This window comes from Schistocerca nitens, chromosome 5, assembly GCF_023898315.1.
Source record: "Schistocerca nitens isolate TAMUIC-IGC-003100 chromosome 5, iqSchNite1.1, whole genome shotgun sequence".
In the NCBI taxonomy this organism is placed as follows: Eukaryota; Metazoa; Arthropoda; class Insecta; order Orthoptera; family Acrididae; genus Schistocerca; species Schistocerca nitens.
The window spans coordinates 139,088,040-139,160,128 of NC_064618.1; the positions used below are offsets into that span (position 1 = coordinate 139,088,040).

At 42.5% G+C, this 72,089-nt stretch overlaps 1 non-coding gene across 1 annotated transcript; it reads right to left on the minus strand.

The window, feature by feature from the left end:
- Positions 1-36,138: 36,138 nt before the first annotated feature.
- On the minus strand, positions 36,139-36,212 carry Trnar-gcg (transfer RNA arginine (anticodon GCG)). Its single transcript has one exon. It is a non-coding gene; the product is annotated as a tRNA-Arg (tRNA).
- Positions 36,213-72,089: the final 35,877 nt, after the last annotated feature.

Sequence of the window (72,089 nt, forward strand, 5' to 3'; positions counted from 1 at the left end):
TGTTATTACATACCGTTGATGATAACCACTCATGTGCATGTAACAAGAACCTGAAAGTTTATAGACACATCAGGAATCGAAGAGGATTAAAATTTTTAAACTACATTGTGAGAAATTGTGTGAACTGCACCTGGCTCTACTATGTATACTCTCGTCATGAGATTCGACGAACTAAATCGAAATATTCTCCGCTATGTAACAGCACTGCTTCAAATTCTAAATGTTAAATATATTAATCAACTGAAACGCTAATTGTTGTTGAGCAACGACGGCAGGGTTGTCAGATGTACGATGATGATACCAACTGCATTGTAATCTTATCGTTGATGTGATGCGCGAAAGCTGAAATCACATGCATGAAAAAGTAAAGGATTTGTTTATACTCCATGAATTGTAATTAGGTCACACCGTAAGGCTTTCACCAGTGACGCTATCATCATGGCTTGTGCGACGTTGGGGTTTCCGGCATGGGTAGAAAATTAAACGTTATTTACCTAGTATGTACTCATTGAAAGTTGTTGGTTTCTGACAACACACCAAAATTCCCGAATAAAATAACAGTAAAAAGCTGAAACAATTTTTTAGTAGCGTGTATCGTATTTATTCATCTACAACCAAGTATTTTAGACCACTGCAAAGCTTAGTTTTGCGAGAAGTTCTGTTATTGTGTTACGCTGTCTGCTCAAAACTTGAACCAGTTTGTTTCTACAATTCGCAGGAACCAAGGTTACCAAAAAATTATCGTATATTTGTTAAATTAAAAAAGAAACATGTGGTAGTATGTGCTGGTTATATACTATTTTTCAGTCGTTTGTAACGTAAATTATGTGTATACGATGTAATGTGCGATACTCGCGATGGTAATGGCTGCTCCGATGTCCGCGCGTATTTTGAATGTAATTTCTGTGTAGCACTATTGATTGCTATATTTGGTTGCAGAGGAGAAAAGTTATTTTTTTAATCCGTGCTGTGCATGAGAAAGAAAATACTTTCTCGCTCGTTTTTGTGGGAATTGTACATCGTTCATTTACAGGCCTTTTTTCTTCATGGTACGTCTTTTTTTTTTTTTTTTTTAATTCATACAGTCTATCGTAACGACATACAACATTTTTACGATATTCAATTCGTATTCTTTCCGATAAATAGTAAAGGTTCTTCTTGTGATAACTGTTTCGATTTTTACTCTGCCGGCCGCGGTGGTCTAGCGGTTCTGGCGCTGCAGTCCGGAACCGCGGGACCGCTACGGTCGCAGGTTCGAATCCTGCCTCGGGCATGGGTGTGTGTGATGTCCTTAGGTTAGTTAGGTTTAACTAGTTCTAAGTTCTAGGGGACTAATGACCTCAGCAGTTGAGTCCCATAGTGCTCAGAGCCATTTGAGCCATTTGATTTTTACTCTGATATACGGGTATATTCCTAACTGCGTATCTCTACTTAAGCTACGTAGTTCCACTGCATTTTGTTATACTTCCTTTGATTTCACTGCGATAAACGTCTTATTTTTATTTATTTATTTGAAAAAGATCATGCTTTGTGTGAGGTATCCATTACAGATGTAGACTTTCTTTTGCATTTCTGTATGTGTTTTCTTCCCGATAAATATTTCTCTTATTTATCTGTGGTCGTACTTGTAACCCCGAAATATTTAATTTCCCGCTACAGTGATCTCATGCAGCCAAACCTGTTCTGTTTGATTTACGCTTCTAGTGTAGCCAAGAACACAACGTAATAGACGTCAAGTTGTTTACATCCCCTGACACTGCTCACTACATCACTAATCAAAGCCGACGGTTAGTATCAAAATTTCCACTTTATCTGTCTGAATCAACTGGAGCGTTTGATTTATGTCAGATGTTTCGTTTATTTACTACTAGACATTTGTTCCGATGTTCTCGCCAAGGTCGTATACGATCAATACATCTGTTTCCAGAATGAGATTTTCACTCTGCAGCGGAGTGTGCGCTGATATGAAACTTCCTGGCAGATTAAAACTGTGTGCCCGACCGAGACTCGAACTCGGGACCTTTGCCTTTCGCGGGCAAGTGCTCTACCAACTGAGCTACCGAAGCACGACTCACGCCCGGTACTCACAGCCTTACTTCTGCCAGTACCTCGTCTCCTACCTTCCAAACTTTACAGAAGCTCTCCTGCGAACCTTGCAGAACTAGCACTCCTGAAAGAAAGGATATTGCGGAGACATGGCTTAGCCACAGCCTGGGGGATGTTTCCAGAATGAGATTTTCACTCTGCAGCGGAGTGTGCGCTGATATGAAACTTCCTGGCAGATTAAAACTGTGTGCCCGACCGAGACTCGAACTCGGGACCTTTGCCTTTCGCGGGCAAGTGCTCTACCAACTGAGCTACCGAAGCACGACTCACGCCCGGTACTCACAGCCTTACTTCTGCCAGTACCTCGTCTCCTACCTTCCAAACTTTACAGAAGCTCTCCTGCGAACCTTGCAATACATCTGTTGTTTTTCTTTGTCCAGTGGAGGTTTGCAGATGGCATAATTAATATTTGTACCTGAAATTTTCAATTTTTGACACGCTGCTGTCTTTACTAAGTTTCTTTTTTAGATTTCGGTGGGGTAGTCTAGTGTCTACAAATATTCGTTACTTTGAGCTGTCTTTTACAGTGTACTGTAGTATGAGCCACAACATTCTCTCGCAGAATTTAACTACGTTATTGGTAGCATAATTAATATAAACTCTTACATTTTTTTCTGTGTATACTGTACTCCGCACTCCTTTTATGATAATTATTTTTGTGTCGCAATTTTGATCCTGAGCTATGTCAGCAGGACATTACTTAGAATAAAGTGTCACATGTTACACCTTTTTTCATGTTTCCACTTTACCCTACCATACACCGCAAATATATATATCACAGTTGAAGTGAGACAAGGCGTTATGGATTTTTATAATACATGTTTTTACTCCTAACTTTAGGACTCAAGCACAGTATGTACAACACGCCAGACTTTTCCTTTTCCAGTTTACTAAGGAGAGTGTCTCCGACCAAAACTCCACTCTAGCGTGGAGATCCTGACCGAATCAGAAAATTCATCCCTGCAATTTATTTTTACCACTGAGAAGTGTTTCCACTCGCAACCTGAACATACTGCGAGAGATGTTACTGTTGTTTAGGCAAATGTTATGTGTGCCTCTCCGGTTACTTTTATATAATAAGTGTGCAGATTCTCTTCCTCGTGTATTTCTGTATAGATTCCAAGTTGTTAGCGGTACGATTTTATAAACCAAGCCCAAATAAAAGTAAAGGGTGTAGTAAACTCACAGATTTCCCCGTGTATTTCTTATTAGCAAGTCCGAGTTCTTAATTGCCTCTTCTTCAGTGTCAAAATAGTCCGTTGATTATCGTAGCGTGCGATGTATTTCGCACTTCTAAGTTCATCTTCTAATTTCGGTTATTATTTTTGGCTTTAGGAACTGTAAAATAGAGCAAATTACAAGTCTGTCTCACAAGCGGACCCATTGTTCAACAGTTCAGAGATTACCATTACTGTATAGTATTACTCGAAAACAGACTGGTAATGCTCGTTTCACAATGCTTCTCGCAAACGTGACGTCATTTTGACGCAATTACGACAACCGCACGACCGTCAATCTACCTTATGGCAAGGAAGAATATGAATATTATCGCTCCTCGATTCACTCGCAGCAGGTTAAACTGTCCTCTTGCGTTCCAGCCTAACAACACACTCGGAAATCTCCACATATTCGGAAATAAAGAGACAAATATTAGTGAAAATATGAATTTTATTGCTGCTCGTTTCAGTCGCAGCAATTAAAGCTGTACTCTTAGATTCTTGCCAAATCAAACCGTCGGAAAACGCCGCAAGTTCATAAACTGATACATATTCGTGAGAAGGAAGAATATGAATGTTAGTGCTCCTCGCTTCACTTGCAGCAATTTAAGCCGTCCTCTTAGGTTCTTGCCTAGGCAAATACTCGGAAATCGCTAAATATTTATTTCATACTTTGTTGTCAGATCAGACTGAATGTAAATAACATCCAGTATCGCAGAAAATACTTGTATTACATTCATAAGAAAGTAACAGAACGTGTTGAAGCTGACATGAAAAATGTTGCATGTAACGGGATGCGAACCAACAACTTCCGACCGCAGAAACCATGACGTTATTCATTACTTCACAATGTAATGTTTATCTCCTACCTTGAAGGGTTATATCGTTGATGCGTTATTGATATTTAATGGTAATTGTGATGTGTATGTAGTAAATTTTCAATGTTACGTTACATTGAAACGGCGTACTGCAAACTATAAAAAAGTGCGTTTCTTTTTAATTTGTAAATTATTGACGATAATAACTCATTCCTAGTTAGAGCACTCATATACGAAGGCATTAACCGTCGATAAATCACTAGGTGACATTATATTTAGCAATAATTGTAATAAATCATCCCAAGAATAACGCGTTTTTGTAAATCTCCAGCATGACATCTTGTGAGAGGCCTGTATGCTAACGAAAGTCGATAGCCGATCATAGACCATAGATAACATAGACTGCACATGACGTCGTTTTACTGAAACCAACATCGAAGTCACGTGACTCGGGGCACAAAGCCGAGCCTGTCATTGCGCATTTATATTGCACAATTTGACATTTTTTTAACAGATCAAATTTTGCACTTTTTATTAGATGCAGAAGCAATAACCTTCACATATACTCAGATTAATCTTGTTCTGTATCCTACAGGTAAGGTAAAGTGGCGAAAATCTCAGTTGTGCCAGTGAATAACTTTAAAATACTTGCAGAGGTATTTCCATAAGTTGAAAGTAAGGATGGATGTTGGTCCTTAGCTGTAAAACTTGGTGAGTGACTAAGACTTTGGGACGACATATCGGTAATATCTAGCTCACTACACCAGTATAATAAACGTTTTGTAATATACACTCCTGGAAATTGAAATAAGAACACCGTGAATTCATTGTCCCAGGAAGGGGAAACTTTATTGACACATTCCTGGGGTCAGATACATCACATGATCACACTGACAGAACCACAGGCACATAGACACAGGCAACAGAGCATGCACAATGTCGGCACTAGTACAGTGTATATCCACCTTTCGCAGCAATGCAGGCTGCTGTTCTCCCATGGAGACGATCGTAGAGATGCTGGATGTAGTCCTGTGGAACGGCTTGCCATGCAATTTCCACCTGGCGCCTCAGTTGGACCAGCGTTCGTGCTGGACGTGCAGACCGCGTGAGACGACGCTTCATCCAGTCCCAAACATGCTCAATGGGGGACAGATCCGGAGATCTTGCTGGCCAAGGTAGTTGACTTACACCTTCTAGAGCACTTTGGGTGGCACGGGATACATGCGGACGTGCATTGTCCTGTTGGAACAGCAAGTTCCCTTGCCGGTCTAGGAATGGTAGAACGATGGGTTCGATGACGGTTTGGATGTACCGTGTACTATTCAGTGTCCCCTCGACGATCACCAGTGGTGTACGGCCAGTGTAGGAGATCGCTCCCCACACCATGATGCCGGGTGTTGGCCCTGTGTGCCTCGGTCGTATGCAGTCCTGATTGTGGCGCTCACCTGCACGGCGCCAAACACGCATACGACCATCATTGGCACCAAGGCAGAAGCGACTCTCATCGCTGAAGACGACACGTCTCCATTCGTCCCTCCATTCACGCCTGTCGCGACACCACTGGAGGCGGGCTGCACGATGTTGGGGCGTGAGCGGAAGACGGCCTAACGGTGTGCGGGACCGTAGCCCAGCTTCATGGAGACGGTTGCGAATGGTCCTCGCCGATACCCCAGGAGCAACAGTGTCCCTAATTTGCTGGGAAGTGGCGGTGCGGTCCCCTACGGCACTGCGTAGGATCCTACGGTCTTGGCGTGCATCCGTGCGTCGCTGCGGTCCGGTCCCAGGTCGACGGGCACGTGCACCTTCCGCCGACCACTGGCGACAACATCGATGTACTGTGGAGACCTCACGCCCCACGTGTTGAGCAATTCGGCGGTACGTCCACCCGGCCTCCCGCATGCCCACTATACGCCCTCGCTCAAAGTCCGTCAACTGCACATACGGTTCACGTCCACGCTGTCGCGGCATGCTACCAGTGTTAAAGACTGCGATGGAGCTCCGTATGCCACGGCAAACTGGCTGACACTGACGGCGGCGGTGCACAAATGCTGCGCAGCTAGCGCGATTCGACGGCCAACACAGCGGTTCCTGGTGTGTCCGCTGTGCCGTGCGTGTGATCATTGCTTGTACAGCCCTCTCGCAGTGTACGGAGCAAGTATGGTGGGTCTGACACACCGGTGTCAATGTGTTCTTTTTTCCATTTCCAGGAGTGTATTACGCTTCGTATCTTTATATCCGTTCGGAATCTGTACTGGATTAAGCAAAAGTGTAAAAGATTTTGTGTGAATACCTGACATTATGCACATAACGAATTTTCTTTCTTACTAAAGCTTACTGAAGCATTTCACACATAATCTTGTGGAATCGTTAGAAAACTAATGCTGCGTTCGAAATTGGTGTTTTGTCTTCCAATTCAGTGGAAGAGGCGAACTTCAAGAATTCACAGTGCAAAAACAAAAGTAAGTAGTCACTAAAGAACAGTCATTCTGTTGCTTTTTAAAAGATCTGTCAACATTGTTCAACTTGACCATATGTAAAAACGATAACCACTGCTTTATTATCAGGAATTTCAGAGAAACTAGGTTAACTGCACTACTACATGTGTAGGAATAGTTCGTTGCATTGTCAAAATCAATGGTTGATTTCAGCTATAAATGAGAGAAACTGTAACTGTCAGCTCCACTTCACACAACGGATAATGACAGGGAACCCCGCTTTCTGCCCCGGTTCACTTGGCTTAGATGTTGGTTTCAAGCGGTAATACGGCAGAGATAGGGACATGAGAGGTCTATGTTGTATATGGTCTATGTAGCCGATCATGTGGTCGTCGATATTGTGTGTGTCGTCAAAACGACTTCACGTTTGCGGGAATTGTGAAGCGAGCGTTACCCAAACCACAGAGGTTTGACGTCAAAGAGTATTTTGCATTCAATAAATAAGACAGAAAACTATTGGACGTAGTCGGCAATGGCAAAAGCACCTCTGTGATTTTCTTCATAATAAGAACATTTGCTGACACGATAAAATACGTGCTTTTCGCAACATTAGCGTTATTGTTTTAATCTTTGAAATCATTCTTTCATTTTTATTTCGAGCGCCATTCGCTACGTAAAAACATGCTAAAACGACACATTTTTGATAGATCTGTAATTCAGTACTTCCTTATAAAGAATACGATCATTTTTTCGAGAGGGCGTGGGTATCATTGCTTAGATTACAGTGAAAAGTTTTATGTTTGTAACTCGCGTGGCTATGATACTGAAGAATTAGAATCTCTTCTATATCTACATATTTGTTCTGCGAATTAACGAAAATTATGTGTTAGAGAGGCACATTCGATACCAAGTGGTTCCCACATGACCATTACGAATTTTGATGAAATGTTATATAAACATTCACACATGTTCCCAGCAATCATTGGTAAAGTTTCACGGTCACTAATCCAGTACTTCCGGAGGTATCTCCGCAAGTATTGAATTGGCGAAAGTTAAACTTTACCGATGTTCATTGAGAATTTGGAAATTTGTGGTAAGTCCTATGGGATAAAGTGATGAGTCATCGGTCCCTAAGCTTACACACAACTTAATCTAACATAAACTAACTTACGCTAAAGACAACACACACACCCATGCCCGAGGGAGGAGTCGAAACTCCTACGGGAGCAGCCGCTCAAACCATGACGAGGCGCCCCAGACCGCAGGGCTATCCCGCATGGCCATTGAGAGTATGTGGGGATGTTCACGTAAAATTTCAGGAAAATCCTTGATGGTCATGCGGATACTTTTCCGAAATTAGACCTCTTCACACGGAATTCTGTACTACATGTACGGTCCTTCCCGTTTCTTTCACGAATAACGATGGCGAAAATGAGTGCTCCTTCCTGAGCGTGTCGCCATTAGTGTAGTTTTACCTACAGGGTTTCAGTATTGTTGATGCATTTGGGAATCAAGAAAATTTCCTGTTCCCTCTCTGTAAATGCATTATTGAAATGATGGTAACAAGTTTTCGCAATGTGAACGACGTCTTTCTTGAAATATCTGCTAGTTAATATTTTCCATTTCTATTTCAGTAGATGAACAATCAAACATGGCGGTGAAAATTCGCTCTACTGTTCTTTGTATATGCGCAGTGCCCTTTGCAGAGCATACAAGTTTCATCAGCAATCTTTTTCGTAAAGAAGCAACAGTTTCGAACATCAGACCTGTAAACCGAAGCACGATATATGCTTTACCCACATGGCACTTAATACTTGTGACTTTATTCGCGTATCCGAAGGTCACCACATTTTTTATCTTTCGTGAGGTGAACTACGATGCATTACTTCATTAATGTAGAATTATATTACAGTTATTTTTCTTATGGCACTAGCGACCCGCTCGTGCTTCGCACCTGTAGCACTACACAGCCGTACGACGTGCTACGTTAAAAGGCAGACTGAAAAACCCTGGTCCAGCTGCGATTCAGTCACATGACCTTTCGGTCTGCATACACGCACTTGGCCGCTAGACCACAAGGTTCGCTTTTGTTTGGAGTTGCGGCTGTTGTTTACTTAAGTGCTTTCCCGCCAGATACCGCCTCCTCTGTAGCTGACCAGCTCGTAGTTTCCAGCATTGCCATGAGATGTCACTCCAAGAAGCAATTAAATATGGTACAGATAACAACCGTCTTCAGTCCATTAGTGATAGCCTTATGAAAATCCCTACTGTAGTTTCAGAGATTAGCCTGACAATATAGGTAGAAACTACAGTGGGAGACTTTAAATTATAATTTATATAGAAGATACAAACTAGAAGAAGTAGGAGCGCACTACAGTTACATTTCATGTTTTTTCTCTGAGAATCGTTTCGTAATTACATTGTTAATGTGAAGATGCTTTTTCTAGCATGTAGATTCTCTAGTTAAATTCCTAACTACTAGGGCTGCAGCTTCGAAACCTGCCTCGGGCATGGATGTGTGTGATGTCCTTAGATTAGTTAGGTTTAAGTAGTTCTAAGTCTAGGGGACTGATGACCTCGAATCTCGAATGTTAAGTTCCATAGTGCTTAGAGCCATTTGAACCATTTTTGAACTAGGGTTGCATGAATTTGATACATCATTCATTCTTTGTTATTTATTTTATTTTCGGAGTAAGGACGTGAGCGACAGAAGCGACCGACTGCGAACGACTTCTGGATACGCGACACTCCAGCGACAAGCAGCAGCGTCGGGCGAAAAATTCGGGGTGTCCTGCATGCAAGAGACAAGTCGCGCTACATGATGGCTGCTTAGAGCCAACCAGCTGTTTCTATAAAACAGCGCCCCTAAACTGTAGAATACTAAAGCTAGAGAATAAGCCTACAAAATTAGGTTTACTTCAGAAAATAATGCGAAAAGGTATTCTGTGCATGAAATTTAAAAAGGAAGGAATCTCCTTGGAGAATTTCATAAATACTACCAACTACGAAGATCACCAGACAAATTCTTCGAATACACGTGAAGGAGCAGAGGAGCAGTCGACTATCTCATCAATAAAGTAAATGCGAATGCTATTTACATGATCCAGAACTTTTTATGCCAATAAAAGCGGAAAAACGACCGACTACATGACTAACTAGTCTAAATACACAGATAGGTCAACAACAACAAGTTGATTTCTTTTATCTTGGCGGCTCGCGCATGTCCGCCCAGACGCGGGAGATTGCTGCGTTGCCAGTTCCAAACGACGCACGCGCCAAGAGAAGCAGCGCCGTAGTATAGTATAGTTCGCAAACTTACGTTTAGGAGGGAGCGCGCAGTTTATGAAGTAAAGCCTCCACGGCCGCATTAACCCTTTCGCTACTACAGAGCAGTGCTCCCCGCATTCCGCGCTGTGCGCGATTTTGTCATCACTGCACTGCTCGCCTGTGCTGACACATGGTGTTCCGACTGCTTTGACACACTTATCATTCGATTTCACAAAAACTATTTGGCCCAAAAATTTGATTAATTTTACACATCTTCTTGACTGATACCCTCCCCCCAGAAATGACTTAATTTTGTTTCGATGTTCAACGCAGTTATTGTGCAGCATTAAATGTAGTAAACCATTGCACGAAATTTTGAAGAGTTTGCAGAGGTAAAAGTCCATAGCGTATACTTTCCTTATGGTCGATTTTCGTTGCCACAATGTTGAGAATGAAATGTGGACAATATACCTAAATTTCATATAAAATTTACTGTACAACATTATCTCATTTAGTTATCAGATAGGTGTCGTATGTAATATTGAAAAATATTCCGTCTCTCGCGACTGTAATAAAAGTTTTATTTGTACCATAGTCATTTCGCTTTTTTCTAAAAAGTTCTGATTAAAATTGGCGAAGTACACAAAACTGAATTGTGGGTGTAGTAAAACATAGAAACTAAAATATATTGTCAGTGAGGTGCAATGCACAAAAAATTTGTGTTTGTCACAACGGACAGCAAATACTTGCCAAAACATAGATCAGTTGACGAAAACATCGAATATGATGATGTTGCCAAAGCAGCGAAGTAAAGAATTGCGTCAATCAAGTAGCTCGGCTACATACTAGCCGAAATTCTGCTCTAAATAATACTTTTAATACTGTCGCAAAGGATATATTTCAATATGTATAGTAAAACAGCGACTGCGGAAGAGAAGATACAAATAAAACAGATAACATGAATATTGTATGTGTGCCTTTTCATTGTTTTTAATTGCTGTGAAAAGAAATAATGGAGGACAAAATTAGAAAAACCGAAAACTTATTATGATTATATTGAAGAGACAAAGAACTAGAAATTTCAAAAAATTACATTCAAACGAATAAAATTCATTAAGTAAGACGCTTCGATATTGATAAACAAAATATTAATCACAGAACAAAGTGTGAACTCAGAATCTTTCACTCAGCAGTCAAACACCTTAACCATTACACTTCCGCAGCTCGTCATGCAATCAGATTCCTGGAGGACTCTAAACATCACGCAAAATACCGACACTGTTGGTTTGACTATGAATTATTCACGTTTCGTCGAAGTACAATAGGAAATAAACAATTACCGCAGTTCTTTATTGCGAAAAAGCGGTTCGTGAGAATGATACAAACACCTTTCCTTGCTATCGCCTGAATTAGGAGGCTTATTGCTTGTTTGGTTTAATTAATTAATAGAATATGAAACAGTTGGTATAAAGAATGCTTTTTTCCAAGCTTTCTATAAAAGAAAGTCTGCTATCAAGACTTTGCTTTTGTTCAATTACTTTATTTATGACGGAACGTTTCTAAAACTGAAGCCACTCGTCCGTGGTCTGCACTGCAGTCAAGCTCTGGCAACGTCGTTCTCTGTTCATTGGCTGACTGTTTTGTGATGTCAGATGCGCAGAACGAACGTAAACTCGGCCGCCGTCGTAAATGCCGCGCTTGTCAACTGTAGCGTAGTGGTAGCGTTGCAGTTCTTGCACGCATGTTTTTAAAAGGTCGTGGGTTCGATTCCAGGTTCTTCTCATTTTTTAACTGACTCAGTTACAATTCTGTATACTACATTTTATGTGTAGTGCCTACACTGCATAGCTAAGTATATTTTTAAGGTCTTGCCAAAGAACTTGATCTTTAAATGTACACACACCTATCCCAGTATACCACACACATTAAATTCCTAATAAATTACAAGGAACCATGAAATCTTACAGTTATTTGATGTTGCTAACGTAATTCATCACCAGTCAGTGTTAAGGTCAAGCGTTTTAATTAATTTAAATAGTTTGTAAAATTAAAGCATACAAAATTTTTGAAAAGAAAGTCAAACGTTTTGTGTAGTGATTTATCTAAAAGTATGAAATAAAAAATATTAGGGAAACGTTCGGTGCACCTCATTTTTGTTCATGATTTCGAGCATTGTTCAAAGGAACGTAGAACGTTTCTCTGATCTACTTATTTCTTTTACACAAATCCTTTCATAAAATATTTGACTGATTTATTTCATTTTTTATTTTCAGTTTTTATTCAGAAAGCATGGTCTTACTGACTCTTCATTTGTCTTCCTAACGTACTTGATTCGAAGGAAGCCTTTTTGACATTTAAATACCGCACCAGTGTATCTTTTTATGTGCAAAATAGCTAGGTCTTGAACAGATGAAATTTTTGACACTACATTTACGTAGCTTGACAGCCGTTTTTCGTGAAATATTTCAATTTCTCCACAACTCATTAATTAAGGTTTCGCTAATTACCCTGATTACCTTCAAACAGGCACATATTTTCATGCAAAAGTTAGACCTCACGCTTGTCGCTTTGATACCCCGTTTACCTTCATCTCTCCCTTTGTTTGGCTATGAAGTTTCTGACAAAACCTCATGGTGTAATTTATAGGGAGTCTTGTTTTCGCTCTACTCACGCGTTTACGAAAACGTTTCGTGTGTTAACTATATGAATAATAGTCTTGTGCGGGTGCTGTCATTTCCAAAAAACGTCGTTTCGATATCTTGAAACGTTTATGAGATACGACGATTTATGCGACCACTTGATTCTCGAAACGCAGGGTAGGATTCGGACGCGCTGCGAGCGACCCGGCCGCGGATATAACAACCAATATCTCAAGCATGAAAAGAGATATCATTCCGGTTGCAACTTTAGATACAATTTGGTTACATTTCATACGCGATAATGTATGGCCTTAAATGTCCAGTGTATGTCCATTCTCTCCTCCCGGCCCCCTTTTTCCAGCACTTTTTTCGTGCGTTTTTCAACGTCATTAAGTGTGAGGTTATTTTCGGCGAACTAATTTGCGTGCATCTACTGATATTTATAATAGTTTTCCGAAGTGTGCCAGAAAGTAATCCCGTACTTGTGAGTACAAAAACATAGTACGTACTTTCTTAATAGCAGGATACTGTTGCTGCTGATGGACCCCTGTTTGTGGGGGTAGGAAACAGGACATATGTAAGTACAAGGGTATATCAAAAAGAATCATGCGTTTTAAAGAAAATCATAACTATTATGTTATATGAGATATATGCCTTAACAATGTACTGTTGGAAAGAATAAACTAGCAAATTCTCTAGTTTTACATGGTTCCCGCTAGGTAGGTGCAGTGTGCGCTTACTTCAGTTCTAGTAAAAATGGTGTCGGGACAACAGAAAGCGTTTTGTGTTCTACGTTTTGCGCAGTACGGGTCAATAATAACTGTTCACCGTGACTTCGTACCAGGTATCGTGTGGATTTTCCTACAGAGCAGAGAATTAGACGATGGCATGAACAACTGCGATAAACAGGTTGTTTGTGTAAAGCAAATCTCCGGGCCATTCCTGAGTGTGTGACACAGACGTCGAACGCATCTACCATATTTTCACACGGAGCCCACAGAAATCTGGTCGCCGTTCAGCTCGGCAGCTCAACTTGCCCCCTATGCCCGTCTGGCGTGTGTTGCGCCAGCGTTTACTCATGAAACCATACAAAATTCAGCTACTTCAAACTCTTCGTGAAGTTGACAAACAACAGCGTGTGGAGTTCTGTAATTTCGTTCTTGGCAAGATGGAGGATGACAGTTTTTACTACTATTGGTGTTTACTGACAAGGCAACGTTCCTTTTAAATGGAAAGGTAGTCCGTCGTAATGTGAGAATATGGGGTACGTAGCAACCACATAAAGTTGTAGAACTTTTTTTTTTTTTTTTTTTGCAGTTTCATGGGGAAAAGGTGTATGGTCCATTTATCTTTGCCGAGAACACTGTTACAGGTAGCACATGTCCCGATATGCATGTTGTTGTTGTGGTCTTCAGTCCTGAGACTGGTTTGATGCAGCTCTCCATGCTACTCTATCCTGTGCAAGCTTCTTCATCTCCCAGTACCTACTGCAACCTACATCCTTCTGAATCTGCTTAGTGTATGCATCTCTTGGTCTCCCCCTACGATTTTTACCCTCCACGCTGCCCTCCAATACTAAATTGGTGATACCTTGATGCCTCAGAACATGTCCTACCAACCGATCCCTTCTTCTGGTCAAGTTGTGCCACAAACTCCTCTTCTCCCCAATCCTGTTCAGTACCTCCTCATTAGTTATGTGATCTACCCATCTAATCTTCAGCATCCTTCTGTAGCACCACATTTCGAAAGCTTCTATTCTCTTCTTGTCCAAACTATTTATCGTCCATGTTTCACTTCCATACATGGCTACCCTCCATACAAATACTTTCAGAAACGACTTCCTGACACTTAAATCTATACTCGATGTTAACAAATTTCTCTTCTTCAGAAACGCTTTCCTTGCCATTGCCAGTCTACATTTTATATCCTCTCTACTTCGACCATCATCAGTTATTTTGCTCCCCAAATAGCAAAACTCCTTTACTACTTTAAGTGTCTCATTTCCTAATCTAATACCCTCAACATCACCCGACTTAATTCGACTACATTCCATTATCCTTGTTTTGCTTTTGTTGATGTTCATTTTATATCCTCCCTTCAAGACACCATCCATTCCATTCAACTGCTCTTCCAAGTCCTTTGCTGTCTCTGACAGAATTACAATGTCATCGGCGAACCTCAAAGTTTTTATTTCTTCTCCATGGATTTTAATACCTACTCCGAATTTTTCTTTTGTTTCCTTTACTGCTTGCTCAATATACAGATTGAATAACATCGGGGAGAGGCTACAACCCTGTCTTACTCCCTTCCCAATCACTGCTTCCCGTTCGTGTCCCTCGACTCTTATAACTGCCATCTGGTTTCTGTACAAATTGTAAATAGCCTTTCGCTCCCTGTATTTTACCCCTGCCACCTTTAGAATTTGAAAGAGAGTATTCCAGTCAACATTGTCAAAAGCTTTCTCTAAGTCTACAAATGCTAGAAACGTAGGTTTGCCTTTCCTTAATCTTTCTTCTAAGATAAGTCGTAAGGTCAGTATTGCCTCACGTGTTCCAGTATTTCTACGGAATCCAAACTGATCTTCCCCGAGGTCGGCTTCTACTAGTTTTTCCATTCGTCTGTAAAGAATTCGTGTTAGTATTTTGCAGCTGTGGCTTATTAAACTGATTGTTCGGTAATTCTCACATCTGTCAACACCTGCTTTCTTTGGGATTGGAATTATTATATTCTTCTTGAAGTCTGAGGGTATTTCGCCTGTTTCATACATCTTGCTCACCAGATGGTAGAGTTTTGTCAGGACTGGCTCTCCCAAGGCCGTCAGTAGTTCCAATGGAATGTTGTCTACTCCGGGGGCCTTGTTTCGACTCAGGTCTTTCAGTGCTCTGTCAAACTCTTCACGCAGTATCGTATCTCCCATTTCATCTTCATCTACATCCTCTTCCATTTCCATAATATTGTCCTCAAGTACATCGCCCTTGTATAGACCCTCTATATACTCCTTCCACCTTTCTGCTTTCCCTTCTTTGCTTAGAACTGGGTTTCCATCTGAGCTCTTGATGTTCATACAAGTGGTTCTCTTATCTCCAAAGGTCTCTTTAATTTTCCTGTAGGCAGTATCTATCTTACCCCTAGTGAGATAAGCCTCTACATCCTTACATTTGTCCTCTAGCCATCCCTGCTTAGCCATTTTGCACTTCCTGTCGATCTCATTTTTGAGACGTTTGTATTCCTTTTTGCCTGCTTCATTTACTGCATTTTTATATTTTCTCCTTTCATCAATTAAATTCAATATTTCTTCTGTTACCCAAGGATTTCTACTAGCCCTCGTCTTTTTACCTACTTGATCCTCTGCTGCCTTCACTACTTCATCCCTCAAAGCTACCCATTCTTCTTCTACTGTATTTCTTTCCCCCATTCCTGTCAATTGTTCCCTTATGCTCTCCCTGAAACTCTGTACAACCTCTGGTTCTTTCAGTTTATCCAGGTCCCATCTCCTTAAATTCCCACCTTTTTGCAGTTTCTTCAGTTTTAATCTACAGGTCATAACCAATAGATTGTGGTCAGAGTCCACATCTGCCCCTGGAAATGTCTTACAATTTAAAACCTGGTTCCTAAATCTCTGTCTTACCATTATATAATCTATCTGATACCTTTTAGTATCTCCAGGGTTCTTCCATGTATACAACCTTCTATCATGATTCTTAAACCAAGTGTTAGCTATGATTAAATTGTGCTCTGTGCAAAATTCTACAAGGCGGCTTCCTCTTTCATTTCTTAGCCCCAATCCATATTCACCTACTACGTTTCCTTCTCTCCCTTTTCCTACACTCGAATTCCAGTCACCCATGACTATTAAATTTTCGTCTCCCTTCACAATCTGAATAATTTCTTTTATTTCATCATACATTTCTTCAATTTCTTCGTCATCTGCAGAGCTAGTTGGCATATAAACTTGTACTACTGTAGTAGGTGTGGGCTTCGTATCTATCTTGGCCACAATAATGCGTTCACTAAGCTGTCTGTAGTAGCTTACCCGCGTTCCTATTTTCCTATTCATTATTAAACCTACTCCTGCATTACCCCTATTTGACTTTGTGTTTATAACCCTGTAGTCACCTGACCAGAAGTCTTGTTCCTCCTGCCACCGAACTTCACTAATTCCCACTATATCTAACTTTAACCTGTCCATTTCCCTTTTTAAATTTTCTAACCTACCTGCCCGATTAAGGGACCTGACATTCCACGCTCCGATCCGTAGAACGCCAGTTTTCTTTCTCCTGATAACGACATCCTCTTGAGTAGTCCCCGCCCGGAGATCCGAATGGGGGACTATTTTACCTCCGGAATATTTTACCCAAGAGGACGCCATCATCATTTAATCATACAGTAAAGCTGCATGCCCTCGGGAAAAATTACGGCCGTAGTTTCCCCTTGCTTTCAGCCGTTCGCAGTACCAGCACAGCAAAGCCGTTTTGGTTATTGTTACAAGGCCAGATCAGTCAGTCATCCAGACTGTTGCCCTTGCAACTACTGAAAAGGCTGCTGCCCCTCTTCAGGAACCACACGTTTGTCTGGCCTCTCAACAGATACCCCTCCGTTGTGGTTGTACCTACGGTACGGCTATCTGTATCGATGAGGCACGCAAGCCTCCCCACCAACGGCAAGGTCCATGGTTCATGGACCTTGCCGTGAGAACTATCTTTTCCCACGGTTGGAGACTGATTCGAACTACTTCGTTTACCAACAGGATGGGGCGCCGCTACACTGACATCTGGAAGTGCGGGAATTTTTAAATCAAAGGATTACTGAACGATAGATAGATCGCACCTGACCAAATGATTTAGCTTTACATTACTGCCTTCCAAGGTCTTCAGACCTGACTGTATGTGATTACTTGTTGTGGGGGTTTATAAAATACTGTTTATGTGCCTGTGTTACCAACAACAATGAATGAACTGAGACATCGCATAGCAGCAGCTGTGGAAGCTGTAACTCAAGACATGCTCGCTGCAGTGTGGGAACAATTTGAATATCGCATTGACGTATGCCGTGCATCTCAGGCGTAGCATATTGAACACCAGTGAAAAGGTATGAAAAAAGGTTTGAGTTTCGCGTTCATCAGAAAACAAAGTTCAGTGTATGTGTTCATTAGTTTCAGAAATATAGACGTGCCAAATCGTATGATTATTCTTAATACACCCTGTATAACTCTGGAACGTGAGGAGCAGTTTCAGACAGTCTTGGTACGTATGTGATGTACTATTTGGAAGGAGTATACTGTTGTGGTAAGTAATTCCTAGTCCTCTGAGGGGTAGAGCTGAGCAAACGATACTTCCTTTCAAACGGACTTGAGATTTCTTGATATGCCGCATAGCTCGATGCGGTACCGAGTCTTCACGGACAATTACGTGACATTTGAATTGCGAGGCGAGAGTGCAAGCCATACGCGAGAACGTATGCACAAGTCACAACAGTTCGCTATAGCAACGCTTAAAATTTTTCATTTCTATGAAACACAGGAGGAAATAGTATTAAATCCTTCCTCTGTGTCAAATTCATCTGTATTTGAATAAATTTTGAATAAAAGTTTTCATATAATATTTATAGGTGTAAAAAAAAATTATGTGATTTTTCAGTAAAAGTAACAAAGGCGTAAAATATAGTCCTTCAAAAATATTACTTGATTCTGAACCCATTTTATTTGGTTATTAGAGACTAAAGTGACTCACGAAGGGGATTGCAACTGAATATTTCCATCCCGTTCATGTATTAAAATAGCGGGTAAAAACGTATTAGAGTTTAATTAGCCTATAAGCAAGATGGTAATATTGAGTTGAAACACGGAAGGAAATTAATCAAGAATTACAAAATAAATCATATTAAACTGAATTGCGACTGGGAGAAAACATTACAGTGGTAAGACCCGTCGTGGATATAGTCCCAACAAGTCACTAAATCGCGGGACGAGCGAAAGTTCAAGAATTGGACTTAATTGTGATTGCTATCATTTGTTTGTTCATTAGTTTCTGTTGTTACAGTTGGATTGCGCGGTGAAAGATGCCGCAGTCCGTGTAATTATTACTATCAACATCCGTGGTACATACTTAACGCTATGACTCGTCGTAGAAATAGCACCAACAAAAGCAGGGCGATCTAATGATCAAGGAGAACACGAGATTTCTCGAGGTATGACAAACTACTCAACGCGTGGTCGCGCACACACTTATTAGGGGTGAAAAGAAAGAGGCATGTCAAACTAATGGAAAACTAACGAGTTAGTGTCAGATTTACAGTATTCATGGTGATCTGTGACAGTCCTTATGACAATTAACCAGTAGGGACTCTGATCATGCGGTTTAAGAACTTGGTACAGCGACTCACAGCAGCAGCAGCAGACTGTGTGTGTGTGTGTGTGTGTGTGTGTGTGTGTGTGTGTGTGTGTGTGTGTGTAGTGCTTCATAATCTCTGTTTCGTATTTACGAGAACTAGACTCGCGTACTTGACGCAATAAGGTATTGGACGCCACTATTGGCATCGCTGTAAACCGCTCGGACAGCCGCGCGTGTTAGCACGCCGCTTTCGGGTTTGTGGGAGGTGTACTAGCACGGATCTAATCCGCACGGCAGATTAACAACGAGCGCTGGTGTGCTGGACTGACGGGATGTGGTTTTTAGGCGGTTTCCTACATCTGACTAGATGAATGCCGGGCTGGCAACCCATGCAGTCTCAGTTGCACGGTTTTCAAACATTTCGTAACATTATCTTTTTTTCACATAGGATGACACTAGACGCAAACAGGTGGGGTGCACAATGATGAACGGAGGGAGGGGGCGGGGGAGGGGCGACAGGAAGGACAAGTGGCCATCATCCTCTACCATTAACACTGTAAATCCACATTAACTTGCCGACCACGTGAAAATATTGGATGAAGCTAGTAAAAAGGACAAAACAAGACTGCTGATAGAACTGTCGTCCATAGAGGAGGAATATATATAGAGTGAGCAATCAAATGTGTTGAAGATATCCTTTTTCGCCAACATACACTGTTTCCAAAATTAAGTAATTATGGTACGGCGAAAAGTTTACCCGTTACTTCTTTGCAGATTTTGAATGTAATTACATCGGTATTCTAGAGAAAGACACATTCGAAAGTATCACAGATACTGAACATGGCACTTACAGCCAGCTTAATAATTTTCATTCGATATCTGAAATGATCTTGGCTTAAATACTGAAGAGATTGAACTAAGGGCATTTCGCCTATTTGCAACGAGCGTCAGCTCACTTTATTGGTTCTTATGGCCGTGCCCATTCAGGCATCTCAATAGTAGTCTTTTATCGTATTGGCTAGTCCCCGTTTTAATACATTATGCTGCGGTGTCTTCGAAATGACCTCTTAGTACTCCAAAGTAAGAATGTCCCGAAAAATTTCGAATTTAGAGTTATTACATGTAGCAAATTAGCGATTTATCATACTTTGAAATATTTTTAGGGGGAAAGTTTTTTCGTATTTACTTTCTGGTATAATCTTTCTTATCTTTGCTCATGGATAGGAAAATTAATTATTAAATTAATAGCACTTAATCATTCACCACGCCATAGGAGCTTTAATAAAAGTGTAAAATCACTGAGTAAAGCGGTGAAAATTAATCAATCATATATAGTCCTATATCCCACTTGAAACTGAAAATTGTACCAAATATGTATAATTTCATCGCATTTGTGAAATCTGAGTTTCTGACTGCATATAAAATGTTCAGATAACATAACGGAAATGCAGCCGTGTGACGTGTTCGACAAACGCCGATATTTAGATAGGTGCATACCCTCCCTTTTAAAGTCATAAATGCAGCAACGAAGCTCGGTGCAAGGGAATTATGATGTGAAATGTGTTTTACGACCATCATACAAGATTAGGGCACTTTCGGGTTCTGTAAATGATGGTCTTTGCTTGCGTGAGGCGTGTGTCTATAGCATTCCTTGCAGCTGTGGCATGTCGTATATTGGTCAGACCAGGACCAAGGAAGATCGGTGTACTCACCATAAGCGTCACACACGTTTGCAATAGCCGAACAAGGCTACTACTGCAGAACATTGCCTTGGTATCGGTCTCACTATGGAATATAGCAGCATGGAATTCTAGGACGCACTTCCAGCTATTGGGATAACGTTGTTATGGAATCACTTGAAATTAAATTAGCAAGTTACCTTGTAGTGTTGGAGGTTTTTGCTTAAATTGTGCGTGAAACCCTGCTCTCTTCCTTGACAAAAACAGAGGGACAGAACTGATTCTATCTCACCCGTTGGTTATTAAAAAATCGCTATCGATAACCTGTGAAATCTGTCATATTTTGTTATGTGGTGGAGCTAGCGTGTACAGTGTGTGTGTGTGTGTGTGTGTGTGTGTGTGTGTGTGTGTGTGTGTGTCCACGTTTGCTTTATCATCAAGGCATTTTCGGCAGAACCGAGGTTTTAAATTCACTTGCACAGAGCTTCCTGCTGCGTTTGTGTCTTGAAAATGGCAGGGTGTGCAACTGTCGAAATATCAACGGTTGTCGAAGACATCACCCGGCTGCTTTCCCGATTGTTATTTAAACGGATTTACTTGTAGCACACTCCCCTTATACCGAATTTATTTTGCTATTTTAACCGTAGAGTCACATCAGTCAGTGCTAGTCTTTATTAGTCTGTGTTTCAAGATGATGGAGTCGGCGGAAGAAAGTGATAACCCTCAGTGTAGAAAGAATTTGTGTGAATCATTAACTTCTATATTGTTGACTGAACCACATGTTGGTACCAGCTTTTTTCCACATGTACCTATGTACCATTAGAAAAAGCAGTCTACAATATATTTTTGTATTATTATGTTCTTGTGTTTGAATTTGACTAATCATGCAAGAAGCAGCACCTCAAAATGCGTTCTTGTAGGTTTTCACTTTTCTGTGAAAAGGCAATGCGTAACAGTAACAATTTATCACCACTGCTGTTACTAATAAATAAATTTTTAAAAAGGGGGTCAGTACCTGTTAAGTTTCGGTTTTAGCGCCAAATTTAAATAACCATGTTGGCAGGGTTGGACGTTGACGATATGCGCAATAAACTACGCTCACTACATAGATGTTCGTATTTTATCGTTTAAACTATCGACCGTTACATAATATCCAGGAGTGCCTCTGATCCCGTGATATCGACACTAGGTACATCGATTCTGAACCCAGCAGGAACGATCATTTCTCGTGGTTTAGCTTTTACATAAGCACAATCTAGTCTTGTACTTAATTCCTCTACATCTGTTTATCTTTGAAAAAGTTCACTTATAGATGTAGTTAGGGATTGCTGCTGCTGCAAGATCGTGATGGTGAAAATGACTGATGTCTGTGAACACCTGGAAGCTGGTCACTGTCAACTGGCTTCATTTGGCCGCTGCGAATTGGGCCCGTGTTGGAATGACAGGGCTCGTCGGCGTGGGCCTGATAAAACCACAGTAACCAGACGACTGGAGTGACGTGACCGTATGTACAGCTGTTTCCCAAGGATGGTTGTATCTTACCGAAAGGCTAGCCTCATAGATGTGACGAAAAGATTTAAGCTATTGCCTTCTGATGCTCATGAGAGAGAGCCAGTGGGCCTTGCTCCACCTTCAAGTGAATCGGCTTTCTACTGTCGCGGTTCTAGGCGCTCAGTCCAGAACCGCGAGACTGCTACGGTCGCAGGTTCGAATTCTGCCTCGGGCATGGATGTGTGTGATTTCCTTAGGTTAGTTAGGTTTAAGTAGTTCTAAGTTCTAGGGGACTGATGACCACAGATGTTAAGTCCCATAGGGCTCAGAGCCATTTGAACCATTTTTTTACTGTCGCAGTTAGCGAGCATATGGTGGTATTCGTGACTTTAAGGGGCTCCGGAACGCCCTATACTTGCAATGTTAAAATAACGCTTATAAATTACATCTTTCCTCACAAAGTATTTGAGGTAGGAAGTTGAACTTTTTACAGATTATTTATTGGAATATGGGCTACAACTTAACACAGGGATTTTACAAAATTTTAGTTCAGTTATTAAAGATGATTGTTTTTCAATTGTAATGAAAATTCACAACATTTTTTTGCAATTTTTTATTTATATATTCAAAAATATACAGTTTTTTGGAAAAAAGGCTGTGTTAAATTATGCAGAAGGTACTGTGTAACATTTACTGAAAGTTTGAAACAAATATGTTTGGAAGATCCTTAGAAAACATGTAATTAGTATGAGAAAATAAAAGTTTTGGGAATCGAGCGACAAAGATTGGATTAACTTTTTAGTGCATTCCAGGTCCATAGGATGGATTATCTTCATCCTCTGCAAACTCCTCCTCCAGCTTCCTCTTGTTCCTCCTCCTGTTTACTCTTGCTTGTATTTCTAGACTTTTTACAGCCCTGTCTGCAGCCCGAAGGCGTTCCTTGTCTAAAGCAAGCATCGCTCGTACCATGTTAGAACCTATCTTCATTCCCATATTTCTAAATACCTTGCACCTTACAATGTTGCCATCATTGAAAGTCGCAACAGCATCATACACACCAAAGTGAAGTGTTTCTATTCCAACAAATACAGTCTTGGGGATTCTCGACCATATAACACTATTTACACTTTCATTGGAGTTTTGAGTTTTTCCGTGAATACACTTTTTCAACAGTTCAGGTGCTGCTAAGTCTCTCAAAATAGGTTTTATCACCTCCATTACTGCATGAGGCAGACTATGCTTATGAGTGTACACTTCACCAGTTAGCAATCCTTTGTTATATTTACACCAACTGTCTTCTTCTTTGGGACACAAGCTATGTTGGGGATTTTCATCGTCTTTATTGTTTGCAGTAATAACACATACGTTTGGCTTTCCAACATTTCTCCTTTTCTTAAAAGCCTTCAGAGGATTTCTAATAACTTTACTTTTACTCATTATTATACTTCAACAAAACAGAGACTCAAGAAACAGAATTAATTACGAATATTTTCGAGATAACGACAGAGTAAATAAACATGAAACAATCGACAATCACACCAGCGATATATATTGAACCATCACAGGTTAGCCACAACACATACTTTATCTCACATCACTAAAATGTACCTGATGAACACGGACGTTAATAATAACACCATTTGACAGCAGTTTAACAGCGCCACAGTGGGTCACGCCCATGTAGAACACATTTCAAAAAAAAATTTAAAAATAGTTGTAGTCTTCGGAATTGAATAAATTATATATCTATTAAAAGGTAATAGTCTGCAGATTCAGAAAACGCAAAAAAGTAAAAATTGGACTTTTCATGATTTTGAGCCTTTCCGGAGCCCCTTAACGTGCACGGTATAAACTAGGAAAACTACGCATACGTTACCGGCGATAATGACAAACAGTCTTGCGAAGTAATGGTTCAAATGGCTCTGAGCACAATGGGACTCAACTGCTGAGGTCATTAGTCCCCTAGAACTTAGAACTAGTTAAACCTAACTAACCTAAGGACATCACAAACATCCATGCCCGAGGCAGGATTCGAACCTGCGACCGTAGCGGTCTTGCGGTTCCAGACTGCAGCGCCTTGCGAAGTAATATTGAATACATTGTCTAAGAACGCCTCGAACAACTAGTACAGCTATCGAAGGGCGAAAGGACAGTCTTGCGAAATAATATTGAGTACGTAGTCTGACAATAGCGGAGTAACTAGTCGGACAACCCGACGCAAAAGAAGTATTTTAGACATCCTGGTTACTGACAGACCAGTTCTTGTCGTGGGTGTCACTGATGGGGGAGGGATTAAATACCGTAATGTTGTTCCAGGGACGATGGTATCTCTCTCTCTCTCTCTCTCTCTCTCTCTCTCTCTCTCTCTCTCTCTCACTCCCCCCCCCCCCACCCACACACACACACACGGTTTCCTTTGTTGCCAAATTAACAATTCCATGGTGCCCCAGAGGTTATTATTTTAATCTATCCCATCTTTTCCCATCTTTTGTCAAGCTCTTTTCTCAGCCATTCGATTCAGTATCTCTTCATCAGTTATCCTATATACCCATCAAATCGGCAGCTTCTCTCTGCTCTCGCCTGTTTGTTTATCTTCCACGTTTCGCTCGCCACATCCTGGACGATACTCTCAGGGCAGATGTGTGGTTGTGGCGCCCGCAGGATGAACTCGCCGCCGTTCACGTGGCCCTACTCGGTTCCCGGGATGCCGGGGCCGCCGGTGGCCACGCCCCCTCCGCCGGAGGCCTTCCCTCAGCCTCAGCCTCCGCCTCAAATGGACGGCCAGCTCTCGTCGCCTCCCGACGTCGACCTGGACAGCCCGCAGTCAATCATGGCCGACGGCTCGGACCTTCCGCTCCACGGTAAGTTGCTCTTCTTAGTTCACGCCTAAATCGGGGTTTACCTCGTAACAACTCCTAAGTAGCAATCGACTAGGTTTCTGAAAGCACTGATCGTCTGAGACCAAACTTGATTTGGCCTTCCACGATACATAGGACGCAGCAGCTAGGGGAACTTAGTTTGATGCTGTGTACCGTGGCGTACAGGTATATTTCAGTAAACTTCTCCAAACAATACATGTTCCAACATATTATCGATTGCACTGATAATTTATTTTTCAATTTATTGGTCCTTCGGACCGTGCCTATTCAGCCATCTCAATAGTAATGTCATTTTAAACGATACGAAAGTAAGCACAATATCCAGTCCCCCAGGCGAGAAAATTTCCGACCCAGCCCGGAATCAAACTCGGGCTCCTTCACTTGGCACACCGGTGCGCTGACCACGCACCTAGCGAGGCGGATAATTAAACTGATTACTTCCGAGGAAACGTAACTTAGTATGCCGTTCTTGATGGGGTATGGAGGTAGGGGGGGGGGGTAGCATCGTCGACAATGATAGCGTTGTGCGACGAGCATCTACGGTCCGCAATACACAGGGTGACTTTCCGTGTGTACTCAAGATCAAACGTCGTAGAGCAAATGCAGGCCGCAATTGATAATTGAAAAGATACGTACTACCATTTTATACGCAAACAACTATCTTCGTAGCTGTTGCTACTTTTCTGCCTCATACCAAATTCATGGAGGAGCTTCCTTTAAATGGAGCAATAATAGTTTCCTTAGTGAACCATTGTCGTGGCCAGCAGTACTATTTGGCGATTGTCGTCGAGCAAATGTCCTTGTTTTTCCTCTTACAAATGTGCCATGTATTGTCATTATGAATGACGATGTCCTCAGCGCGGCTGGTTGTTCCGACATCAACACGCGTCTACTGTCCCGGACACAGGCGGTTTCCGAAGGTCTTTCCAATAAATAAATAACCTTGATGGTAATTCTTAACTGAACCGTTGGCCCAACAAACAAATGAAAATAAAATTTTCGTCTGCAAATTATTAATAATTTTTTCAGATGACGTTTCTGCGACCATCGAAAAGTCACCCTGCATATAGACCTGGCAAATATTGATAAGTGGCAGTCAAATGAAAATAGATGGAAGAAGTGAGTAAACTGTTTATTATTTCAAAAGTAATCGCCATACATTTATCCAGTTGTGAGGCAAGACGGTCATTGCCTTCAAGCAAAACTGTTTGCTGTTGCCTACGGAAACATGATTGCATTCAGGTATGCACCTCTTCGTTCGAAGCGAATAGACAGCCAAGAATGTCTTTCTTCAGGGCCCCAAAAACAAGGGGAATCGCATGGGGAGAGTTCAGGACTTGTGGACTTTTGCAGTCGGCTGGGCTCACATGTTGCCAAACTTGTTTCGACAACGCTACAGAAGTTTCTCTGGGAAGGCCTTACACATCCTCCAAACATTCACGATATATCCCGTGCGATTTCCATATGCTTGGACCCCTGAAGAAAGACATTCGTAACCATCAGTCTTCTTTGGTCGAATTGGTGTACACCCGGGTACACTCATGGTTCCGTAAGCAACAGCAAACATTTTCCCATGAAGGCATTGACAGTCTTGTCTCACAATGAGATAAATGTATTAACAGTTATTGCGATTTCTGCAGAAATAATAATCAGTTTACTTCCTTTTCCCATCTGGCTGGTTCACATTTGACTGCCAAATTTCTTTTGACTGCCCCTTACATAAATGGAATAACGAGTAAGGAAATTAACATCAAATCATTGTTAGCTACAGCTTTCTATAGTTATGTGAAAAGACAAACAGCGTTAGATTCGACGTGGCGGGTATCCATATTAGCCGGTCGTCGTGGCCGAGTGGTTCTAGGCGCTTCAGTCCGGAACCGCGCTGCTGCTACGGTCGCAGGTTCGAATCCTGCCTCGGGCATGGATGTGTGTGATGACCTCAGATATTAAGTCTCATAGTGTTCAGAGCCATTTTGAACCAACCTGGCTTCGCACAGGTAGCTTGAAGTATCAACGGAGGGACGACGATAGCGTTAATAAATACGCGCACGCGGTCTCTCTCTCTCTCTCTCTCTCTCTCTCTCTCTCTCTCTCTCTCTCTCTCTCTCACACACACACACACACACACACACCTCCCTCGCGAATCAGTCTGTCTAGCAGTGAAAACCGTATCAAAATCCCTACACTAGTTCCTGACATTAGCCTTCAGCTACAAACTGAAAGACCAACCGAGGTACTTTAATTTAGTGATATCCATAGGTGTTAAACGTAAATAAAAATTTTCGTTGGCGATGCATTTCTGTACATGAAGATGACATTATTAGGAACTTTTTATGAAATGCAATGATTTTGTAGATCATCAGTGCCTCGTGCACAGACTAGCTGGCGCTCAGCATATAAATAAACCTTGGCGGCGTGAATAGACGAAAAGATTCAGAAGTATTTGACGAAGCGATCGACTATAGGTCACAGGAATCAGTCACAACCTTTAAATGTCTGGGAATTTGTATCCAGAGTGATGGAAGGTACAATGATCAGACAAATCTGAGAGTGGAGAAATAGAAAGATTCATTGGGAGAATCCTAAGAAATTGTCGTCACGAGCAAAAGAAGTATAAAAGATTCGAAGAAGAGCTTAGCGACTCGTCACGGGTTTGTTTAATCCGCGTGAGTGTATTGCAGAGATGCTCAGTATCTGCAATAGGAGACTACACACGCGGAGGGGTTACAAAGCTTCGAGAGCTCCCATTCCAAAATGTGTTAAGGAACATACATAGTACTTTCTTTAACATACAGTTCACATAATGACCAACACACTAAAATTAGTGAAATTGGATAGCGCCAATCTTTCCTCCCGCGTACCATCTGCTAATTGGGAGGGGGGGGGGGGGGGTATGACACTGGTATATGTATCTTGCGGCATACACCTGCGTTATGCAGGTGCAGATATGTGTAATAACTCGTCGTGTTACACATGCTCAGCTGGATCGGTTGTTAAGACCAGCTGATCGGGATATGATTTATTCACGTTATTACACGAAGGAACTTCAAAAAGTAAGTGACGCATTATTATGGCAGGCCAAGTAAATTTTATTTGCATGGGCAACGTCGTCTGTGGTCGACGTCAGTGATCAGCATCACCAATATCTGTGCGGCTTTTTTCAAGTTGTTGGTACCATTTCACTACAGCTGGACGCGAGATTGTATTTGGTTCATGTAACGCCAAAATTACGTGTTGAATATGTATGAAATTTAGACGTTTTGCCCTAAATAAGCCTGAATCTCGTTGAAAAATCGTTTCAATACGTCCATGTCACTCGGTTGTTAACTCGAGAAGGTCAGTAAAATTTATCGAGAAAGCCCACGTGCTCATATAAAACGATATGTTTACCACAGGCGCTGTGTTTTATGCCATCTACAAACATAATGATCGAGCAGCTAGACTTTCAAGTTAATCGAACAGCAAGAATAGCTTACTATAGAAACTACCCTAAATCTCACAATATCGCTAAGCAAGGGGGCAGTAGTTGACACAACATTGTAATTATGTCTGAAGGATTACATGTATTCCAAACATGATAATCTACAACAGTGTATTAACTAATGGTACAGAAACCCCAAGAACTTTTCGGCCCAGTCTGTCCAGAGGAAATTTGAATAACGGACGATCGATTAACCAGTAGTCGAGGAAAATCTCTTGAGACTTTATATGAATACCCGACTGAAGCTTTACGATAATGTTGATAGAGTGACTAAAAGAATTCTCAGATTTTGCTTTCAGTGGAGGGTAAGAACAACTGGCTGATTGAAATGGAAAAATACAGAGCAATTTGAAATGATTCAAATGGTTCTGAGCACTATGGAACTGAGGTCACCAGTCCCCTAGCACTTAGAACTACTGAAACCTAACTAACCTAAGGACATCACACATCCATGCCCAAGGCAGGATTCGAATCTGCGACCGTAGCGGTCGCGCGGTTCCAGACTGTAGCGCCTAGAACCGCTCGGCCACTCCGGCCGGCGTTTGAAGTGAATGTAAAACGATTCCAAAGAGGTGTAACTGTTGAATGAGTAGCGATTCATCGATAAGGATGACGAGAACACAAAGAACAGCTCAAGATTTAAATCACTGAGCAAGCAAAGTGAATCGGATGTCGTGCAAGCTACGCCCATCGCCGTAAGCCTTGGAGGATGAAACAGTTGCTGCTGCGTATCTCATTTTTAACTGAAATGCAGCTTAAGTGGCAAGGTTAAATACCACAGAGTTCAAATGTGGGATACAGAAATGCCTTCGTGTTTAATTGAAAATCAGACCGAAAGTTACCGTAAAACGTTTTCGATGATGTAGAGCCACAGTCATTCAATATTTCTTAAACGAGTAAATCGCCATTTGACTGTGTATTACTACATATATCTTCTGTACTCTATCAATTTCGGCTTTTACTCCATTATCAAGTACAATGCTAAAAGTTGTTAGACCAGTGTTATGTCATATCTGTTGGGAGTCCAAAGCAGGTAAACAAGACTAACACATGTCTTTAATATATGTTTGTCTTATTTACCCGCTTTGGAGTGCCTTAACAGACATGCCATAATAATCGTCTAAGAACTTCTAGCATTGTAGTTGATAACGGGATAAAAGCCGAAATCTAGATACTACAGGAGATAGTAATACACAGTCAAAATGCGGTTTAGTCTTTTCGAAAGTTACTGTGTTCTGTGCGATGCCAGCACAAGAAATGTGTTGTCCGTTTTCCATTTTTGTGCCCTGTTCTAAGGAACATTTGCCTAGAGATGCTTGAGCAACGGCTGATGCAACAGCTTTCTACGGATTCCACGGATCACGTCTCTCATCAGGATGGGGCACCCGCACAATGGGGTATGGAGGTTCGTACATTTTTAAATCACCATATTCCGAACCACTGTATTGGTCTTTCTGGATATGACGACATTGTGTTCCCTTGTTCGCCACCTTCATTTTCGATCTAACACACATGGATTTCGTTTTCTCCACTTTGTGAGTACCTCCTTTGGTGAAAACTATTTCAACAATCAAAACGCGCATTTCTAATCAGCTTGCTTCGTGGACTCCACGTATGCTTCAGTACGTTTGGCGTGAAACGGATTATCAGCTCAGATATTGTCCTTGCGGCAAAGGGAGGCTTTTACCACACTCAAAAAGCGTGTAAAACATATTATGGATTTTATATTACATTCTCTGTAGTGATTATTATCGATTTATCATCATACATAAATAGTTACGGCGATCTGTAATCTTTTTATTCATTTTGAATTGCCCTTTAACTTAAGGAAACATGCATTTCTGAAGTTTTTGCTCAGGACAGAACTAAACTTAAAATCCATATACGATAAAGAAAAGAAGAAACTCAGATGGACGGAGGAAATAGCCGTACTTCAGAGAGAAAATTAAGCAGGGATTGTTCATGAGGAAAAAAAGAATTGCATCATCTGATGAAGTTCATTTGCTTTCCGAAGAGGATCTCAAACGTTTATAGTCCTATTGAAATTGTTTGGCATCTGTCAGCCGGCGGCTGGACTGCTCCCAACCAGCAGTACACCAATGGGAGTTGTATTGACATTGCCGACTTCCACGGTGTTGCCAACTGCCTTGCGTTAGAGTGTTATCCATGCAACTTGTCATGCAAAAACTTTTCCGTGTGCGAAAATTTGGCTTCATGTAGATAAAAAATAACTCATGTCCTAAATAAAATTAAGAACAGATTCTTGATTTTCTTAGCGACACTCTAGACATATGCGTCGTATGTGAATTTCAGACTTTTTACGTGAATTTTTTACGAGATGGAGCCATTACAGTTGTTTGGGGTCCACATGGAAACCCCAGCGCTATGACGGATGCCTGCAGACACTACTTATTGCTACAGTGTGAGATTTCAACTACTTTCCACATTAGCTAATAGTGCTTTCAGAAAGGAAATTAATAGATTTTTGTTCTGATAATAAACATGTGAAACTATGAAACCATTGTTGTCGGCATTGTGGTATTCGGAGTAGTGAGCTGGTAAAGTATTGATACTTGTATCTGAGAATCGCTGGGGTGCAGTTTTTTTATTGGCTATTAGTAATACTAGTGAATACAAGTTATTGGACGATTGCATGAGCCTGTGTTTTCACGAAGATTGGACATTCGTGTCAGATTATTTCTAACGTAGTACAGTTCCGTCAGCAAACATTAATTAATTACGTTGTCGTACCTGGTGGACTAATGTAAAGCCTAGAAACTGAAAGGTCGCAGGATCGAATCCCAGTCGGACCAGGACCGATCAATATTGCGAAGTTTCGCCAGGAAAGACACTTGGTTTGGATTCCACGTTTTTCCTTTCATGAGCTCAATTTTCTGAACTTGTAACAGGTAACAGTTGGGGTTCCATAATTTACTATCAGACATCTAAGCCTTGACAGTGCAAAGACAAATATTTTTGGTTACTCATACTTGTGAAAATTTATTTGGAATGATGGCTTCCGATAGACAGCTACGTGTTACCGCCAATAGTTTTTAGGTATTCTTTCGTATGAAAATTGACAATGCAACGAAAATAAAAATTGTAAATGGTTGGTAGATGATCTTTCATTCTCAAAATCTTTACAAAAATTTTATCACTGCTTGTTATGAAACAGTTTGAAACAAGGATCTACACACAAATCTACTTTGCCATTCGAGCAAATTACTCTAGTTCTTCCTTTCTTCTTTTCGTATACAGCACAAACAACAACGTCTGTACTTTGATATTTTCTGTGGCAGATGGTTCACTCACATTTTGAAGTCGATTTCATCAGAAGGAAGAATACATGTGGACCGCCACGTTGTTTCCTTTATGAGGATCCTGACAGCAATTCTGTTGCTAACTGTAAATGAAGTGTTAGCCATTCTCCATCTCCAGCTTCCTCTGCGTGCATTATGTACGCATACACCGTAACAGCATTAACCCGAAAATAAAAATTTATATGCCGCCATTTTAGAGATCGCCGTCTAACATCGTACTGTTCACGCTTCTGATCAAAGAGATCCACACCACCCACTGTACTGCCGGCCGCGGTGGTCAAGCGGTTCTAGGCGCGCAGTCCGGAACCGCGCGACTGCTACGGTCGCAGGTTCGAATCCTGCCTCGGGCATGGATGTGTGTAATGTCCTTAGGTTAGTTAGGTTTAAGCAGTTCTAAGTTCTAGGGGACTCATGACCACAGATGTTAAGTCCCATAGTGCTCAGAGCCATTTGAACCATTTTGAACCACCCACTGTACGGTTGAACAAAGTTACGGCAAATTCGCGAAAGTAGGCCTCGTTTTTCTTCATAATTAACATTGAAGTCTCTGATAGTACCTGAAGGATACACTGATCAACCACAACATTGTGACCACGGACCTATTACCGATATAAAGCCGTCCAGACGATAACAGCGTCACCTGCTAGGAAGACACACACACGGTGAAAGTAGTATCAGTGAGCGTGCTGCCCGTGTGTAGAATGGGAAGGTGCGCGATTATCTGAGTTTGAATAGGGAAGATTGTGATGGCGGGCAGCCTCGGCACAAATACACTCCTGGAAATGGATAAAAGAACACATTGACACCGGTGTGTCAGACCCACCATACTTGCTCCGGACACTGCGAGAGGGCTGTACAAGTAATGATCACACGCACGGCACAGCGGACACACCAGGAACCGCGGTGTTGGCCGTCGAATGGCGCTAGCTGCGCAGCATTTGTGCACCGCCGCCGTCAGTGTCAGCCAGTTTGCCGTGGCATACGGAGCTCCATCGCAGTCTTTAACACTGGTAGCATGCCGCGACAGCGTGGACGTGAACCGTATGTGCAGTTGACGGACTTTGAGCGAGGGCGTATAGTGGGCATGCGGGAGGCCGGGTGGACGTACCGCCGAATTGCTCAACACGTGGGGCGTGAGGTCTCCACAGTACATCGATGTTGTCGCCAGTGGTCGGCGGAAGGTGCACGTGCCCGTCGACCTGGGACCGGACCGCAGCGACGCACGGATGCACGCCAAGACCGTAGGATCCTACGCAGTGCCGTAGGGGACCGCACCGCCACTTCCCAGCAAATTAGGGACACTGTTGCTCCTGGGGTATCGGCGAGGACCATTCGCAACCGTCTCCATGAAGCTGGGCTACGGTCCCGCACACCGTTAGGCCGTCTTCCGCTCACGCCCCAACATCGTGCAGCCCGCCTCCAGTGGTGTCGCGACAGGCGTGAATGGAGGGACGAATGGAGACGTGTCGTCTTCAGCGATGAGAGTCGCTTCTGCCTTGGTGCCAATGATGGTCGTATGCGTGTTTGGCGCCGTGCAGGTGAGCGCCACAATCAGGACTGCATACGACCGAGGCACACAGTGCCAACACCCGGCATCATGGTGTGGGGAGCGATCTCCTACACTGGCCGTACACCACTGGTGATCGTCGAGGGGACACTGAATAGTGCACGGTACATCCAAACCGTCATCGAACCCATCGTTCTACCATTCCTAGACCGGCAAGGGAACTTGCTGTTCCAACAGGACAATGCATGTCCGCATGTATCCTGTGCCACCCAACGTGCTCTAGAAGGTGTAAGTCAACTACCCTGGCCAGCAAGATCTTCGGATCTGTCCCCCATTGAGCATGTTTGGGACTGGATGAAGCGTCGTCTCACGCGGTCTGCACGTCCAGCACGAACGCTGGTCCAACTGAGGCGCCAGGTGGAAATGGCATGGCAAGCCGTTCCACAGGACTACATCCAGCATCTCTACGATCGTCTCCATGGGAGAATAGCAGCCTGCATTGCTGCGAAAGGTGGATATACACTGTACTAGTGCCGACATTGTGCATGCTCTGTTGCCTGTGTCTATGTGCCTGTGGTCCTGTCAGTGTGATCATGTGATGTATCTGACCCCAGGAATGTGTCAATAAAGTTTCCCCTTCCTGGGACAATGAATTCACGGTGTTCTTATTTCAATTTCCAGGAGTGTATATCGAAAACTGGACTACTTGTCGGGTAGTTGAGGAGTGCTGTGGTGAGAGTCTTCAAAACGTGGCGAAACGAAGGTGAAACCATGTTCAGGTGTCGTCGGATTTGGCAGCCACACCTCGTCACAGATGTCGAAGCGTAGGCTAGGCAGACTGGCAAAACAGGATAGGCGGCGAACTGTGACGGAACTAACATCAGAGTACTGGGCATAGTACAAGCGTGTCTGAACACACAGTGCACTCTAAACGATGGGCCTCCGCAGCCGACGACCCATGTATTTGCCAGTGTTAACACTACGATATCGGCAACTACGGCTGAAATGGGCGCGTGGCCATAAGCACTGGACGTTCGCTCAGTGGCACAGCGTTGCATGGTCTGATTAATCCCGATACCGTCTTCATCAAGGCGATGGGAGGGCGCGAATCCGTCGTCTTCCAGGGGAACAGCTCCTTGACACCTGTATGGCGGGATGGAGACACGCTGCCGGCGATTTCAGTATGCTCTGGGAAATATTCGGGTGGGAATCCATGGGTCCACTGTGGGTTGTGCAAGGCACCAAGATGGCCATGGAGTATTGCGCAGTGGTTGCAGACCACATAATCCCTTCATGAAGATGATGTGTCCTGACGGCAGTGGCATTTTTTAACAAAATAACGCTCCATGTCAAAAGGCCAGGAGTGTAATGGAGTGCCTCCTTTGGTGAAAAAGATTTCAGAAATCAAAACGCGCATTTCTAATCTGGCTTTGTGGCCTCCACGTATGCTTCAGCATGTGTGGTGTGAAACGGATTATCAGCTCAGATATTGTTCTTGTGACAAAGGGAGTCATGTAGCACACTCACAAAGCGTGTAAAACAAATTATGGATTTTATTTTACATTCTCTGTAGTGATTATTACCGAATTATTATTATGCATAAATAGTTACGGCGATTTGTAATCTTTTTATTAATTTTGAATAGCCCTTTAATGCAAGGAAACAGGCATTCTAGAAGTTTTTGCACAGGACAAAACTAAATTTAAAATTCGAGTTGACAGTTATCTATATACGATAAAGAAAAGAAGAAGACTTTATAGAGCCTGGACAGATCGACGGAGGAAATATCCGTACTTCAGAGAGAAAATGAAGCAGGGATTGTTGTTGAGGAAAAACGGAATTGCGTCATCTAATGAAGTTCATTTGATTTCCGAAGAAGAACTCAAACGTTTATAGTCCTGTTGAAATTGTTTGGCATCGGTCAGCTGTCAGCTGGACTGCTCCTACCAGCGATACACCAAAGGGAGCTGTATTGACATTGCCAACTGCCTTGCGTCAGAGTGTTGTCCATGCTACTTGTCACGCAAAAACTTTTCCGTATGTGAAAATTTGGCTTCATGTAGATAAAACATAACTCCTGCCCCAAATAAAATTAAGAACAGATTCTTGGTTTTCTTAGTGGCACTCTAGACTGCCGTGGTCCTAGTTCACAACAACCCGAATTTGCAGTTGATCACGTACGTAATTCCGTTCAGGACGACCCTAACGGACGTTAAGACGATGCTGCAGCAGAAACAACTCCTGAACGTCTGTCATATTACATACCAAACTCATACTGACTGCAACTCAGGCGGCATAAAAGCTTCAAAGTCATGTATATCTTATTCTCTTCATTTAATCCATTACATAACTGGCAACGAAAAGGCTGCGACCATCAGATATACTGCCATTAAATGATCACAGTTTGCAGCACGAATTAAATTAAAGAAAAACTCTATGATGGAATGCGAAAGAAAACAATGTCAGATGTAACTGACGCAGACGGATAAAATACTAATCGCTAACCTCATAGTCAGTATTGTCTGCAACTCGTAACAGGAAGCGCATGTTTTCGAAGTATTAAATGAAAATAGCTCTCTTCCAAACCAAAATATTACACACTATATACACATATAGCATCTTCCGTAATTAATAATAATTCCCTGTGGGTTAACGGCTTGTGTATGTCTATCAATTTGGACCCCACTTCGACTTCTGGGTTCCGAACCAACCCTAGTAACTCTAGCCTGGAAAGCGTACCTTGAGCATGGAAAGATGACTTCCCACATACATTAATGTTCTCCAGGGGCCAAGTGACTCAACATTCTCACGACTAGGTGGTGCTGTCATCCGTACTTTCGAATGAGAAACACGTGAAAGTTCTTGTCGCTGTTGGAAATCCCACTGGCAATAACTGACAGAACATTACATGTGTTTGCGCTCAATGTGGGTCTATTTCATGATTGGAACTTCCTGGCAGATTAAAACTGTGTGCCCGACCGAGACTCGAACTCGGGACCTTTGCTTTTCGCGCGCAAGTGCTCTACCAACTGAGCTATCGAGCACGACTCACGCCCGGTACTCACAGCTTTACTTCTGCCAGTACCTCGTCTCCTACCTTCCAAACTTTAAAGACGCTCTCCTGCGAACCTTGCGGAGACATGGTTTGGCCACAGCCTGGGGGATGCAATATCCTTTCTATCAGGAGTGCTAGTTCTGCAAGGTTCGCAGGAGAGCTTCTGTAAAGTTTGGAAGGTAGGAGACGAGGTACTGGCAGAAGTAAAGCTGTGAGTACCGGGCGTGAGTCGTGCTTCGGTAGCTCAGTTGGTAGAGCACTTGCCCGCGAAAGGCAAAGATCCCGAGTTCGAGTCTCGGTCGGGCACACAGTTTTAATCTGCCAGGAAGTTTCATATCAGCGCACACTCCGCTGCAGAGTGAAAATCTCATTCTATTTCATGATTCTTTCCTTATATATCTGCAAACAATGGCATTAAGAGAGTAATGAAGGGTTTTTCTGGCTATTATAAAATTTATAAAGTGTGGCTACTAACTGATGTTCCAAAGATTAATTTCTTGGAGGCATATAATTATTCACGCAGATTGTTTGCTTAAGAGGTTATGATATTTTTCAAGGGAAGGTCGAGAATAAAACAATACATGCCCAAGAAGCCCATAAAAAGAAGGTACTATGTCTGGTGCTTGACTATGTTAAGACCGGTTATTACCTGAAGTTCCAGATTTACTGTGGAAAATAGGAAGGCAATAGTGCAAATATAGCACTCGATGAAAGGGTTGTACTCGAAGTGTGCTCACATTTGAAAACTGTAAATGTATTACTACATTAGACAACTAGTTCACTTCGCACTCCCCAGTGAAACACTTCTGGATAAATGAGTAGACACTGATTAGCTAGAACATTATCAGCACCTATCTAATAACCGGTATGTCCACCTCTGGCACGGGTAACAGCGGCGACGCGTCGTGGATGTGTTTCGGTCGGATTCAGATCTGGCGAGTTTGGGGGCCTGGAATCTCCACTGTTATTTCTGCAGCTGTTAAAGTTTGTTCCGCATCACAGTTTTCCTCCTCAGCCACCTAGTAACATCTTCATCATCAATTTCTTCTCCTCCTGGAAGGTTGTGGAACACGTTAGTGTACAAAGTAATTGATAATTCCGAATTGACTGGCTCATTGCTGTCACTCACTACTCGGCATCAATGGATGGCAAGAGTTTTCTCCAGCTCTTCATTATAGTAGCGCTCTCCATTTATCCCTTGTTTCGGCTGCTTGGAAAACAAAATAAAAAAAATGGCTCTGAGCACTATGGGACTCAACTGCTGAGGTCATTAGTCCCCTAGAACTTAGAACTAAAGTGCGCGTCATATATCTTGGCGGCCGAGTTTAGGTTCGTTCTGCGCATCTGACGTCACAAAACACAGTCAGCCAATGAACAGAGAACGATGTTGTCAGATCTCGCTGCAGTGCAGAGCACGGACGAGTGTCTTCAGTTTTAGAAACGTTCAGTCATAAATAAAGTAATAGAACAAAAGTCATGTCTTGATAGCAGACTTTCTTTTATCGAAAGTTTGTAAAAAGTGTTCTTTATACCAATTGCTTCATATTCTATTAATTAATTAAAACAAACAAGCAATAAGACTCCTAATTCAGACGATAACAAGGGAAGGTGTTTGTATCAATCTCACGAACCGCTTTTTCGCAATAAAGAACAGTAGTAATTGTTTATTTCCTATTGTACTTCGACGAAACATGAGTAATTCATAGTCATACCAATAGTGTTTGTCAGTATTTTGCTTGACATATTAGAATCCTTATGGAGTATTACTGCCACGCGAGCTGCGATAGCGTAACGGTTAAAGTGCTGAGTTACTAAGCGAAAAGTTATGAGTTCAAACCTTGTGTGGTGCATAAACTTTTCTTTATTTAAAAACAATATCGAAGTGTCTTACTTCAAGAATTTTATTCGTTTGAATGGAGTTTTTTGAAATTTCTAGTGCTTTGTCTCTTCATTAACCCTTTCGCTGCTGCAGACACGTGTTCCCCGCATTCCGCGCTGTGCGCGATTTTGTCATCACTGCACTGCTTGCCTGTGCAGACACACGGTGTTCCAACTGCTTTGACACACTTTATCATTCGATTTCAAAAAAACTATTTGGCCCAAAAATTTGATTTTTACACATCATCTTGACGCCTTCCGCCCATAAATGACTAAATTTTGTTTCGATGTTCAACGCAGTTATTGTGCAGCATTAGATGTAGTAAACCATTGCACGGAATTTTGAAGAGTTTGCAGAGGTAAAAGTCCATAGCGTATACTTTCCGTATGGTCGATTTTAGTTGCCACAATGTTGAGAATGAAATGTGGACAAGATACCTAAATTTCATATAAAATTTACTGTATAACAATATCTCATTTAATTTAAGTACCACATAGGTGTCGTATGTAATATTGAGAAATATTCCATCTTTCACGAGTGTAATAAAAGTTTTATTTACACCAGGCGCTTTTGGCTTTATAATAAAGCACTTCAATCAATGAAAGGTATGGTACATACACAATGGTACTCATGTTCTCTTTGTTGTTTTTGTTCCACAGTCGCAGTTTTACCTATGGTACTGAAATATATTCCTATTCTGCAACTGTAATAAGCGACTTATTAAGACCAGACGCGTTTCTCTCTTTTGAAGCATCTTCAGTGGACAGTATTTTGTCTCCTCCATTGCCAAGTCACCTTTCGTAGTTTTGTGCTGCGGTAACACAATATTCAACGTTTTTGTCGGCTGATCAGTGTTTTAGCAAATAAATGCTGTTTGTGTGTGCCACACACAAAATTATATTTGACATAGCTCTGAGCACTTCACTGACAGACGGTATATTCGAGTCCTAATGTTTTTGTAAGTCCACAGTTTTGTTTAATGTATTTTGTCTACTTCCTTTTGATTGATTGAAGTGCTTTAAAATAAAGCCAAACGTGCCCAGTATAAGTAAAACTTTTGTTACAGTCGCGAAAGGTGGAATATTTCTCAATATTACATACGACACTTATGTGGTACTTAAATTAAATGAAATATATAGGTATCTTGTCCACATTTCATTCTCAACATTGTGGCAACTAAAATCGACCATACGGAAAGTATACTCTATGGACTTTACCTCTGCAAACTCTTCAAAATTTCGTGCAATGGTTTACTATATTTAATGCTGCATAATAACTGCGTTGAACATCGAAACAAAATTAAGTCATTTATGGGGGGAAGGTATCAGTCAAGAAGATAGGTAAAAATCTAATTTTTGAGCCAAATAGTTTTTGTGGAATCGAATGATAAAGAGTGTCAAAGCAGTCGGAACACCGTGTGTCTGCACAGGCGAGCAGTGCAGTGACAAAATCGCCCACAGCGCGGAATCCGGGGTGCACGTCTCTGTAGCAGCGAAAGGGTTAATGCGGCCGTGGTGGCTTTACTTCATGAACTGCGCGCTCCCCCCTAAACGTAAGCTTGCGAACTATGCTATACTATGGCGCTGCTTCTATTGGCGCGTGCGTCGTGTGCAACTGGCAACGCAGCAATCTCCCGCGTCTGGGCGGGCATGCGCGAGCCGCCAAGATAAAAGAATTGAACTATAGTTAAACCTAACTAACCTAAGGACATCACAAACATCCATGCCCGAGGCAGGATTCGAACCTGCGACCGTAGCGGTCTTGCGGTTCCAGACTGCAGCGCCTTTAACCGCACGGCCACTTCGGCCGGCACAAAATCAATTATGTTAATTGCTTTCCACGCCTTCAGCGTAGTCTCGATAGAATCGTTTTCATTTTCGTTCAGCAAGGAGACGAGAAGTGAATGTCGATAATGACGTTTAATTGATTCCAAAATTCCCTACTCCATGGGCGGAATTAGGGCACCCACATTGGGTGGGAGAAAGAGTGCTTGTATGCCATCGGAATTTAGAGAAACATCTGAAGGATGATTGGGAGCATTGTCAGTTATAAGGATAGCTTTAAGTGGAAGCTTTTTCTTCTTTAGCTCTTTTCTCACTGGAACCACCGATAGAATAAAAATGGCTCTGAGCACTATGGGACTCAACTGCTGAGGTCATAAGTCCCCTAGAACTTAGAACTACTTAAACCTAACTAACCTAAGGACAACACACACATCCATGCCCGAGGCAGGATTCGAACCTGCGACCGTAGCGGTCGCGCGGTTCCAGACTGTAGCGCCAGAACCGCTCGGCCACCAGCGGCCGGCCACCGATAGAATATTTGTCTGCCATCCAAGCTTTCTTCTGAGCGCAATACTGCCCTGGTAGAGTATTTATGTCAGTGTGTTGAAAACAACATGGATGTTGGGATTTTCCAATCACCACAAGCGGTAGTTTGTGACTCTCATTTGCATTACAACACGCCATTAATGTTACGCGCTGTTTCTGTTGCTTGTAACCACGAGCTTTCTTCTCGTTCTTGGCAGCTAATGTTTTTGAAGGAAGCGTCTTGTAAGAGTCCTGTTTCATCATCATTATACAAGGCATCAGCAGTTAAATCTTCTTCCTCTATTATCTTCCGTATGTTGCTTACAAACTCGTCAGCATCCTTATCGTTAGTTGAGCGACTTTCCCCGGTGACTGTCAGCTGCCGAATGCCATCCCATTTTTTCTAGTTTGATAGCCAACCTTCACTCGCTGCAAACAAGTTACTAGCGCCAAGTTTTTTTGTTAAATGCAGCTGCTTTTTCCTTTATAATCAGGCCAGTGACTGGAATTCCTGTACTGCGTTGTTATATGAACCATCTATACACAGCTACGTCCACTGATGAATTCTTCTCGGGTTATCAGCCGAGTGGTGGCGTCGTCTTGTCGCAACGTTTCAATGAGTTTCGTACCCATCATCTGGCGAAACGTCCAGTTCTTCATTCTCACTCTTTCGCATAACATTCCATTTTCCCAATTGTTTAACTATGCATTTTTGAGCACGATAATTCATTGTGCACGTGTTTTTGGATGTGCACCGGATTACGAGAGTGTAGTAGACGCTATGACACTGTTGAAAGTGTTGTACAGTTACATCCAGGTGCCAGTATTATTTGTACTAATGCGCTACGAAAATATTGTTGCAATTCCTATTGCCTGTAACTGCCGACAATTCCATTAAATGTGCAGTGAAAGTTGTGAGCTATCTTCTCTTTTCACACAGAACGATCCAAAACAAGTTTGGGAAGACAACATTATAGCGTGTTTGTTTTCGGATCCTTCCAAGTTAGAGGTTTTTTTACTTCTTTTGTTAACAAGCCGTAGAGAATCCCCCATTATCCGGCTCGGTTCTTTTCAGAAAATCCCAGTGGAGCTGAGAGCGGGAACTCAAAATCTCGCCACATCTGCCGTACAACATATGATTTACGTAACTCCGGGAATGAAATAAACAGGCTATATCCGAAAGCTGTGCATAGGCTAAATATGGAGGTTACGTAATATCTTGAGTATTTAACGTCGGTTCGTTTTCGGTTCTCGTTTGTCATTATGCTAAACTATAATCTGGCCTTAGGCATAGGGAATTGTCCGAGAAATGAATAAACGGCTAATTAAAACACAGAAGCACACTTACAGGCACGCGCAGATAAATGCACATAGTTATTACTTAGTGCTATAATATTTATGGGTGCCGCCACAGCTACAGTACTAACGAGAGGTTAACATTCTGAGAAATTCTTGTAATAATTCGCTGCCACACAAAGTGGATGTGAGACGCATGAACTTGAAAATCAATTCCTCTTCGAGAGCTGCCCATCCTGAGCATTAATAAATTACTTTTATAACAGCGCGCCATTTCCATTTGATGTTTTACTATTCTTTTGTTACAGTTCAATCTCCTCTCCTTAGTATGGGGAGTCCACGTGTCCTCCATGTCTTGTTAATAACTACATTCGTTGATTATGGCATATACTTATTACCATCTCCTTTTGTGTTTCCACAGACGTAACGACGTTGAGATTTTTCTACAACCTGGGCGTGAACGTGTTCAACACCGTTCGAAAGGTGAGTGAGTGTTCGTCTCTAGTCCAGGTATCTGCTGCCGAACTAGAAACAAGAGATGGGGGAGTGTGAGCCACTGAGGCTGTTCTGACGTCAGATTGCTGGTTGCAGGCGACGCAGAGTCCTGTGCTGGCCATGCACGACCACTCCTCATCGCAAGCCGACGGCTCGCCCTTCTCTGGTAAGTTATGCAGTTCTTAAACCGACCGGTTGTACACACGACGGTCAGAAACACTAAAAAGCTTGTAGGGGTGTTGCGGAGTAGGTTGTGCAGAGAAATAATGATAAAAAATTCGATACGTTCTGCCGTTTCCGAGTTCAGTTAACATTAAAGCTAGCGATCCAGGTCGTTACTCGTGCAGATTTAAGCGGCCTGCAAGATACAATTAGTGTCACTTGTTCTCATAGCTTAGATGATAGCGTGCTAGAGTGCTTCGTTCCTTAGTACCGTCTCACGTCAAATTTTTTTTATCTCTCTGTTATTCGGTTTTAGGAAACCAAACGAAGAATACGTTTGGCGACACGGTCTCTGACGGAACGCCTAAATGTGCTCGGCCTGATTGGCTAACTTCAATGCTAAATAAGTCGGAAACGACTCTACGCATCAAATTTTTTTCATAACAGTTATTTCTCAGCACAAACTGCCTTGCAACCCCGTAACAAATTTTGCAGTGTGTTTCTGACAACCCTGTATACTAATGTGAGCGTAGCATGTGTGACATACTGTAGTCATTCCCACCAGTATTCCACGGTTGGGTACGTTTCTTGCTCTTGTAGTGTTAACCCCTGTTGCTCCTCTGTATGTGATTCGTCTGTGGATTATTTTCAAAGAAGTGCTGTGTTCATGAGATCACCATTTAATATTATTGGACGATTATTGGTATCAATCGTTTTTAGAACGTTTCCGTCGTTTTCTGGATACGAGCCTATCTGTTTCACACGTACTGGCAGGTGGAATAACTAAATTCCAAAGCAATAGGAGCGCAGGGGCAGCGATTAGAAATAAAGTTATAGTTTGTAAGTCAGAGAATTAACGCTGTACCCCTATAGGCTTCTGTATATTGTTCACGACAAATGGACGCATAAGCAGCATACTTGGAAAGTACAGTATGAACTGAACAGTCAACGGGAAATACCAATACTTATTGCCAAGTGTGTATGGCAGTTTCAGCCATTTGGTAGCGCATTTGTGGCGTCTACATGTACCGAATATAACTTAAGATGTCATGAAATTCAGCGTGCTTAAATCTTGCAGTACGCTTTCTCAGTAAGATCGCTTCATTCTCTTTATTTAAGACGATCGCTTTCAGGAGCACTGCACTGCGATCTTCAGGCGTAATGGACAGAGATAAATAATCAGAAAAGGTCAGTGTGCTACGATTAAAATATCACATTGAACAAAATATACAATGTATACTGTAACTCATCACAGGTCACTAAATCATAAATTGTCATCGTGAATGCTGTACAAACCTTCCGCATTAATTTTCTAAAGTTCAGCGACGTACATCTACATCTACATGACTCCTCTGCAATCCACATCTAAGTACCTGGCAGAGGTTATTCGAACCACCTTCGAGGTATTTCTCTACCGACCCACTCTCGTTTAGTGACTGCCACTCCAATTCGCATATCATATCCGTGGAACTCTCTCCCCTGTTTCACCATAATACAAACCAAGCTGCCCATTTTTGAACTTTTTCGATGCCCTCCGTCAACGCTATCTGATGCGGATACCACCATGGCGCAGCGATACTCCAGAAGAGGATTCACAAGCGTCATGTAGGCAGTCTCTTTAGTAGACCTGTTGCATTTTCTGAGTGTTCAGTCAATAAATTGCGTCATTGGTTCACTTTCCTCAAAACATTATTCATGTCATCGTTCCAACTTATGTTCTCCGTAATTGTAATCTCCTAAGTATTTAGTTGAATTCACAGCCATTAGATTTGTTTGATTTATCTTAACCGAAAATAAAGGAATTCTTTTTAAAATCCATGTGGATGACTCCCGCTTTTCATAATTTAGAGTCAGTTGCCATTTTTCACACGATACAGATATCTTGTCTAAATCATTTTGCAATTGATTTTGATCATCTGTTAACTTCACGAGACGGTAAATAAGAGAACCATCTGCGGGCAGTCTAAGAGGACAGTTCAGATTGTCTTCTAAGCCGTTTATATAGATTAGGAAAAGCAGGAGACTATAACACTTCCTTGTGGAACGCCAGGTATCACTTCTGTTTTACTCCATTTCTTTCCGTCAGTTACTACAAACTTAAACTTTTCAGACAGGAAATCTAGACGTAGTAATAAAACGTTTTATGCTTAAATTGAGATGGCTGTGGAATTAATTGATGGTAATGGCGCCAGAAAGCAGTGGCGTGCTAGATGGACGTTAGGTCGAACAAACAGAGGTGTGCGTGGCTTCATAGTCAACTACCTGGGCTCAAGAAAGCTTAACAATGGGCGCTTGCTGCACAAAATGATCTACTTGTATCCTGTTGCGTTCCCTTCATCGCAGACCGCTGCCGTCGGCGTGATTTTGTCTTGTATTCGACCAAACACTACGCGATTGTAGCAAGGAATGCTAACGAAAGTGCACTGTCATTCTAACATGTTCATTTTGTTGTTGTTGTGGTCTTCAGTCCTGAGACTGGATTGATGCAGCTTTCCATGCTACTCTATCCTGTGCAAGATTATTCATCTCCCAGTACCTACTGCAACCTACATCCTTCTGTATCTGTTCAGTGTATTCATCTCTTGGTCTCCCTCTACGATTTTTACCCTCTACGCTGCCTTCCAGTACTAAATTGGTGATCCCTTGATGCCTCAGAATATGTCCTACCAAACGACCCCTTCTTCTAGTCAAGATGTCCCACAAACGTCTCTTCTCCCCAATCCTATTCAATAACTCCTTATTAGTTATATGATCTACCCATCTAATCTTCAGCAATCTTCCGTAGCACCACATTTCGAAAGCTTGTATTCTCTTCTTACAGATTGAATAACAACGGGGAGAGGCTACAACCCTGTCTCACTCCCTTCCCAACCACTGCTTCCCTTTCATGTCCCTCGACTCTTATAACTGTCATCTGGTTTCTGTACAAATTGTAAATAGCTTTTCGCTCCCTGTATTTTACCCCTGCCACCTTCAGAATTTGAAAGAGAGTATTCCAATCAACATTGTCAAAAGCTTTCTCTAAGTCTACAAATGGTAGAAACGTAGGTTTACCTTTCCTTAATCTAGCTTCTAAGATAAGTCGTAGGGTCAGTATTGCCTCAAGTGTTCCCACATTTCTACGGAATCCAAACTGATCTTCACCGAGGTCGGCTTCTACCAGTTTTTCCATTCGTCTGTAAAGAATTCGCGTTATTATTTTGTATCCGTGATTTATTAAACTGATTGTTCGGTAATTTTCACATCTGTCAACACCTGCTTTCTTTGGGATTGGAATTATTATATTCTTCTTGAAGTCTGAGTGTATTTCGCCTATCTCATACATCTTGCTCACCAGACGGTAGAGTTTCCTCAGGACTGGCTCTCCCAAGGCCGTCAGTAGTTCTAATGGAATGTTGTCTACTCCCGGGGTCTTGTTTCGACTCCGGTCTTTCAGTGCTCTGTCAAACTCTTTACGCAGTATCGGATCTCCCATTTCATCTTCATCTACCTCCTCTTCCATATTGTCCTCAAGTACATCGCCCTTGTATAGACCCTCTATACACTCCTTCCACTTTCTGCTTTCCCTTCTTTGCTTAGAACTGGGTTTCCATCTGAGCTCTTGATATTCATACAAGTGGTTCACTTTTCTCCAAAGGTCTCTTTAATTTTCCTGTAGGCAGTATCTATCTTACCCCTAGTGAGATAAGCCTCTACATCCTTATATTTGTCCTCTAGCCCTCCCTGCGTAGCCATTTTGCACTTCCTGTCGATCTCATTTTTGAGATGTTTGTATTCATGTTTGCCTGCTTCATTTACTGCATTTTTATCCTTTCTCCTTTCATCAATTAAATTCAATATTTCTTCTGTTACCCAAGGATTTCTACTAGCCCTCGGCTTTATACCTACTTGATCGTCTGCTGGCTTCACTACTTCATCTCTGAAAGCTACCCATTCTTCTTCTACTGTATTTCTTTTCCTCATTCCTGTCAATTGTTCCCTTATGCTCTCCCTGAAACTCTGTACAACCTCTGGTTCTTTCAGTTTATCCAGGTCCCATCTCCTTAAATTCTCACCTTTTTGCAGTTTCTTCAGTTTTAATCTACAGTTCATAACCAATAGATTGTGGTCAGAGTCCACATCTGCCCCTGGAAATGTCTTACAATATAAAACCTGGATCCTAAATCTCTGTCTTACCATTATATAAACTATCTGAAACCTGTCAGTATCTCCAGGCTTCTTCCATGTATACAACCTTGTTTTATGATTCTTCAACCAAGTGTTATCTATGATTAAGTTGTGCTCTGTGCAAAATTCTACCAGGCGGCTTCCTCTTTCATTTCTTAGCCCCAATCCATATTCACCTACTACGTTTCCTTCTCTCCCTTTTCCTATTACCGAATTCCAGTCACCCATGACTATTAAATTTTCGTCTCCCTTCACTATCTGAATAATTTCTTTTATTTCATCAGACATTTCTTCAATTTCTTCGTCATCTGCAGAGCTAGTTGGCATATAAACTTTGTAGTAGCTTACCCGAACTCCGATTTTTTTTATACATTATTAAACCTACTCCTGCATTACCCCTATTTGATTTTGTATTCGCCTGACCAAAAGTCTTGTTCCTCCTGCCACCGAACTTCACTAATTCCTACTATAACTTTAACCTATCCATTTCCCTTTTTAAATTTTCTAACCCACCTGCCCGATTAAGGGATCTGACATTCCACGCTCCGATCCGCAGAACGCCAGTTATCTTTCTCCTGATAACGACGTCCTCCTGAGTAGTCCCCGCCCGGAGATCCGAATGAGGGACTATTTTACCTCCGGAATATTTTACCCAAGAGGACGCCATCATCATTTAACCACACAGTAAAGCTGCATGCCCTCGGGAAAAATTACGGCCGTAGTTTCCCCTTGCTTTCAGCCGTTCGCAGTACCAGTACAGCAAGGCCGTTTTGGTTAGTGTTACAAGGCCAGATCAGTCAATCATCCAGACTGTTGCCCCTGCAACTACTGAAAAGGCTGCTGCCCCTCTTCAGGAACCACACGTTTGTCTGGCCTCTCAACGGATACCCCTCCGTTGTGGTTGCACCTACGGTACGGCTACCTGTATCGCTCAGGCACGCAAGCCTCCCCACCAACGGCAAGGTCCATGTACATATGACCGCGAATACCCATTTGCCGCGAAAACATTTCACCTCAACATTATGCTGATTTAAATACACTGACCATGAAGCGGTGTATAGTCTGAAATGTGAACTGTGCCACGTATGTCTTCCAACATGTCATACAAATAAGTGTGCAAAGAAGCCACTGAGGTTTCTACTACTCTGGTAGATGCAGAGATCAACTTTTCTTCCTGCCTCTGGTCCTGCTAGGCTGCAGATAACCTAAATTTTGCATTGTCAGGTTTTTTTTTTTGCGTTATTGACAGGCTATCCAATCTGTTTAAACGGTAGAGTGTTCCTTGGCTAGTTACAAAGTAACTGGTGCGACGTCTGTGCCGTATGGAAGTGTTGCTGTGTTTGTGGAAGTTATATAGAGTCTGCAGAAATTCACCCAAAACGTTGCTCAATACCACTTAGAATTTCGTGTTGTATCACCACCCTCTCCTTTCCGGCTTCAGTACTCATTAAATTTTGAAATTACCTTGGGATTTTCTGACTAAACTTCTACATACAAATATTTAGAAAGAGAAAAAGTAAACAGAATAGCTATTTTGTAATATACTTATAGTTGTCAAGACCATCAGGTTACACGCTGAAAAAACAAACGTCATAGTCGCAACAAATGTGCGTCGCGAATTAGTTATCCAGACTAATGGTGGGATTCGGTAGAGTCATTAGTTTTGAAAATAATGACATAATTATGTGCCGCCAATGCATCCACGCGTGAAAACGCGAAACTCTTTTGTTATTTCTAATAAGACAATATCCACTGATCAGCCAGAGCATTATGACGCCGACCTACGAATCGCTATAAATTCGTCCAGACCATAGCAGCATCACCTGGCTGCTAGTCAAACACATCCACGGTGTCTAGAATGGGGACGGCGCGCGATCTATCTGAGTTTGACTGAGGCCATATTGTGATGGCCCGGAGGCTCGGCACCCGCATTTCGGAAACTGCACGACTTGTCGGCTATTCGAGGTGTGCTGTGGTGAGTGTCCTCAACACGTGGCGATACCAAGGTGAAACCACGTGCATACTCCCATAAAAGAGCCCATTGGTCACTCTGTTCCTTCATCTGTTTCCTTTTTTCGCCGAAATAAATATTGCAGTAAGTCTTGAGAGTATGTTTCACTCCTCATTACAGATGTCAGACGTCGTAAGCTGGGCTGAATGGTAAACCAGCACAGGCGGCGAACTGTGGCGTAACTAACGTCAGACTTTAATGCTGGCAGAGTACAAGTGTGTCTGAACACACAGTCCACCGAACTCTCCTAAGGATGGGTCTCCGCCGCCGATGACCCGTGCATCTGCCAATGTTAACATTACGACATCGGCAACTACGACTGAAATGGGAACGTGATCATCGGCACTGTACGCTCGCGCAGTGGCAGAGCTCTGTGTAGTCTGACGAATCTCGATAACTTCTTCATCAAGCCGGTGGGAGAGCGCGAATCCGTCGTCATCCGGGGGAACAGCTCCTTGACACCAGTACTGCGGGACGGAAAAAAACTGGACGGCCAAGGAGTATCGTACACTTGTTGCAGACTAGGTACACCCCGTCGTGACGATCATGTTTCCCGATGGCAGTAACATTTTTCATCAAGATAATACGCCATTTCACAAGACCAGGAGTGTGATGGAGTAGTTAGAGGTACACAGTGGCGAGTTCCAATTGATGTGCTGGGACTCCTAATTCGCCAGATCTGAAACCGATCAAACGCATCTGGAATGTGATTGAACGTGGCGTCAGTGCTCATCGACTCCCTCCCCTGAATTTACGGGGATCAGGTGACTTGCGTGTGCAGATGTAGTGCCAACTCCCTCGAGCGACTTACAAAGGCCCCACTGTTTCCATGCCACGACGCGTCGCCGCTATTATCTGTGCCGAAAGTGGAAGTACCGTCTTTTAGATGAGTGTACCACATGGTATCTGATGGCAGAATAACGTCACTACTTGTGTAAGCAATTCACGTGAAGTTTCGGTGTCTTTGTGACTGTATATACCAAAGCTATAAAAATATAACGCCAGGAAGAACGTATGTCGACAAAATTAACTTGGCTATACCATAGTACACGAAGGGTTAAGTTTACAGAGCTGTACATGAGCTCTGACTTCAAGAATTCAATAAAATGTGGAAGTATTGCTGTCAGTGGCTCTTTACCTCGTGGCATAAAATCGAAGAGGCCTAAATATGTGCAAGGCACATAAGTTTCATTAAGGAATGATAGCAGTCCATAAAACATCGGCAGGAGCTGTCAGAAGACTCCGAGCGGTCTAAGGCGCTGCAGTCATGGACTGTGCGGCTGGTCCCGGCGGAGGTTCGAGTCCTCCTTCGGGCATGGGTGTGTGTGTTTGCCCTTACGATAATTTAGGTTACGTAGTGTGTAAGCTTAGGGACTGATGACCTTAACAGTGAACTCCCATAAGATTTCACACACATTTGAACATTTTGTTAGAAGACTATGGCGGACTGTGTTGGAAGAATGTGACGAACAACGTGCCGCATAATCTTTTGCCAGATATACTTGATGGGCGAGTTGTTGGGCGATTTAGCTGATCAACAAGAAATTGGTGCCAGTGCTAGATCGAAAAAGGCGTGTAAATTCCGCGTTAATTGTGGCCGAACTATCAGTTCACCAGACACAATCATGGTCTCCCCCTCCTTAAAATGCCCACTGATCACTATCGAGCTCTGTAGATGCTGTGGAACTGTTAAGTTACCAGGCGGTCATGTGACCCTCTGCCACTGCCTTAAGGCATGATTGTGAAGTGGTGTGTTCCAGAATAAAAATAAATAAGAAAAAAAAGAAACTATGGCGACAGGTTTTTTTGGCAGCTGCAGTTCGGGGAAAGTAAACTCCTGTTGGGAACAATGCTTACTTTGTTGAATGAAGATGATCTAAGATGGTTTCAGGGACGTTTCAGTATTAGCTTTACTCAGTAAACTACTGTACACCACGCAAACAATTACAGAACCCGCATCAGATTTCACAGGTGGAAGATTTATGCTATTGTATGCTATCACTTTGGTGTCCTCCATATGTAAACATCTGTCACTGTAGTGGACAGCCAGGTAATTGTTCAATGGATCATATTATAAGTTTCCAATGGTCTTCGGCGCAGAGTTCATGGCCCTTGCAACACTTATGTACATCACCAGGTTTATACTGCATTGGTCATATTGTTTTCATGATATGACAGTTTTTTTTCCTGTAGATTTCTGTCTCTACCGGAATTTTCGTATTCTTACAGTATTGGTTTTAAGATACTGCTTCCGATAAAGTGAAGTGGTGTGCTATGGTTGGTTGGAGACTCCGAGGCGCCACCTAATTGTAAAGGTTTTTCTCCTTTCATGGACAACAGCACCTTTCTTTCACGAAGTGTGAGAGTCGTGAGTTACATGTGTTGAATGAGTCTAGGTGATTAAAATGTGTGTGTGTGTGTGATTGCGGTATGGTACCATGATTGTGTTATATTGATGGTGAGAGAAAGAAGAGGCTGAAACATGCTCTCAAGACTTACTGCGATAAATTTATTTGGGCGAAAAAAGGTAACAGATGAAGGAACAAGTTTCAACTCTATATGTTTCGGACAGTCGATCGACACTTACGTAAACTATGCTTCTTTACGGTTCTTGAACAGTTGTTCACAAGTATATGACGCTCACATTCACAATAACAGATTTCAGTGTTGTTTTAGAAAACGAGAACTTCCACTTTTACACTTCGTAATTGTGTCACTGCTACAGTCTGTCGACTTGAAACTCTGGTTTTGCATTGTTTTCTGCTATGAAATAATAGGTTCTTGTGCTGCATCCTGTTTTTCCACCTCTGTAAGTATATCCACCGATAAGTAGTTATTCTTTTTATTTGGAATGTAGTTTTTGGAGGGGACATTCATGGAGAACATTTTCTCAGTTTTGTTGCGCGTCGAAAAGTGAGGTGGTGCAAAAACAGTGGACTCAAACTCGATTGGGCTATTGTTCAGTTTTTTTGTAATTCACTAGAGAAAACTGAACAATGAACAATCTCACCCAGTCTTTCAGTGAATGAGAGGCAATGTAGGCCGGCCACTGTGGCGGTTCTAGGCGCTTCAGTCCGGAACCGCGCTGCTGCTACGATCGCAGGTTCGAATCCTGTCTCGGGCATGGATGTCCTTAGGTTGGTTAGGTTTAAGTAGTTCTAACTCTAGGTGACTGCTGACCTCAGATGTTAAGTCTCATGGCGCTTAGAGCCATTTGAACCATTTTGAAGCAATGTAATATTATTTGTTTGCTTTGCATTTAACATTTCACGTGGACTAATACTGTTAGTTTTGCCATGTGTTATACCAATCTTTCAGCTGCAATTAGTGAACATCGTTCTTTATCTCCTACAAAAGATGTAATGCGGGCAAGCAGTGAGACCGCCCAGGTGGTCTGTGCCCTCTGAATTCTACTGAAGACTGAATATGGTTCAAATGGCTCTGAGCACTATGGGACTTAACACCTGAGGTCATCAGTCCCCTAGAACTTAGAGCTACTTAAACCTAACTAACCTAAGGACATCACACACATCCATGCCCGGGTCAGGATTCGAACCTGAGACTGTAGCAGCCTGGCGACTGAATACAGTTTGCAAGATAAAAACTCGATGATCCAGATATGTAAATTTCTGGAGTAAATGAAGTGTAATGCCAACATTCCTTTACATTTAAATGAAGTTCAGGTAATTAATCAGTTGCTTTGTAGCCTAGGGTATCCTTCGACTATGCGTCTCTTCTACCCGCATCTCTCCATTTTGTTTAGTATAATTCTCATCGCTCTGCTAACTTGACATTAAATGAAGTAATAGATACAGACTTCAGTAATTTGTTTTTTTGTAGGCGGCCGCGGTGGCCGTGCGGTTCTGGCGCTGCAGTCCGGAACCGCCGGACTGCTACGGTCGCAGGTTCGAATCCTGCCTCGGGCATGGGTGTGTGTGATGTCCTTAGGTTAGTTAGGTTTAAGTAGTTCTAAGTTCTAGGGGACTTATGACCTAAGATGTTGAGTCCCATAGTGCTCAGAGCCATTTGAACCATTTTTTTGTTTTTTTGTATGTCAGAATTCAAAACATGGTACAACACACAGTTCAAAGCACACTGTAAGAATAAAAAAATACAATGCACCAAAAACAAATTATGCGAATGGGACGAAAATCGGTAAATGCGAAGTACCATGCGTCCGCCAAGTTTCCCCGCAGCGTCGAGACTCGCGCGTCTCACCCTACAGGGTGCGTAAAGTTGGCAGCACATTCAAATCACGCCTGCACATGTTCCGTGGAGCTGCAGTGGCAGGGTGGGGGTAGTAGTGTTGCGTGTGGGTTGCAGCTGTTAGTTCTGTTATCGTCTAGTTCTTGTGTAAGACAAGTGTAGTGGGAATGCTTACTGCTGTAGAGAGAGCGTTTTTAGTGCAAAAGATTTCCCGTGCAGGAACTTTCACGGAGCACGTGAGTCGGCAATTTCGATTGCGTTTCCCTGCATGGAGGTGTCCACATCGTGACACTGTACGTGATTTAATTCGCAAATTCCAGGCAACACACTCAGTTCGTGATGCACCGCAAACTGTTAGGCCCATAATTTTAACAAAACGGAGGCTTGACGCCATTTCGGACATGTTGCGGAGTCTAACAAAATCAGCGAGGAGATTATCGCAAGAGGCTAAAGGCTCTCGTTGTAGCACACAAGGCCGTAACCAAAGAACTGCGGAGGTACAAAAGTACTGCTGCGCAACAATTACATTGTTCGGCCCACACGAAACGAATAGCGGATTGTCAGTGGTTTCAGCAATTTGTTAACCGACATGGAGTTGGTGTTTCAGATCAAACCTTTTTCACTGACGGGGCTTGGTTTCATATATCAGCCTACAGTGATTCCTAAAATTCACTAATTTGGTCATCAGAAAATCCACATGCCTTAAGAGAACCGCCATTGCAAGCAGAGAAAATCGGAGTGTGGATTGCCTTTAACAGGAGCGCGAATTATAGGACCGATCATTTTCGATACTACCGTCACTTCCGTTATTATTCCTAGATAATTTATCGTTTACCGCCATGCTGAATGAAAACCAGATCAATCGTTCCGACAAGACAACGCTAATGCTTATACGGAACTTTTACGACTTTTACATGCAATCTTTGGAGACAGAGAAATTACGAAAATCTCTGGCCCCGCGCTCACCGGATCTGTCTCCGCCCGATTATTTCCTTCGGTTCAAAAATGGCTCTGAACACTATGGGACTCAACTGCTGTGGTTATCAGTCCCCTAGAACTTAGAACTACTTAAACCTAACTAACCTAAAGACATCACACACATCCATGCCCGGGGCAGGATTCGAACCTGCGACCGTAGCAGTCGCACGGTTCCGTACTGCGCGTCTAGAACCGCGAGACCACCGCGGCCGGCATTTCCTTCGGTGTTAGGTCAAAACATTTGTCTATCAAAATAACCAAAAGGCAGTAGATGAACTGGAGACTGCGACAATTGACTATCTGCATTCGATTACATAAGAAACATTGCTAAAGATGTTCGCAAATAAACGTAGACGTGTTGAACTTTGCCTACAGGAAAGAGAGAATAACATTTCCAGCTTCTGCTGTGATGCTGGTGAGAACGGTGTATTTAATGATAATTAATATAACTAATGAATTTAATTGTTAATGATACTGAATCCTAACTGCAGCCACTAGCAGTACTACCGGCCCAAGCTTATAAAGCGACATGAAAGTGCCGCCAACCTTACGTATCCCGCAAGACGAGATAGGCGTAACTTCCTGCTGCGGAGAGACTTTACGTACTCACTGTACATGTACTATCAAATGACTACAGATTCAGAAAAATGAGATAATTTAGTCAAGAGAAAGCGCTTCACAAATTTAGCAAGTCAATAACTTACGTCTTCGCTGATCATTGGGGCTCAATTTGATGAGAGACTCATCACTGAAGACAATTATACTAGACTCAGCGAGGTTACAGGCCGTAGACGTATCTGGATACAGCAACTGTGTACTAACCTGACCGTCGGCCGTCATATGGCCCGACAACCGGGAGAGATGATCTGGAGTGTCATTTATTGCCCTAGCAAGCCCCTCTAGGTTGTCATTCGTCGCACCCTTTGACAAGCGGTACGTTGAAGATATTCCACGTCCCCTTTTGTTGTTCTTTATGGAAAGCCATCCTGGGCTTACATTTCAGCAAGATAATGCCTGCCCGCACGTGGGGAGAGTTTCTACTGCTCGTCTTCGTGCTTTCCAAACCCTACCTTGGCCAGCAAGGCCGCCGGATCTCTCGCAAGTTGAGAACGTTTGAACATTAAGGGCAGGGCCCTCAAATCATCTCGGGGTTTTGACGATCTAACGCACCAATTGGACAAAATTTGGTACGATGAGGAGAACATCCAACAGCTCTACCAATCAGTGCCAAGCAGAATAACTACTTGTATAAAAGCCAGAGTTTTACCAACGCCTTATTGTCTTGCACAGTGTGTGAAGCTATTGCTCTTCAATAAATCATCCACTTTTTATGAAATTGTAATCATTTGTTTGTCTGTACGTGTACAGCACATCTGCCGAATTCCGTTCCATTTGGATAATGCCTTCGTGATGTGTCGTTTTTTTATCTTAGGGTATACATTATCTACATCAGTAACGCGAATAGTATTTCATTTTTTCATCGCAATTCAAGGCAGATTAGTAGTAAATAACACAACATGTGCAGCAGACGTCTGTGCCAGGGATAGATACGTCTTATGGAAGTATTGCCCACCATAGTCCAGTCTGACTCTCCTCTTGATTTTCTGTCACACATCTCCGCCATCTTCCCATTTTAGTGTCCACTGTTCCTGTCAATTCATCATCACCTTATTCTTCTTCGACTACTACTTCTTCGTCCCCCTCCTGCTTCGCCTTCCTTCTTCCTCGTTTCTTTGGCCCTTCCCGATTTTCTTTCCACTGTCATAGAGGTTTGCCTTCACAGGAACGACGCTAGAACACGCCCCCCGGCTACCAACCACACCCTAGTCACGAAAATGTTGAGGAGAGGTGACAAAGTATGAGGGAAAAATAGACATGCTACTTGAAATCATAATTGGGTAGGTTTTACTGTACCATAAGAAAGTTTGGGGAGAAGACATATTAGCTTCAGCACGTCTAGTAGATAAGTGACTACTGTCACGGATGCACCAATTAAGCGCGCATCGGTATCTGTTCTCGTTGAAAGCTGTAAATTGGATCAGTGCTAGACTGGAACGACCAAAGACTTAACTTTTACGGAAAGGTTATAACTCACTCAAGAGGAAAACGACAGTGCGTTACAAATAATTTAGGAAAGTAATCTATTTTGTAACCATGTTAACAACTGGTTATTGCAATCACACCGTACAAAATATTAGTCAACAAGGAGCAATTTTGTTAGTAATGCCTATGATCACGGCCTGAATCAAGTTGCTCGATTTGCTAGTGAATAATCGTGGAGTGTCCATGGTGCCTACAGGGAAAACCGTACCACTCGCAGATCATTTACCATGAGGTAATTGCAAAGGTAACTGCATACAATGACCTAGTGTCATGTTCCTCGAAAAAGGCCATTGCAGGACGCGACCACATAAAGCTGCACGTCTTCATTGGGGCAAACAACAAAGAAACGCGGCAGCAACTGATTAGGGGTGTGAAATGTTGTCGGAGACTGGCAATTTTGCCTCTCTGTGTGCGAGTACACCGCCGAGCCAATAATTTCTTTAATTCACACTGTGTGAAAGATGTAGTTCATGTGGGAGGTGGTTCCTTGACATTTTGGGAGTGTTTTCCGTAACATGTCTTGCGCCCACGCGTTCTGGTTATCGGATGCTTATTTCAACATTCTCGGTGGCCAAGTGTTTCCCCTTCTTCTACATGTTTTTGATGAGGATGCCGAGGATACTGCAGCCATCTTTGTTGGTCCGCACGCGTTCGCTCTTGGTTTGACGAACACGTAGGCACCCTTTGGCACCACGACTGACCCGCTAAATCCACCGGTCTTAATTCTACGGAAAATATCTGGGAGTGTTTGTAACTGCAGCAATTAACATTTCCGGAGTTTGCTTGCTGTATGGGATCTAAGCATCTGTAAGTGACGTCAGTTGAGCGTCGCATGCAAGAAGAAAGATGAGGGTCTTCTTCCTCACCGAATGGAGCCCAGTATCAGCGCTAGAGGCGGTGGTGACTCCTGGGGGTGACTAATTGTTTGTCCAGTGTGCTAGGCTGAGACGGGTGTCTCTGACGCAATGTAGGCGACGCGGTAGCCGAGCCGGCGGGCCGCGGTGTGTTGCAGGTGGACGCGCCCGCGTGGCAGCCGCAGACCAGGAAGACGGAGCCTTCTGCGCATGCGCACGGGCTGGCGCCGGCGCAAGCGTTGCCTTCCGGCGGGTACCTGCTGCCTCTGCCGCTGTCCACCTGGACCGCGCCCGGTGAGTAACAGCTGCGATTTTCTCCGATGAAGCTAAACGATTTTTGTCGCGCCGGAAATGGAACTAACTAATCCAAACGGAAGGTGCAATACTCGGTCGAAATTGTCTCTCCGTGAAGTTTCCGACCGCAAATGTCGCTGTGGACTGGGCTTAACTCTTTTAGGGGCAGTTGTCGTTTGCCTCACTGCCAAGGTCGACTTCGGTTTATTGAGAGAATTTCAGGAAAGTGTAACCCATCTAGGAGGGTTGGTGGTTTTATAGTGGCAACTATTTATTTACAACTTAAACAAAATGGATACATGCTTCAAAGTTTTAGTGTCCTTCGAACTAGTCACCAGTATGCGGAAGTCGGAGGGATAGTTTGAGAGGAGCGGTCTTTTGCCCGACGTATCTCTCTAACAGTTCTGCAGCGAATGCAGTGAAGTCCTTCCTTCAATTTAATTATCAAGTTGAAGCCACAAGGTCTCAGTCCCGGGGATTGTGACGAGTGGTACAGTATTTCCCAGCCCCATCGAATGAAAAACTTGCGCCCAAGCATTGTCCTGCAAAATGATGGGAGGGTTCTTCAGGAATTGTCGTCGATTCTTTCTCAGAGTCTTTCAGTTTTGGAACACAGCCTGCAACCAGCTCTGAGAAAGGAGCTTCAATATTTTCAGAATGATCCGCTCATTATTTAGCATGACAACGCTCAGGTGCATAGGGCGCATGATGTGACCGATTCGTTCGATCTATGGGGTTGGAAAATACTGTACAACCCACCACACTCCCCAGATTTAAGACATGACTTCAACTTGATTCTAAAAGTGAAGGAATTACTTCATTACATTCGCTTCACAATTGTTTCACACTTCCATATCGCTGGCAACGAGCTATACCCAATGCTATTGACTGCTTTGAAGGACTGAAAAACTTCCTCGTATAAAGGAGACCTCATATAGAACATTAGTGCGGCCCATGAGTACTGCTCGAGTGTTTGGGATCCCCATCAGGGAAGCAGACGTTCATTTCACGGAACTCTACCGTGAAAATTTAGAGAACCTGCATTTGCTGCTGAATGCAAAGCGTATATTTCGCGTAATGATCGCGAAGGCGAGACAAGAGAAAATAGGACTCATACGCAGGCGTATAGACAGTCGTTTTTCTCCGGAACCATTTGCGAATGGAACAGGAAAGGAATGACTATTGCGGCACAAGGTACCCTCCGCTGGATGTAGACGTTGTTTTTCTCCCGAACCATTTGCGAACGAACAGGAAGAGAACGAATAGTATGGTACATGGTACCCTCCGCCATCCACCATGCGGGGTCTGCTGATTACGTACGTACATGTACGAGGGGAGATTAGAAACTACGGATACAAAGCCTGCTGTGAAACGGGTGGATTTCACTTCACTTCATATAACCAATCTGGCCAGCTGATAGTACATACAGTAGGTTATTTTGCGGCGTATCTCCGTATCGTTTCGCGTCCTTGTCGCTTCGTGATATGAGTCCTTATATACTAATCTCGTAAAAATCCTGTCGTTGTGTGTTCAACCAAGCTGTCGCAAAGTGTTTCACCTGCACGTCTGAAGTGAATCGTCAGCCCCCTAGCTGTTCCTTCAAGTGAGGAAAAAGGCGAAAGTCACTTGGAGCGAGGTCCGGATTGTAAGGAGGATGGTCAAAGATGTCCGTGGGTGAAGATGTCGCAGCGAAACTGCTTCAGCAGCATGGTAGTCTTCTTGGCTCTGTGAGGTCGTGCGTTGCCGTGAAGGAAGATGACGCCCTCGGTGAGAAGTCCTGGCCGTTTCCTCCTGACTGCTTCGCGCAATCACGCCAAGGTCTCGCAACATCTGTCAGCGGTCACTGTCTTCCATGTTTCCAAAAACTCTACGACTATGACACACGCACTGTCCGAAAACATTACGGCCATCACGTACCCGGCAGCTGGCGCCACCTTAAACTTCCGTCACCCGTGAGGGTGGAGAACTGTTGCAAAAGTTGCAGACTTGTCTCATTGTGTTTCCTGGGACCCATAGGGGACATACCATCCGCTGCAGAATGTCGTGACCAGTGTGACGAAAGCTACCGAACGACGTCCCAATTCCACCGTCATACGCCGTAACGTGGTCATCCTGTTGTCCTGAATCAGCTCCTCCATGCGAGCTGTATGCAGATCTGTTGAAGGCGTGCTGGGATATCGGCCGCAAATTTTCGACACCATTTTGGACAGGCTGACGAGACATACAGTCTTTCCGTAAACCTCTAACAGTACCCGATGAAGTTCAGCTGCGGTTACATGTTACGCCCACAGAAATCGAATAACTGAGCGGATTTCTTCGCGAGACCAGTTTTTAAAACGAGTCGCCGTTTATGTTTACCTAAAACTAGTGCCGTAGATCGCGGGTGGCTAACACTCAGCAAAGTTGCCAATCGCATGTATCAGAATTTGTAACAGGCGAAACTCCAGGAATATCGGCCTAGTAACCTTAGTTTATCATCTGCCCTCGTATATGTAGATGCCCTGTGACAGGGAACTAATAACAACCGAAGTGGAGAAATATCATTCTCTCTACAGTATAAAATTTCCAAATTATAAAGATCATACACTGAACAGCGATGTACGGGTGTATGGAAGAAGGTGCTTGAAAGAAACTTTATAAGGCTTTTGATACGTAGTGGTTCAAACTAGCGCTGTTCCACAGTAGGATCCTGATGAGTTGTTTTGCCTTACTTAAAAGAAATGAGTGCGACTATAAACTGCACTTCAAAAAATAAAAGCATTACAATTAATAACATGTTAGTGCTGGAGGACTATTTACAGCAAAACTACTACTACTCCTTAAATACTGCTCCTTCGCCGGCGTTGACATCGACATCTACGCAAAGCCCAGCTGCTGAAAGTCCAATCTCGTAGTTTTCGCCGACTACTGGAGCGGCTGATGAGGGACCGTTTTAAACAGTTAAGAATAATAGAAGTGGCTAAATAATTAACATGATCTTTAAAATAAACTTTTTTATTACAACCTAGTTTATGTTTATGTTAATAAATTATTTGGTGTACTCGTATTTAATAACAAAACTTATTTTAATGTTACTGCATGTTTTCTGCAGCACCAACACAATCACGTAATTTAGTTTCATAATTTTGTAGGTTAGTTTTAACATTTAATAACATTAAGTCGAAAGATGCTACCAACATACGATAATAAACAAACAATTCCTCCAGATAATCCCTAAAATCTTGTATAACAACAGATACATTCCTTCACCTGGGCGATTTATAATAGCTGGATTAATCTCACCATCATTGTTGGTGGTTACGACCTCTGCAACAACGAACATGTTGTTGTTGTTGTGGTCGTCAGTCCTGAGACTGGTTTGTTTCAGCTCTCCATGCTACTCTATCCTGTGCAAGCTACTTCATCTCCCAGTACCTACTGCAAACTACATCCTTCTGAATCTGCTTAGTGTATTCATCTCTTGGTCTCCCTCTACGATTTTTACCCTCCACGCTGCCCTCCAATACTAAATTGGTGATCCCTTGATCCCTCAGAACATGTTCTACCAACCGATCCCTTCTTCTCGTCAAGTTGTGTCACAAACTTCTCTTCTCCCCAATCCAATTCACTACTTCCTCATTAGTTATGTGATCTACCCATCTAATCTTCAGCATTCTTCTGTAGAACCACATTTCGAAAGCTTCTATTCTCTTCTTTTCCAAACTATTTATCGTCCATGTTTCACTTCCATACATGGCTACACTCCATACAAAAACTTTCAGAAATGACTTCCTGACACTTAAATCTATACTCGATGTTAACAAATTTCTCTTCTTCAGAAACGATTTCCTTGCCATTGCCAGTCTACATTTTATATCCTCTCTACTTCGACCATCATCAGTTACTTTGCTCCCCAAATAGCAAAACTCCTTTACTACTTTAAGTGTCTCATTTCCTAATCTAATTCCCTCAGCATCACCCGACTTAATTTGACTACATTCCATTATCCACGTTTTGCTATTGTTGATGTTCATTTTATATCCTCCTTTCAAGACGCTATCCATTCGATTCAACTGCTCTTCCAAGTCCTTTGCTGTCTCTGACAGAATTACTATGTCATCGGCGAACCTCAAAGTTTTTATTTCTTCTCCATGGATTTTAATACCTACTCCGAATTTTTCTTTTGTTTCCTTCACTGCTTGCTCAATAATACAGATTGAATAACATCAGGGAGAGGCTACAACCCTGTCTTACTCCATTCCCAACCACTGCTTCCCTTTCGTGTCCCTCGACTCTTATAACTGCCATCTGGTTTCTGTACAAATTGTAAATAGCCTTTCGCTCCCTGTATTTTACCCCTGCCGCCTTTAGAATTTTAAAGAGAGTATTCCAGTCAACATTGTCAAAAGCTTTCTCTAAGTGTACAAATGCTAGAAAAGTAGGTTTGCCTTTTCTTAATCTTTCTTCTAAGATAAGTCGTAAGGTCAGTATTGCCTCACGTGTTCCAGTATTTCTACGGAATCCAAACTGATCTTCCCCGAGGTCGGCTTCTACTAGTTTTTCCATTCGTCTGTAAAGAATTCGTGTTAGTATTTTGCAGCTGTGGCTTATTAAACTAATAGTTCGGTAATTTTCACATCTGTCAACACCTGCTTTCTTTGGGATTGGAATTAGTATATTCTTCTTGAAGTCTGTGGGTATTTCGCCTGTCTCTTAAATCTTGCTCACCAGATGGTAGAGTTTTGTCATGACTGGCTCTCCCAAGGCCATCAGTAGTTCTAATGGAATGTTGTCTACTCCGGGGGCCTTGTTTCGACTCAGGTCTTTCAGTGCTCTGTCAAACTCTTCACGCAGTATCGTATCTCCCATTTCATCTTCATCTACATCCTCTTCCATTTCCATAATATTGTCCTCAAGAACATCGCACCTGTATAGACACTCTATGTACTCCTTCCACCTTTCTGCTTTCCCTTCTTTGCTTAGAACTGAGTTTCCATCTGAGCTCTTGATATTCATGCAAGTGATTCTCATTTCTCCAAAGGTCTCTTTAATTTTCCTGTAGGCAGTATCTATCGTACCCCTCTTGAAATAAGCCTCAACATCCTTACATTTGTCCTCTAGCCATCCCTGCTTAGCCATTTTGCACTTCCTGTCTATCTCATTTTTGAGACGTTTGTATTTTTGTCTGCTTTATTTACGGCATTTTTATATTTTCTCCATGCATCAATTAAATTCAATATTTCTTCTGTTACCCAAGGATTTCTACTAGCCCTCGTCTTTTTACTTACTTGATCCTCTGCTGCCTTCACTATTTCATCCCTCAAAGCTACCCATTCTTTTTCTACTGTATTTCTTTCCCCCATTCCTGTCAATTGTTCCCTTATGCTCTCCCTGAAACTCTGTACAACCTCTGGTTCTTTCAGTTTATCCAGGTCCCATCTCCTTAAGTTACCACCTTTTTACAGTTTCTTCAGTTTTAATCTACAGTTCATAACCAATAGATTGTGGTCAGAGTCCACATCTGCCCCTGGAAATGTCTTACAATTTAAACCCTGGCTCCTAAATCTCTGTCTTACCATTATATAATCTATCTGAAACCTGTCAGTATCTCCAGGCTTCTTCCATGTGTACAACCTTCTTTCATGATTATTAAACCAAGTGTTAGCTATGATTAAGTTGTGCTCTGTGCAAAATTCTACAAGGCGGCTTCCTCGTTTATTTCTTAGCTCGATCCATATTCACCTACTACGTTTCCTTCTCTCCCTTTTCCTACTACCGAATTCCAGTCACCCATGACTATTAAATTTTCGTCACCCTTCACTATCTGAATAATTTCTTTTATTTCATCATACATTTCTTCAATTTCTTCGTCATCTGCAGAGCTAGTTGGCATATAAACTTGTACTACTGTAGTACATATGAGGGAGAATCAGAATGCAATGACTCCTGTGTCGAGAAAAATTCAATAATGAACATATAACAGTGAAATTAATACAGATCATAACTTGAACTGTCATCTGCACAACTCTACAGATGAACAGTCACCAACCATTTGTACATATTTTCACCGTCGTTGAACCCAGACATCAAAGCCATTGATTCTGTATGAAACCGTTTGCCACTAAATGAGAAGAGGCAGAGGGCAATTACAAATTAGCCATGAGGTTGTTGTGAACCAGTACCAAATTTCTGATCCAGTAAATACAGCTCGTGTGAACAGATTTGAAAATTTAAGCTACTGGTTTTCTTGTTTGTGCAAACTGTAAAGTTTCTAAACTACTACTTCCCTCAGCTGCTACACACTTTTGGTAGTACCGCTCCTTTCCCCTTCCTTGGTACTGAGTGCAACTTCCAAATTTTGATGATACGGGGGCACTGTATTTCATGCAGCAAAATCCACACATTGTATCTTCTGTTATGGTATTTTCCAGGCAGCAATCAGCGCAGCGGAAAGATTATAGAACGGTAAACAGAGGGTCGTGGAGTCCATTACATGTGTGGAATCTTTGCTTATCCTCAGTTTTTACGGTAATTATACTAAGAAAAAACGAAAAAAGCTCAATACATTGTGTTTTGAGCATTTTCATAAGAAGCATGAAAAGGAAAGCCAAAGGAAATTTTGCGATTGCAAATAAATTTCAAGGAAAGGATTGTACTTAAAGTGTCCAGGACTTCATATTGGACTAGTTTCCATTTTGACCTTGGAGAAGACGGCATTAAAAAACATTCCATTGTTCACATCCTTGTCCTTGTTTGGCGAAATTTTGCGTTGTGCGTGGTTTGGTGCCAAACTGTGCCATAAGGAGTAACCTTTTTTGAATGCAAACGAGGTTTGTTTTTCTATAGAAACTGTAAAACAACCATGTAATTGCAAATATGCGGCGTTTAAAACATATGCAAGATACGGAGAAAATTACTGCTTCCTCTGTAAATTATCAACCGCAAAATACACTGAAGATCCAAAGAAACTGGTGCACCTGCCTAATACCGTATAGAGTCCTCGCGAGCACGCAGAATCGCCGCAACACGACGTGGTATGGGCTCGACCAAATCTATGAAGTATTGCTGGAGGGAATTGACACCATGAATCCTACAGGGCTGTCCATAAATCCGTAAGAGTACGAGGCGGTGTAGAGCTCTTCTGAACAGCACGTTGCAAGACGTCCCAGATATGCTCAATAATGTTCATGTCAGGGGAGTTTGGTGGGCAGTGGAAGTGTTTAAATTCAGAAGTGTGTTCCTGGGGACACTCTGTAGCGTGTGTGGTGTCGCATTGTCCTGCTGGAATTGCCCAAGACCGTCAGAATGCACAATGGACATCAATGGATGCAGGTGATCAGACAGGATGCTTACGTACGTGTCACCTGTCAGAGTTGTATCTGGACATATCAAGGATCCCATATTACTCCAAACTGCACGCGCCCCACAAAGTTACAAGCCTCCACTACCGAGAACAGTCCCCTGCTGATATGCAGGGTCCATGGATTCATGAGGTTGTCTCCATACCCGTACACATCCATCCGCTCGATACAATTTGAAACGAGACTCCGTCCGACCAGGCAACATGTTTCTAGTCATCAACAGTTCAATGCCGGTGCTGACGGACCCATGCGAGGAATAAAGCTTTGTGTTATGCAGTCTTCAAGTGTACGCGAGTGGCCCTTCGGCTCCGAAAGCCCATATAGATGATGTTCCGTTGAACGGTTCGCACGCTGACACTTGTTGGTGGCCCAGCATGGAAATCTTCGGAAGAGTTGCACTTCTGTCACGTTGAACGATTCTCTTCAGTCGTCTTTGGTGCCGTTCTTGCAGGATCTATTTTCGGCCGCAGCGATGTAGGAGATGTGATGTTTTACCGGATGCCTGATATTCACGGCCGGCCAGAGTGGCCGAGCGGTTCTAGGCGCTACAGTTTGGAAGCGCGTGACCGCTACCGTCGCAGGTTCGAATCCTGCCTCGAGCATGGATGTGTGTGATGTCCTTGGGTTAGTTAGGTGTAACTAGTTCCACATTCTAGGGGACTGATGACCTCAGAAGTTAAGTCCTATAGTGCTCAGAGCCATTTGAACCAATTTGAACCTGATATTCACGATACACTCGTGAAATGGTCGTACGAAAAAATTTCCACTTCATCGCTACTTCGAAGATGCTGTGTCCCATCGCCCGTGCGCCTACTATAACACCACGTTCAAACTCACTTAAATCTTGATAACCTGCCATTGTAGCAGCAGTAACAGATCAAACAACTGCGCCAGAGGCATTTTGTCTTAATATAGGATTTGACCGACCGCAGCGCCGTGTTCTGCCCATTTACATATCTCTGTATTTGAATAAGCATGTGTATACCAGTTTATTTGGCGCTTCGGTGTGATGAGAGTGTCTGATTTAATATAAAATGTTGTCGTTTATGCATTAAAATTCTTTCATGGAAATTTAATTGCAATGCTAGATTTTCCTCTGCCTTTCCTTTTCATGCCTATTATGAAAATTTTAATACATGAGATATACCTAACGTTATTTCGGTTTATTTGCAGTGTAGGTAATGTAAAAATTGTGAATAGAAATGTTTCGGCCTATTCTTTCCGCTGCGCTCACCACTCCATCGAGTAATCGAGTATTTATTCACATAAATGGGTCAGGCCGCGCCCTGGAGCGCGCAGTTCTGTCACATTCATTTCTGCTCAAGCCCTGGATACATCTTAAGTTTGGAAGAAATCGATGATGACGAGTAGGCGCGCTTCCCCTGCGAATTTCTGCTTCTACTGCTGTGTGTTCAAATAGTGATGGAGTAACAAATGATAGTTAAGACGTTTTATGCATAATGCTGACGGTCTGCTGCCAATCACAGCACTTAGCGTAGATCATCTGCAAGTCTTCTTGAATTTCGCTACAGTTTTCTAGTATTGCAATTTATCTGTATGCAATATCGCATCATCCAGGAACAACCTGATGAAGTTTTCGACGAACTACTTTAACCTACACCTTGTTGAAACTACTTACTGTATTCTTTCGTTGGTCTTCCTCTACAAATTTTAACCCCTTCACACTCCCCTACGCACACCCTTCCCTCCGGTACCAAATTAACAATTCCTTGATGTCTCAGAACAGGTCCTGTCAACCAATCTCTTCTTCTAGTCAACTTTTGCAGTAAATTTTTTATCTCACCAGTCCGATTCAGTACCTCCTCGTTAGTAACATGATCTACCCATCTAATCTTCAACATTCTTCAAGACCACCCCGTGTCAAGAGCTCCTGTTCTCTTCCTATCTGAAGTGCTTATCTACATTGTTTCACTCTCGTAAAAAGCTGCTCTCCGGACAGAAATTACCAGAAAAGACTTTGACACATGTAGTGACTGAGGTGGTGCAGTGATTAGCACACTGAGCAGGACGACGGTTCAGTTCAATGTCGAGATGGTTCCTTCCCCATTCTTTAGTAATCCGAGATTGTGTTCTGTCCGTAATAATCGCACTGCCGACTCTAATCCTCCCACTTCCTAACCCTTACATTTATATTCAGTGTCAACAAATTCCTCGTTTTCAGAAATATTTTTCTTGCTATACCCAGTCCGCATTTTATATCCTCCCTATTTCGATCACCATCAGTTATTTTGCTACCCAAGTAGCAAAGCTCATCTCCTACTTTCAGTATCTCAACACCCTAATCCAATTCCACCAGCATCACCTGATTTAATTCGACTACATTCTGTTACCCTTGTTTTACTTTTGTAGAAGTTAGTCTTAACTGCTTACTGTATAGATTGAATAACATTGGGGATATGTTATAAACTTATCTTACTCTCTTCTCAACTGCTGCTTATCTTCCATGTCCTTTGACTGTTATAACTGCAGTTCCGTTTCTGTACTTGCTGTATACAAAACGCAGGGTGTTCAGGCTAGAGGTATACACATCCAAATCCTTATAACGAAAGAACTTCACATTTTGTGTTGTTGGTAAATACGCAGTCGATAGAGTCCCTCTCCAAGATGTGATCCTCAATATTTCATCCTCTGAGTCGCATGGCACTGCATGTCAGTACAGGGCAAACCTATGTTGGCTTGTTGGTGAACTGTGCAGTTCCACAGTGCCTCCCGACATTATTTTCCAGCACGGTGGTTCCTCCTCCCTCCCTCAGCCCCTTGTCATAGAGGTGTTACCACATTTCTCCATGAGACGTTTCCTGGACGTTGGATCGGAAGGGGGGGTCCCATTGCCTAGTCACCCGGTCTCCTGATCTGAGTCCGATGGATTTTAGTGCTTGGGGTTTATCAGGGACTTTGTTTACAGAAGAAGGGTCCGAGATCTGGCGGATTTGAGACAATCTATCTTCGCCATACTAAAGGTCGTAATACCTGTCATGATTGTGATCATGTGGCTAGAAGTATATTTATTTATTTATTTATTTAACCTGATCAGATTAGGGCCATCAAGCCCTCTCTTACATCGGACCAGTGCTCCACACATGCAGCATTTCACTCATCAGAGTTACATCATGACCATAGTTTAAATGAGAAAATTAGCTTACTCTAGTGACAATATGAACAAAGAGTAGTGACTAAGACCTAATAAAGTAAATGCGGCAGTATTTTTACAACAGGTGCTATACATACAGATTATGATAAAAGCAATAATAATAACAGTAAAAAAATCAAATAATAATGATAAACATGACTAAGACCTAATAAAGTAAATGCTGGCAGTATTTTTACAACAGGTGCTATACATACAGATTATGATAAAAGCAATAATAGTAACAGTAAAAAAATCAAATAATAATGACAAACATGAGAATGATTGGCAATAGTAATGAAGGTTTGTGCAGATGTACATTAATATCTTGGTGTGTAAAGTAGATGTTTACTAGTATAGCGAGTTTTGGGTTCAAAATGGCTCTGAGCACTATGGGACTCAACATCTTAGGTCATAAGTCCCCTAGAACTTAGAACTACTTAAACCTAACTAACCTAAGGACATCACACACACCCATGCCCGAGGCAGGATTCGAACCTGCGACCGTAGCAGTCCCGCGGTTCCGGACTGCAGCGCCAGAACCGCTAGACCACCGCGGCCGGCCGAGTTTTGGGGAAGGGAGATTTAAGGAGGGGGAAAGAGGGAAGTAATGAGGTGAAGTGCATTCATGTACAGAGGAAGGCATTACTGTTGCTTAAGTAGATACGTCATTAACTGTTTTTTGAAACCGGACATGTTTTTAAGTTCTATAACATAACGAGGGAGGTTATTCCAGAGTCGGGTTCCCGCTACTGTAAAGGACTTGGAGAAGGTGACTGAGCGATGCAGTGGAACGGAGAGGATTTTATTATAATGGGAACGTGTGTTTCTGTCATGTTGTTCCGACATGAGCGTTAGGGACGAGGATAGATATGAGGGACAGTGTACATTTATAAGGCAGTAGATCAGACAGAGTGTATGGAAATCTCTGCGTTTGTCTGCACGCAGCCAGGACAATTTTGCATATGCTGGTGAAATGTGATCAAAAAGTCGAACGTCACAGATATATCGGATGCAGGCATTCATGACCAGTTCTAGACGTCGGGAATTTTCCTGAGAGAGGCCTTGTAGGATAATATCGCCGTAGTCAATGATTGGGAGTATAAGCGTTTGTACTAATTTCTTTTTCAGATCGAAAGGGAAGAGTTTTTTATATCTTTGTAGGACATGAAGGGATGCTGATGCTTTTTTGCACAATGCAGTTACGTGCTCTGTCCAATTTAGATTTTCATCTATTATTACTCCCAAACTCTTTGCTGAGGGAGAGAAGTTAATATTTGTTCCATTTAGGATAAGAGGTGGTACGGATTCCCGATGTTTTGGGCTAATGAGCTTAGAGTGACCAACAAGTACCGCTTGGGTTTTAGATGGGTTTAGTTTTAGACCTATGTACTGTGCCCATTTTGACAGTGCATCGAGGTCAGTATTGAAATTTTCAATAGCTCTCTTGAGATTGCTTGGTTTCGCACTTAGATACAACTGAAGGTCATCAGCATACATATGGTATTTGCAATAGGTCAGAACCGATGACACATCATTGACATACAGAGAGAAAAGTATAGGACCTAATACTGAGGCTTGGGGAACGCCTGACACTACCTGCCGCCATTGTGATTTTATATTCGCAGACAGGACGCGTTGCTGACGAGACGCCATGTATGAGCGAAACCATCGCACTGCACTTGGTGAGAAATTTAAACCGCTAAGTTTTGCTAGTAAGATGTCGAAGTCGACAGTATCAAATGCTTTGCTGAAATCTAAGAAGCAAATGATAGTCGCTTCTTCTCTGTCCATGGCAAGTTTCAGGTCATCTGTCATCTTTATCAGAGCGGATGTTGTGCTTCGATGTTTACGGAAACCTGATTGGTATTCGTCTAGTAGGTTGTTAGTAGTTAGGTAGTTGGTGAGCTGGTCATGCACTATATATTCTAAGGCCTTTGATAGTGCAGGAAGAAGGCAGATGGGGCGGTAGTCAGAGGGTGCTGTGGCGATGTCCTTTTTAGGCAGTGGCTTAATATGTCCCAGTTTCCAGGCCTCAGGGAAAACACTTGTGATTAATGAATCGTTGAAAATGTCTGTTATAAAGGGCAGTAGTTGGTGAATAATAAGTTGTACCATCTGGATAGTGATACCATCATGTCCAGTAGATGCTGATCTAATCCGCATTATGGCTTTCTTGACAGTACTGCAAGTGACGTGCTGTAGATAGAATTTTTCTTTGCTACAGTCGTTCATCCCCATGAAGTAATCAATGATTCTCTGTGGTTTTTTTTTTTTTTTTTTTTTTTTTTTTTTTTTTTTTTTTTTTTTTTGCGGTTCAATTTTGGTTGTAGGTAATGTGAAGAATCGGTTTAGTTCTTCAGCTGGGGCCATGGGATTTTCTGCTACTTTTATTTTGCCTAAACCGAGACTACGAAGATTTTTCCACAGGATAGCTGGTCTACATCTATTGTCAGTTAATGTACGGGCATGTCTGAGCTTAGCGATTCTCACCGCTTGACTGACTTTGTTTCGTTTCTGCTTGTATACAGCATGATTTTCAGGTGTAGGGTGTATCTTGTATGCTCGATGTGCAGCATCTCTGAGATTCATGAGCTGTTTTAGTTCATCAGTCAGCCAAGGTGCAGGTTGCCTTTTTACTTTTCTGGTCTTTATTGGAGCATATTTGTCATATAGTTGAGTAATTTTGTTAGTGAAATCCTGGAGTTTGTCGTTTATGTCCATGAGGGGAGTAGAGGTCATCCCCCAAACTATTTCTTGTGCCTCAGTTTCGAGTTCAGGCAAATTTATGCGTTTGAGGTCTCGGTATGTAGACAGTTTTTCTTTCTTTTTAGGGAATTCTAGTGAATACGTCATGGAAAGGATGTCATGGGCAGACATACCAGACGCAGATATTTGAGAGGTGCGGATTATTCTGTTCGGAGATTTCGTTGCGAATGTATCTATGAAAGTGTGACTGGTAGTCGTGTGATGAGTAGGAGCCAGCTGAAGTAGCGTCGTATTTGAGGAAGAAAGCATCCTCTTAAATTTCCCAGTGGAAGGACTATTGCACAGAAAATTAATGTTAGTGTCACCTGCTATAATTATATGTTCATATGACGATTCTAGACTAGAGAGGGCAGTTTCAAAGCAGGCGAACCCACCTACTTTAGGAAGTTTGTAAAGGACACATATTAAGCACTTTCTGTTAAGTGATTTGATCTCTATGAACATATATTCCACTTGTTTATCTACATTATTGTCGGATGTGTGCAGTACTGTAGGTGACAAATCAGAGCGTATGTACGCCCCTACTCCGCCCCCTCGTCTGTTGCATCTGTCGTTCCTGAGAAAGATATAGCCATCAAGGTTTACGGAAGTTTTAGGAATACTTGGTTTGAGCCAAGTCTCTGACAAAATTATTACGTGTATATCAGCAGTTTGAAATATATATTTGAACTCGTCGAAGTGAGCTGGCAGAGACTGGACATTTGCATGTGCAATATGCAGCTTGATGCGTTCGGGTGTTGATTGCCCGAGGAGGCTGCCGACTGATGTTTGCGGGTCGTGGTTGGCGGTGGCAAGAGGGTCTGGCATGAGGAATGCGGAAGGCGTGTGAAGGAGGAGGGGTGGGGGGTGAGGGAGTGTCCTCCTAGTTCTGTGCAATGAAAGCGGCCGGGACGGGGAGGGGGTGGGTCCCCGGGGAGGCAACGGGATCTGCGGCCAAGGTCAGCGAGGTCTGCAACGGTTCTGGAAGTAGCCGTGGGCTGGCAGGGGAAGGAATTTCGCTAAACACAAAGGGAGTAATCTGCAAGTTACGACAGGGTGTGATATTAATTTCACTTATGAGGATAACAACTAAAGTATGATGGTGGGTTGCTAATTAAGGATGGAAGTGAGACTCTTATGTAATAATTAACAAAATTACATGAGCAAAACAATTAAAGATGAAAATAGTTATGTGGAGAAACGAAAAGTTGACACTACAAATAATAACAAAAATTACACGAGAAAAAATAATTAGAGATAAAAAAATAGTTATGTAGAGAAACAAACAATTTGATAATAAATTAGTTAAGATATGATTGACAGTGTAAACAATATAGACATACAGGTTAGTGGCAGCAAGATTAGACATGATTTAGCTTCTGAAGCACAGGCTTTCGAGTTCATTAACACTGCAAATTGTTTTCTTTCCGTTTTCGGTCTTAACCATTATCCTGCCGTCATTTGTCCATACGTTCTGTAGCCCAAATTTCGAAATCGCGCTCTTCAAAATGTTTAGTCTTTCAGAGGTGACATCCTCGCGCACTGACAGACCCGACTTCGCGAGATTCTTCTTTGCTCTGAAGATTTCAGATCTTTTCCTATACGACATAAATTTCACTATTATAGATCTTGGTTTTGTAGAACCTGGCGACTTACGGCCCACTCTATGACTATGACTTCTGTCAATGTCACTCAGAGTCACCTGCACGCCTAGCTTCTCTTGGACCAGGTTTATCACAAGTTCATCTGTGTTCTCTCTGCTGCTCTCTGGAATGCCGAACAGCTCGTCCGTCTTCTCGATCAATTTCTGTTCGAGCAGTCGTGCTTTCTCCTCACTTGCTTTTAACGATGTGTCCAGTGCACGGATCTCGCTCGC